The following is a 70,723-nucleotide window of genomic DNA, read 5'->3' on the forward strand; positions in this document are numbered from 1 at the left end:
CCGCTGGCCTCTCAGCTCAGCCTTGGGGGCATCCTGCTTTATTTAGACGCCCTGTTCACCTTGCTTTGGAGAGTCCTAAGCTCTCATTTTATTTCTCTCTTTTTTTTTTAACGTTTATTTATTTTTAAGAGAGAGACGAGCACTCGCGGGGGAGGGGCAGAGAGAGGGAGACACAGAATCCAAAGCGGGCTCCAGGCCCCGAGCTGTCAGCACAGAGCCCCACGCGGGGCTTGAACCCATGAACTGTGAGATGGTGACCGGAGCCGAAGTCGGACGCTCAACCGACTGAGCCACCCAGGCGCCCCTCGCATGGTTTTACTTCTGCCACTGCCCAGGGATCTTCAGCGTCCCCCTGCCTTCCCTGCTGACCTCTTCTGTTCTGAGCACCTACGACACCTTCAGCCTGGGCCTTCCTCGCACACGCACCATCCCGTCCTGCCTGCTATTTTCCACCTACCCTCTCGGCTACCCTCCTCCCACTAAGCCCCGAATAGAGAAGAATCTCGCGCCAACCGCCTGAGAGCCTTCGAAGCGCGAAGTAGGTTTCAACAAATGTGTGGTGAGCGGAGACGTGAATGCAGTTTGAACCCTGCTCTCCCTCAACGCACCCAGATCTCACAGGTCCCCGGGGACAGGGAAATGAAAACAAATGACTGCAAAGGAGCGGGACGGGGGGGCGGAGGGCGGGGCGGGTGTTGGAGACACTGAGTCCGCAACCACGAGTCCCCGGTAAACATTTGCCGGCTTGGTAAACAAAATGTGCACACAGTCTGTTTCTTCTCTCTCTGCGCGTTGGCCATTCCGTCCAAACACGGAGCCGGCTGCCTTCCTGACAGCATGCATCTTGGTTTTGCACTCAAATAAGGAGAAATGTTGTCCTGAAAACCAAGGCATCTGTGAACGAAGCATCCGTGTGTGCCGTGATGGGCTAGATGGCTTCTGGAGATTTTCCTTTTGGCTTTTTTTTTTCTTTTTTCGTGGAGCAGGCTCCACGATCTCACCACCGTGAGATCGTGACCTGAGCCACCCAGGTGCCCCTGGAGCTTTTTCTGATCGCATCCCCGTGTTTTATGGAAAAGAACAGAGATTCCAAGTGACTTCCCTGAGTTCCTGCAGCAAGGTGGACACAGGGCTGGAGCTACAGATGACCCCATCACCCAGCGCCAAACCCGCCCTGCCCAGCTCCCTCTCCTAAAGACCCCCTCTTTTTACAGCTCCCCTCAAGTGATCTCCTGGACAACGTCCTTGCTTTCCAGGGCCTATTCAGAAAAAAATGCGGCGCGAGGCCCCGTGGGACTCAGCTTTCCCAGTGATGACAGATCCGTGGCCCTCCAACCTGTCCCTGGAGGTTCTCCAAATCATGTGCTCCTGATCACAGCCCCCCACTCCCGCCCACCCCACGTAAGGCTTTCTCCTGCGTCCACAGTGGAAGCTTACAGAAGTGAAACTCTTCCCTGATCCGATTGTATTATCAGTCTGGTGAAGATATTTCCTCCATTGAAGGAGTTGTTGGGGGGGGGGGGGCGCCTGGGTGGCTCAGTCGGTTAAGCGTCCGACTTCGGCTCAGGTCGTGATCTTGCGGTCCGTGAGTTCGAGCCCCGTGTAGTTAGAGGTGAGAGTACGGACAGCTGGTCTACCGGGGAAGGCGATGCCAAGCATTCGTTTCATGCCACCAACACCCAATTTTTACCAGGCCCTCCTGGGGATGACTGTGATGGTTCATTTCTCTGTGTCAATCCAACTAGACTGCAGGAGGCCCAGAGAGCTGGTAAAACGTAATTTCCGAGTGTGTCTCCGGAAGAGATTACCGTACGAATGGGTAGGCTGAGTGCGGGAAGACCCGTCCTCACCAGGGCAGGGGGGTTTCATCCAACGTTCCAGGAGAACAAAACAGTGAAGGAAGGGTGAATTCTCTCCCTCTGCCCGAGCTGAGACGACCACCACCTCCTGCCCTTGGAGCCATCGGTCCCCTTAGTTCTCTGGCTTTGGGACTCACACCAGGGCTTACAGGGTCGGACTCCCCATTCTCAAGCCTGCAGGCTCAGGTTGAATTATACGTGGTCTTTCAGCTCGCAGAGGGCAGATGATGGGAGCTCTCGCCCTCCATAAGCACACGAGCCAATTCCTATAATCAATGTGCTCTTGTGCGTGTGTCCATATGTCCTACTGGTTCTGTGTCTTTAGAGAACGCTGGCTAATTCTACGATAAGGCAGAGAATCCTGGGAAGGAAGAAGAGGGACCTTTTTCAACAGAGAAGAACACTTAACTGAACAGACAAGACCGAGCGAGAGAGCAAGGCAGGAGTGGCTTCCGATGGCCCAGTAGGGCCCCCTAGATGGTCCCTGGAGCCCTGGGGTGCTTCTGCACCGGCGCCCTCGAGGGCGTCCCACAGGCCTGGCCACTTAACGGGTGTTTCGGTCCCTCTTGCCTCACCCCCGGGGCAGGTTCTGCAAAATACCTGTTAGTTGAGCTCGACACTGAAGTGCCAGGGAGGGCTGAAGGCTCAGTCACTCCTCACCTGCCCTTGTCCCTTTCAGACACTTATCAACGTGGTCTTCAAGAAAGGGGTGAAGGATTGCCCGGCACTCGGCTCACAAGCGCCAGGCTCTGGGCACCTCTAATCCTGTTCATGAGGTCTGGATGGTTCTGCGGCTCTAGATGCCTGGGGGAGGGGAGCGGAAGGCGGACTCGTGCCTGCTCAGCCCAGGTCAGGGTCGGGCCGGGTCGGGGTTGAGTCCGGGGCTGTCCTGTGTCTGCTCCCCGGGGGTCCTCACACACCCTCCAAGATGGTCTCTCAAGAGGCTGCAGACAGCGCCCCCGGTGCCAAGCGGCCCGGGGTAGGGGTGCACAATGGGGGCCTGTTCCTGTGGACGCCAGGAATATTCTAGGAGAAAAAAAAGCAGAGGGGAAAAAAATGTCTAAATATCTGCTTTTGCTTCCTACGCCTCACCCACTCAAAACATTAACTTCATACCAAGCTCCCACTGAGTGTCCAGGGACTTTGGGCAGGCCCTCGGGCAGGCCAGGAAGGAGCCGAGGAAAACCAGCCGGGTCTACAGTAGCTTCGTTGGGCGTTAGCCCCACAGCCTTGACCCCATGCTCCGTGCTTTGGGGTTGTTGCTGTTGTTGTTGTTGTTTTGGGGGTTGGTTGGGTGGGTTTGTTTTCTTTTTTTTGTTTTTTTTTTGTTTTTTTTTTTTGGTTTGGTTAGTTCATTTTTTTCTTTTTTTTTTTTTTTCCTTTTTAAGTATTTGATGGGATTGTTTGTAGCAGTCATATTTCAAGAGTGCCAAGGATGGGATATTTGCGTTCTTCTATTTTTTTTTTTTCTTTCCAGTGAAAAAGGCAGAACTTCAGACAGCTGCAGGACTTGGTAAATTCAAGTTTTGACCCTCCCTATCACACCTGCTAGAAATAACGTCAGCCACGGCATCCAACTCAACAGATTTGGTTGCAGACAGGGTTACGAGTTCAGGGGAAGGGAAGGAATAGGGCTTTTAGGCTGCAATCACCTGGTTATGAAATTCAACCTTTGGGAGGGAAGACAGGCCTGTCAGTTAACACAAGAAAGGAGTCTATATTCCACGCGCCCGTCTGGTCATCTAAGAAAAAAAAGGGCGATTTTACTACCTAAAAATCACGTTCGTTCTTGCCAAAAGGCTCGGTGACAGAAAAACATTACAGCAAAGCCCTCTGGGCTTCCTCTTATCGGCTGGTAAGAGAGATTTTAAAGTTGCATCAATGAAAACAATTTGATTCTGGCACATAAACAGGCAGACAGATCAATGCACCAAAATCGAGAGTCCCGAAAGATACTGGAAAACACAGAATAATTTAATGTGTAAAAAAAGGGCAAATATCCAGCCACCGAGGGAAAAGTGGATCATTCAGTAATATTGTTGGAAAAACCGACTCACCGTGGCGGGGCGGTGGGGGGGGGGGGGGGGGGGATGTTCACCTGAGTTCTCTTTCATGTCCATATGCTAAATGTTCTTGTGATCCGCATTTAAAAATGAGAAAATTTATGGAAGTACCAGGAAAGAACAGGAGATTGTTTTTTATGTAACCTTGGAAGAGGAGACAGCCTTTCTAATTAAGAAAAAACCCGGGGGAAGGGACACCTGGGTGGCTCGTCAATTGGGCCTCCAACTCTGGATTTCAGCTCAGGTCATGATCTCATGGTCATGGCATTGAGCCAGGCATGGGGCTCTGTGCTGGGCACAGAGCCTGCTTGAGATTCTCTCTCTCTCTCCCTCTGCCCCTTCCCCTGCTTGTACTTTCTCTCTCTCTCTAAAAAAACAAAAAACAAACAAAAAAACTCAGAAGGCATAAATAAAAATATTGATGTTGACTGTATAAATATTTAAAGTTTCATCCCTCCCCAAAACACCAAAATGATGTCAGAATACAAATGGAAAGATGGGGGAAACATTTGAAAGACAGGTTATGGATAAAGGACCAATATATGAAGGGCTTACTATGAAAACAGGACTCATAAACCACAAGTCAAAGGCCAACAACTCAATTTTTTTTTAATGAGCAAAACATAGAAACGAGATGTTCACACACACACACACACACACACACAGAGGGAAATAGAAATGACATATTCTAAAAATGCAAAGAGGGGCACCTGGGTGGCTCAGTCAGTTAAGCATCTGACTTCGGCTCAGGTCATGATCTCACGGTCTGTGAGTTCGAGCCCCCCGTCGGGCTCTGTGCTGACAGCCCGGAGCCTGGAGCCTGCTTAGGATTCTGTGTCTCATCTCACGCGCTCTCTGCCCCTCCCCCACTTGTGCTTTGTCTCTCTCTGTCTCTCAAAAATAAATAAATGTAAAAAAAAAATTTTTTTTAATACAAAGAAAAAAGAGAAAGCGAGTTAAGATCTGTAAAAATGTTTAAAAAAATGTTTTGTTACAAATTAGGTCGACAAAGATGGAAACTCTTTTTTTTTTTTAACGTTTTTATTTGTTACTGAGAGACAGAGAGAGACAGAGCGTGAGCAGGGGAGGGGTAGAGAGAGAAAGAGGGAGACTCAGAATCCCAAGCAGCCTCCAGGCTCTGAGCTGTCAGCACAGAGCCCGACGCGGGGCTCGAACTCACGGACCGCGAGATCATGACCCGAGCCGAAGTCGGTTGCTTCCCCCACTGAGCCCCACGAAACTTTGCTAATTCATACACGCTGCTGCTTAAGATGTGCCGAAGTCAACATTCTCATCGACGATGGAGGGAAGCGTAGACAGTTGTGACCTGTTCCGAATGTCTGTCCAAATAAGACGCACGTTTACGCCAGCTGCACTTCCAGGATCCCGTCTTGCAGATGTCCTCGCTCACGTGAGCTGAGACACAGGGCCACTCTGCGGCTCGGTCTGCCATAGCTAGAGACTGGACTCCGTCCAGATGTCCACCCAGAGGTTTAACCGGCTAAATACCAGTGACACACAGTATGAAGTTTCACACAACAGTATACTCCGCGGGGGCACCTGGGTGGCCCAGTGGGTTAAGCCTCCAACCCTGGATCTCGGTTCTGGTCTTGATCGCAGGGTCGCGAGATCAAGCCCCACATCGGGCTCTGCGCTGCCACCGCAGACCCTGCTTGAGGGACTCCGGCTCTATACCGAGAGGAGATGTGACACGATCTGACCCCGGGTTTTAAGAACCAACTGAGGGGGAGCCTGGGTGGCTCAGTCGGTTAAGTGTCCGACTTCAGCTCAGGTCACGATCTCGCGGTCCGTGAGTTCGAGCCCCGTGTCAGGCTCTGGGCTGATGGCTCAGAGCCTGGAGCCTGTTTCCGATTCTGTGTCTCCCTCTCTCTCTGCCCCTCCCCCGTTCATGCTCTGTCTCTCTCTGTCCCAAAAATAAATAAACATTACAAAAAAAAAAAAAAAGAACCAACTGAGAAAATTTCCAAGCAGATGCGCGCCAAGCCGTAATGGGGGTCGCCTCCAGGAAGGGGAAGAGTGGGGGGCGGGCAGGGAGGTGTGAGAGAGAATTCATCTGTATTATATTTGGTTTCTCGGTTTTACGGTGCCCAAATTACTTTTTCCGTTAAGAGCCCCTTTGCCCTGTGTGAAATGCAAGATCAAAGAACATCCCCCAGGAAGGGACCCCCTCATTCCTGGATGCTCAATAATCGAGGGGTTGCCTGGGTGGGTTGCAGTCCACGGCATCAGGAGAAGGCTCCCAGGTGGAGGGTTGCAGGGGCCTGGGGTGGGACGCGGGAATCCAAGGGGGCACAAACTTCCTTCCACCATGGATGCTGCCATTTGATGCCTTGCACACAAAGATGGAAAACAACAGAAGGAAGCGGGGTGGGCTAAGAGATGAGCTCAAGGAGTTGCACCAAACCCACGTCCTACCTCTCCTGGGGCCCGCTTCGGACGTATTGAACTCGAATGCTTGAACAAATCACTGGGCCTCTCTGACCCTCTGTCTCTTCGTCTTCGAAACGATTGCATGAGAGTAAAGGATCTCTATAAAATCATCTCAAGCGAATCCGTTCACTCGATCATTCTACGCTTCTAAAGCAACTGGCGGGTGGCATAGCCCATGACCCCACTCGGGTAAGGATTACCGGAAATGGAGTTCTGAAAGGCTCTGAGCAGGCCCAGCTTTGTTGCAATAAGGGCACAACCTTTCACACTGATGACTTTTTAAAATTACCTGTGAGTTCCTCAAAGGCAGGCCTTATGCCCCGCTTTCCCTCACCGACCCTGTCTTTAAGGTTCAGCGTTGAGTTATTGATAAGCCAGGTCAACGAGAGAAGAAATCCAAACAGGTCTCAGCCTCTGCTTATGGATTTAGCTGTTGCTTTGCCCCAAACTCTGCTGTGGCCGTCCGTCGTCTTAGGAAAGAGGTTTGCCTTTTGGTTTTGTTTTTTCCAAGGTGACCCACCTTTACCCTCTACCTGCCCCCACCCCCAGCCTCCACTGGGGTCCCTCAGCCTACCGACCTTTGCTTCTCAAAGTGCTTGCCAGGGAACCTGCACTGGAATTATCTGAGAAACTTGTTGAAAATGCAGATCTCTGGGGGCACCTGGGCGGTGCAATCAGTTAAGGGTCCAACTCTCGATTTTCGCTCAAGCCGTGTTCTCACGGTGGTGAGATCGAGCTGGGGTGGAGCCTGCTTAAGATTCTCTCTCTCCGTCTCCCTCTCAGTAAATAAACAAACAAGCAAATAAAATGCAGACCTCTGGGCCCCATCCAGACCTACTAAGTCATGCTCTCTCCACGTGGGTCCCAGGACTATGCATTTTTGGCACATGCATAAGGCACCTTGTAAGAACTCTGAGGTGCGAAAAACACCGCTTCTGCCCAGCCACCCTGACCTTCGTTGAATGGCGTGAATGGGCTAAATTCCTTCCCACTAAATGATCGAAGGGTCTGTAAAACATTACTCCAAAATGTAGCAGCTTAACGCAACCGACACGTATTACGTCACAGCGTTTCTAGTGGTGAAGGACCTGGGGAGCAGCGTGGCTAGGTGGTTCGAGCGTAAAGTCTCTCATGAGATTTCAGAGGGGTTGGCCAAGGCCGCCGTCCCTTGAGGGGGCCAGGGGATCCGCCTTCGAGCTCTCTCAGCCGGCTGTTGGCACAAGTCTTCACGGACTTCTCCACAGGGCTGGTCACACCACGTGAGAGTTTGTTTCCCCAACAAGCAAGGGATCTGAGGCAGAGAGTGGGCCACCCAAGACCAAAGTCACGGTCTTTTCGTAACCTAATCTTCCCTTCGGCCATATTCTACTCGTTAAAGTAGGCCACTAAGTCCGGCCCCCCACTCAAGAGGAGAGAAATCAAGCTCCGTGGCTTGAAGGGAAGGGCGTCGAAGGATCTGTGAATGTTTTATTTTTTTATGCTTATTTATTTATTTTGAGAGAGAGTGAGAGCAGGGAGGGGGCAGCGAGGGAGCGAGACAGAGGATCCCAAGCAGGCTCTGCGCCGTCAGCTCCGAGCCCAGCTCGGGGCTCGAACCCACGAGCCGCGAGATCGTGACCTGAGCCCAAGTCGAGAGTTGGACGCTTAACTGACTGAGCCACCCAAGCGCCCCTGTGGACGTATTTCTAAAAACACTGCTCTACTTCAGTGTCTTCACCAATGTGGTTAGTTAAGTGAAAGGCCTCCTCATCCCCTGCACACACACACACACACACACACACACACACACACACACGGCTTTCCAGGCGAAATCCTACTTGCCCTTCAAGTGTCGAGTCACGCATCCCTTGCCTCCTGGGCCTCCCTGTGTGGTCACACGGTGGCAGTGCAATTGCACAACCCCAGGTGACGCCGTTCGCCTGGGAGTTGTTGCAGATTTGTGTGTTTGTTAAAACAACTTTTCAGCAGGTGGCTGAAACCATAAGAGGCCTGCCTATACTCTCAAACGTCTCTCCTGATTTTCAGGGACGTCTTTGGCTACAGGCCAGTGAAGAGCCGTCTCAGGAACCCTGCAGCCCCACCCCACGTGGCCCACTGCCAGGCCCCAGACTCACAGCAGATCTCCTACTGCGTGCGTCCCCCACGGGGAGCCACCGGCCCAAACCCCACATGCTGGCTGAGGTCATGGCCCTGTGGGGGCTTACCAGCAGTGATGATGTTAGTTCTGGTTCTACAGGGCGGAATTCCATGACCGTTTGCTGGACGCACACGTCCCCAGGTGGGTGGTTGCCCCATGCCCTCACTGGAGGAGCCGTGAGCCACCAAACCAGAGATGACCCAGGGCAGGTACTGTGAATCAGGCGGGGCTCGTGGATGCCTGGGTGGAGAGGCCACGCTGTCTGGTGAGGACAACTGAGGCCTGGGAGTTAGATGCAATTCCTGTGCTTGCGTGAGCATAGGACATTCTCTTAACCTGGGTCCTCCCCCTCTCAGGGTGCTTGAAGCATGAAGTAATGTGCGTGAACACGCTTGAGAATTCAGGGGTTTCCTACAAACGTAAGGTGTTACCACACTGAGCCATATCTGAGGGCAGGTTGGAGAGAAAGGAAACCCAGAGCCCCAAGACTTTGCGGAAATCAAACCAGCAAATCGAATCGGGAAGGATTGATTACAGAGGGAAGTCACCCAGCTATTGAGAAAAGTGAGTTAGATCTCTACCTGTCGACTTCAAAGACGTCCATGAGGCAACATCTCACTGTTACGTGAGAAAAGCCAAGGAAATGTATTTTGTGGGGTGCCTGGCTGAGTCAGTCGGTAGTGCGGACAACTCGTGATCTCAGGGTTGGAAGTTCAAGCCCCACATTAGGTGTAGAGATTACTTAAAAACAAAACCTTCAATTAACAAGAGAGGTATTTTGTAAGATCCCGTCTTTATAAAAACAATGATTTTTTTTTTAAAGGAAGCGTTAATTCAGCCATTTCTACCCATAAGGCCAGGGTTGTCGTGTCACGCGCTACTCAGGGAGTTTCATTCTCATTAGAGACTACGTGAAACTGCATCCCTACATGCATCATTGTGAAGTGGTGCAGTTCTCAGCCTGCGCAACTGTACAAGGATCCCTGAATAAGATGCTGTGCAGGGACTTAGACGTCATAAAAAGAAGGGTGAAGTGGCCACCAACCCTGCCTTGCTTCATTATTATCCTCTTTTGCGATCACTTGAGCACCGGGATCTCTGGTCATCCTGTTTGAGCATTCGGGAGGGCAGAATTCTCCCACCAACAGACACGTAGATGTCTCAAGAGCCTACGGGAAAAGCAGCTTCAATCTGGGGCTCCCATTCGTGAGAGCCGACCCACCTCAATTTCCTCAGGAGCAGCCCCTCAAAAGTGGCCAGGACATTCAAGGATGTGGTCATGAGAAGACAAGGGGAAGGACCCCTCAGGAAAGACTTGGCGATCCATGGCAGCCATAGTCAGAAGAGGGAAGCATTGGGATCAACCTGTTTCTCCATCAGGAACGGGTGAAGGAAATCTGGCACCTCAAAGCGATCCCAAAGGATGGGGGCAACTTACGTACCTCAACAGGGACGGTTGTCAAGTGAAAAAAGCAAGTTGCAGAGTATGTAGAGCGATCCCATTAAAAAATAACCGTGTGTATTATGATATGCATATATTTTGTATATCCACATACTAAATAAAACTGTATCTGCATCGAAGAAAGAGTCTGCAAGGAGATATGCCAACTATAAATAGTGGTTGCTTGGTGGAGTGGACAGAGAGAGAGAGAGAGAGAGAGAGAGAATGAGCAGGGGAGAGGTAGAGAGAGCAAGGAGGGAGACTCCCAAGCAGGCTCCCCATGGTCAGTGCACAGAACCCGATGTGGGGCTCGAACTCACGAAACCGTGAGATCATGACCTGAGCCAAAATCAAGAGTTGGACACTTAACTGACTGAGCCACGCAGGTGTCTCTCAAAGCGTTTTTTTTAAATAGATCTTTCTGGGGGCGCCTGGGTGGCTCAGTCGGTTAAGCGTCCGACTTCGGCTCAGGGCATGATCTCACAGTTTGTGAGTTCAAGCCCCGCATCGGGCTCTGCGCTGACAGCTCGGAGCCCGGAGCCTGCTTCAAATTCTATGTCTCCCTCTCTCTCCGTTCCTCCCCTGCTCATGCTCTGTGTCTCTCTCCTTCAAAAATAAATAAAAACATTAAAAAATAATAAAATAAAATAAAAATAAAGTAGATCTTTCTGAAGTGGACTGTGGGTTGTATTAATGCATTAAATAACAAGATGTAGCAGCAAGTCTCATGCCTACCATCATTTCAAAAAAGCAGTGAGCATACACAGTACCTCAAGGTGTCCACAACCATCCTGTGCTCTGAAAATGCCCGTGATTCCTGCCGGTGACAAAGTCACAGTGATCGCAAACACTTCACTCTTCTGTTGAATATTGTGATTGTCTTTTCCAGGCCAGGAAAACTAAACCCTATCTCCTGAATGAGGCAGTTGGCATTCTTGGTGGCAATTTTGTTTGCGATGAAGAACAGAGGGCCGGGGCGCCTGGGTGGCTCAGTCAGTCAAGCGTCCAACTCTTTTTATTTTTTTTTTTAATGTTTTTATTTCTTTTCGAGACAGAGAGAGACAGAGCATGAGCAGGGGAGGGGGAGGGGCAGAGAGAGGGGGAGACACAGAATCGGAAGCGGGCTCCAGGCTCTGAGCTGTCAGCTCAGAGCCCGACGCGGGGCTTGAACTCACGGAGTGTGAGATCATGACCTGAGCTGAAGTCAGATGCTCAACCGACTGAGCCACCCAGGCGCCCCAAGCGTCCAACTCTTGATTTCGGCTCAGGTCATGATCTCACCGTTGTAAGATCGAGCCCCGCGTCAGTCGCCATACTCGGTGTGGAGCCTGCTTGGGATTCTCTCTCTTCTCTCTCTGCCCCTCTCTGACTCTGTCTCAAAAAGGAGGAGGAAGAGGAGGAGGAGGGGGAGAGGAAGAAGAAAAGAACAGAAGGCAGCTATTGACTGCAGAAAGTAAGGTGTAGGTGGTTCCAGTATCTCCAGGAATAAGGCCGAATTGGGTCTGGATTCTGACTCAGTGGAGAGGCACTGAGATCCGTGCTGGAGGTCGAGGGGGCCCTCACCAGGGAACAGAATTCAGGTCGAGGCTTGTAGGCCTCCCAAAGTAGACGCTCCTCGTAGCAATTGTTATTTACTCGGTTGTGCTTCTGGGATCCTGAGTCTTCAGAGAAGTTACAGGCTAGGCCTCAGGAGGCTTCAGGGGTCCCCAAAGGCTCGGCTGGGGAGAAGCAAGACAGCAGGGACCCAGGACCTTGAAGCAGTGCTTCTGAGGGCAGACGGATGGCCAGGGTGACAGGTGGCCATGAGGAAGTTCTTGTGGAATATGCAAGCATTCCTCCGGGCTGCCCTCAGAGTACCTGGGAACCTCCTGCTATCCTCGGGTTGGAGGCCCAGACTCTCGGTGTCTGAACGTGAAAGGGATGTGCCTCTCCTGAAGTTTATAATGTCAAGGTCATCTTGGGCACTCACACCTCCGGGAGTCCGAACCACTGCAAACAAGCCTCATCTGACTTTGAAATGACAACAAACTATTAAATAGATAACGAGGTCAAAAGGAAGGGAAGAAAGAGGGAGGAAGAGGTGGAGAGGGGGAGGTGCTCCGCGGGTGCGACAGATGGAGGAAGGAGATAGAGGAAGGCCAATGTCGAACAGGGGGAACCATGAGACCGCACACGGCTTTCTCCCCAGCTCCAAATGCACCCTTTGTCCCAACTCCACAAAGGGGCCTACACATGCCTGGAAACGCTGGTGGGAAGCAGGGCCGTCTGTCAGGGACAAGAAGCAGAAAGGCAGAATTCATCTTTTTGCTCTGGAGACCTGGGGAAGTTGCATTCGGGCTCAGCGGGCCGGGGGCCAATGCCGGAGGCCTGCCCGAGGTCTGGTGGGGACAGCAAGGGGGCCCCAAGGTCTCCTTTGAAGCTGCCCAGCCCAGGCCTCCAGGACAGAAAGGCGGGCAGGCAGGGAGTGTCATAGAACGAGCAGTGTGCAAATGTGGACACTGCCCCGTGCTGCTATAAGGGGTCGCGAGGGAGAGGCCCTAACCCAAAGCACACCCGAGCTAGAGGACGGCTCCATGGTGCGACAAAAACAAACACAAAAGTCGGGGCCAAGCGTAAACTAAAGGCAGATCTGCAAAGTTCGAGAAACTCACCAGGCCACTAAAAAAATTTCAGCTTGGCCCCAAATTTGCCATGACCTCACTTTTTTTTTCTTTCTTTTTTTTTTTTTTTTTTTTTATGAGCAGCTGTCCTGATATTAATCCTGCCTCTTGCCGTAATCCTTTTTCCATGACACCGGAGAGAACACATCGGGAGCCTCAGTGTGAACCATGCTATCGGGACTAGAAAGAACTTTATCTTTTTACATAATTTTTTTTTAATTTTTTAAAATGTTTGATTTATTTTTGAGACAGAGAGAGACAGAGCATGAACGGGGGAGGGTCAGAGAGAGGGAGACACAGAATCTGAAACAGGCTCCAGGCTCTGAGCCGTCAGCCCAGAGCCCGACGCGGGGCTCGAACTCACGGACCGTGAGATCGTGACCCGAGCCGAAGTCGGACGCTTAACCAACTGAGCCACCCAGGCGCCCCTCTTTTTACATAATTTTTAAAGTTTATTTATTTTGCAAGAGAAAGAGAGCATGCTCACGAGCCGGGAGGGGCAGAGAGAGAGGGAGAGAGAGAATCCCAAGCAGGCTCTAGGAAGGAAGTGAGTTGATGTGAGACGAGCTGGGTCCCCCCAGCCGGAAGCTCTTCCTAGAGGGGCCTGGGGGGGGGGGGCGGGAGGGGGGCAATAGCAATTTTTATTTCCCCTGGGATACAGAGCCCGGAAGGAGAGATAGGGGTCTCGATCCCAAGTCCTCCAATATCTTTTTCGTGCCACTGTTTATTCTGCCCTGTGCCGTATGCAAATCGGGTCATGGTCAGGATCAAGGCACAGAGCATGGGGTAGCATGGGTTCCACCTAAAATTGAGGTGTTCCTGCATGCCGCCTATCAGCAAAGCCCCAGAGAAAACTCACATACACGCTCCGTCCAGGAACAGGCCTGGCCCAGCCATTACCCGACAGGTTTGGGACACTGTCGTGTGACCTCGGTAGCTGGCTGAGGCTCGGGGTCCCCGGTAAGAGGTTGGGATGGGGGAGGAGTGGTGAAGGAGGCAGAGAAAAGGTTTCCTGATTACTGGATGAACATAAACCCAGGCCTGAGCTTCAGTCGGGCTCTGAGCGCATCGGATCACAGCAGATCCCCCGAGATCCCCCGTCCCCGTGCACTCCCCGCCTCCGATCTCTCGTTCGGTCCTCTCTTATCTGGCCCCGATGAAGCACGGGCTCTGAAAATGTGCGGTCACTCGAGAAGGGTGGGGATACCAAAGAGCCTCTAGGAGCGAATGACTCAGCCAAGGCTGAAGAGAGCCACATGGTCTAGATGCACACATTTGCACGCACACACACACCTCACCAAAAGCACTTTGGGGATCTTTTCACCGCCTCTGTCGCCGGTGGGGCGAAGTCACAGGCCCGGGATGCCCGCTTGCGGTGTTCTCTCGCACCGTCAGTCCCTGATGGGGACTCCCGTGCCGGATTCCCTGCTCCGGGGAACTTGTCGGCTTCCTCCGAGGACCCTTAGCAAAGCCCACGGGTCAAAAGCCCTACCTCAGGGTACCCGTTTTGTTCTCCCTGTCCTAACAGAATGGCCAAGGGGACCACCGTGAAAGTCGTTGTCTCCCGCATAAGGACCTCGGGTCGAGAAAAGAAAACGGTTCGTGCTGTGTTAGTCCCATGCACTGCTACTAAGGTCCCTGATTCTTGAGGTCCATAATTCCAGGCCTCCTATCCCAGGCAGACAGCTCCCAAACTACCCCCACACATCTGGCTTGCGTGTACCTGCATAGCGGGTTTCTGCAGTCACCTCCTTCAGGGCATCTCATCTGGCAAGCAGCCTGATCTTCAAGACGTGCTCTGGGGCCCCGGCTGAGACACTGAAGAACGTGGGACCCTTTGAGGCCCGTACGGACCCGCCAGAGTGAAAACGAAAAGCAGCCCAGGTTAAACCGTTGAAACAGCAACGATAGAACTTGCGAATGGATACATACCATCGCGGTGTGCGGGAGCCCAAGATTTTTGTTCAAAAACAGCTCCCCGGTATGTGTCAGAACGAGGCCTTGGTGACAGAGCAACCCGGAAGGGCCAACAAAATACACAGTCGGGTGTTTCCTAAACCTACTACAGCAGGGAGACCGAGAGAAGCCGCTCCCCTGCCAAACGGAACATTCCAGATGCTGAGGAGATAAACTGGAAGAGGCTGTGGTCTGGGAAATATCAGAGAGAACTAGTTCCCTCCCGGCGACGGAAGTTCAACATGCTTGGAGGAACTGGAGATGGCCCAGACCCCTCCAGCTTGAACAGGCTGATGAGGTTACACTAGGAAGAATCCCCATTTCCTTCCATGGCCCCCGCCCCCAACACCAGAAGGGCTTCACGCCTGCTCTCTCTCTAAGTTTTTACGCACAAAGCTTTCCCACCAAGCAATCCGCCGACCCCTGCCAGACCCAGGACCCTGCGTGCTGGTGTGCTGTGAAATCCAGAAGCTCTCCTCCCCCTTTTCGTGCATATTCTGGGGCTTTCTCGGGTTTTAGCAAAAGAGCCTTTTAACGGTGCGATTCATGGGCCTCCACCTCCATCGCGTGCAGGGAGGTCTGGACTAAAGAGCAAATCTAAACAACAGACTCCACAGATCATTCAGGATCCCCTTCCCCCTCCCCCAGTGACCAAGGCTTCACTGCTGGGTCCAGCTGGTCTCGTCCGAACACGGCTTCTTCCCTGAAGCCTCCTCAGTCCCAAACGTGGTCCTAGCCGGTCAAACCCCCACGGTGGCTGGGCCCGTGAACCCCGGCTTGGGCCTGAACACAGACCACCCGCTTCAAAAAAGAATTAGACCTGTGTTTTCTTACAATTGCCTCGGGCTGGGGGGTTGGGGCAGCGTGTCTGGGCTGTAGTCACAGACACAAGCAATTTTCATGACGACCCAAGGTGTCACTGTCCTTCCGCTCGTGCTTGTGTTGTTACAACGGGCTGAGAATTACCTTCATGTGAACGATGTTATCTGTCTAAAAAAGAAAGAAAACCATTTTAATTTAGAGAGCATACAGACACGTTTGTAAAAAGTGTTAAAGACCTAGAAAGCTTTGTCCCAAACCGTAACCGCTCGGCCCTCAAAGGGATTGGAAGAAATAATCCCAAATCTCCATCAACTCTCACGTTCCATGTTAGACATTTGGTGGGACTAGCTTCGTTCACGAGGACCCGAGAGACATCCCTGGTGCCCCCAGGATAGGTAAATATGCTCCCAAAGACACTCCAGATATGTTCTGGCTACAAATTCCCGTCAAAGGATAGAGGAAATAGTAAGTCTCGTTGGAGAAATGTATCACCTGCCTCCACGTCTATAAATGATCCGCGGATACAAAATGCAGTCATTCAGCTGGAAACCATAGCTGGAAACCACCTATATTTGTGCAAGAGTTGGTTCTGGCCAAGGTCGGATACCCCAGGAATCGGTCCGGAGCTCCTCACTTGTGAAGCTCTCCCAAGACTACTCACAGCAGCCAGAGGTGAGTGCCGACGTTTCTGCACGATTCGTGTATGCAGAGAGTGGCCACGTGGATGGCAAATCCAGCTTCTTCGAATAGCCCTCATAGCGACTTGCACATCACATCCTCTACGCCTCTGCTGAGGGAAGCGAGGTGGGTGTTCATTGCTTCACAGATATGACTACAGAGGTCAAAGAAGAGACGAGCGATCAGTGGAGCCCTGCTCAATAGACAAACCCCAAAGGTAAGATCAGCTAGGTCTCCCTCTCTTGACAAGATCCCCCTTGAATCTAAAGACAAGGCCTGACTGCTTCGAGACTCAGTTTAACATCAGTTGCCCTGGGGCCTCTTGGGAACTGCTCAAAGCACGGGTGGGGGGGGGGGGGGACCAATTTTAAGTGTGGTCTGACAAATGACAGCTGAAGGTCCGGCCAGGAATTTCTCCCCTGCCAGCTCGACTCCACAAGGCAAGCCTTGGAGAAATACGGGAGAGAAAACTCCTCCATGGTTCAACAGGGGACACTCACGTCCCCACGGCCACTTTGTAAGCCCTCCGAGGAAAAAAATCCCAATGCCAAGTTCGGGGGCCAGGTGCAGCAAGGTGGAATCACTCAGAACCCCGCCATGCTAGTTTTGAAGCTAACATTCTCTTGGCCTCGAGTCTGTCCTTTTATACCTTGCTGGGAGAGGCTGGGGTTGGGATTCTGCAGACCGCCCGCCTGCTCTCTTCTCTGATAGGCTCTGCCCATCGGGGGGACTGGGGAGAGGGGGCACGAAGCTGGAAAAGGAGGGAGAAGCTCTCTCCGGGTCTTCTTCCTGTTTACCTCTATTGGCTTCCTGTCCCTGTTTCCACTCAGAGTGCTTCTTGTTCACTCAGGCAGGGTCAATCCCTTCCAGAAGCATTGGACTCCGGCGTTTTGGTTTTCTCAGCAACCACGGAGCCCGCCTCAGCCAGAGACCTTCTCCTCCTCAGATTCAGAGGTACCGGCCCCGCAGGAACTTTTCTCCAAGCTCAGAGACCCCGGGAACCTGCTGAGGAGCACCCCTGTCCCCCGCATCTCAGAAATCTGAGATTCAGCCCGCGCACCCCTTCTCCAAGTGCCTAACTTTAACAAGTCCGATATCTTCCCTTGTGCAGCCTTGTGAAAACTGCTTCCTACAGGTGCTACCGCCCCTAATACCTGTGTGGCCTCCCCCCTGCCTTTTTCAGCCACCTGGTTAGTAATTCTTCACATTACATTATCGCTGGCATCACAACCGGGGTGATTTCTGTCTCCTGCCTAGACCAGGACTGATTCACCCTCAGTCAGGTTCTAAGCGTCTACGGCAGGAACTAGAACATGGCACTTCCCATCCCTACCAGATGGTGACGCTGGAGAGGGTTCCCCCACCCCCCACCCGCGGCCCACATTCTGATCCGGTTTGCCTCTGGCCAACCTCTGCACAAGCAGGGGCAAGTTCACATTCAGAGGACGTAGTAAAATTGGTGACAAATGGAGCTTCGTTGCTGTACCGTCTTGGGAAGGGAGGGCGGTGGGTGGTTGCAGGGATTCCCTGCTAAATATTCGAATGTGTCTCCTTGTTGGCTAGAAGTGAGCTGTATGGAAGGATCCTCATCATAGGTTTTCGAGAGAAGATGATCTTGTTATAGTTTGCAGTGGGGTTTTCTCTGGACTCCGTATCAAAGCGTATCGGTTCGGGCATGACGGCGGGCCCCAGGCTCGTCACCGAATACGTGCTCCATACCGATAACATGGTCTCTGACCTCCCGTCCTTGGACATCGCGTCTCCGGAGGACTTAGATGACTTTCTCCTTTTCAGCTGCGCGATGCCGGAAGGTTGGCTCTGCTTTGAGGCCCGCTGGCTTTCTTCAAGTGCTTGCATAGAACCCAGGTCCCTGGCTTTGCTTTTCTCAATGAGTTTTTTCACCATCGGGGACGTGTAGGTGACATAGGCTGGCCACGGGCTGTGCTTTTCAAGCAGACTCAGGGGAAGCCCGATGTTCTCTGTGAGTTCTACCAGCAAAGAGAAACACGGGTGATTTAGAGGCACTCGGGTACCACCGTCCAGTTCTTCAACGAATCGGAGGGTCTTGGAACCACGTTTTGAACGTTTCCCCCATCATGCCTAACGGCCCTTACACCCCTTGTATTCAGCGGGGATAAGAGCGAATCCAAAGACGGGAGACAGAGTGACATTCCAGAGTGTCTACCAGCTGAAGAACAGCATGGTGGTAAAAGGTGGGGACCTTGGGAGGCTGGCAGGCTCAGCCTCAGACCTTCGAAGAACGTCAAATTGTGCGCACTCTGACCGTCTAATGTTTTTTTCACCGATAAAATTGGTTACCGGAAGGCAATTGTAAGGATTAGCCAAAACGATACGTTTGAAGGGCTTGGAACAGGTTCACGCGACAGGTCAGCCCTGAGACACACGGGCTGTGCAATTAGACCGGTTGAGTCCAAACTCCTTCTCTACCTGCGAGATCACCGTGAACCTTGAGCAAGCCCGGTAGCCCTTCTAAACCGTAGCTGCCTCCTGGGTCAAATCGTGGGCCGAGCAAGATTAGATCTCATAGAGCCTTCTTGCGGGTTACAAGAAATAGGTTATGCAAAGATTTTACTGAAGCGGATTAGCTTGCACAACTAGCAAATGGGGGGCATTGAACTCAAATCTAAGGGGATCAAAAATCCTCAAGCTTTTCACTATAGCGCTGGCCAGAGGTTTCAAGCATTTGGGGTTAGGGAGGCTTTACTAGAAAGTCTGTTCATTAGTGTACCAAACAGCCCGTTCCTTTGGGGGTTGGGGAAGGCAAGGAAGTTAAAAGGTTGGTCTCGCCGTGTCCAACCTAAATTCGGTGAAAAAAAACAAAAAACAAAAAACACTAGCCGTGGGGATAACCAGAGAAAATGCAGATTGGACAGTTATTCCCAGGCTGCCTGGCGGACGTTTCCTGAGCTGGAGCTCGTTTAGGAGCAGCTCTGTCAATAAAGAACGGATTGTGGAAGGTTTCATTTCCCTGCAAGAACTGTGTATTATTCGGCCCAAGGAAGGCAAGATGTGCAACATCACCTTTCGCCAAAAACAAAACAAAACAATACAAAACACGCACACCCAAGCTTCCAAGTATAGACTCGAGGGCTCATTTCTGTGCCCTCAAAGCAAATGCAAAATGCAAAGGTCTCGGGCCACCTGGCTGGCTCAGTCAATAGAGCATGCTAGCCTTGGGCTCGAGGTCGTGAGTTTGCGCTCCGTGTTGGGGGTACGGAGATTGCTTCAAAATAAAATATATTTATTAAAGAATGCAACGACCTTGCAGGCGGAGGCATTTGCTTGTATCTGGCAGAGGCGAAGGTCATGATGAACCACAGTCCTCCGCGGCTATACTCTCTCTATGCGTATAACAGGAGCCGCCACCCGGAGCCCCACCCCTTTGCCTTCCCTCCCCAGGTCTGGAAGCTTCGACCAGCCCTGCAGCAGGAGCTCCCGTTGCTAAGCCCCAAGCCCTACCTTTGTCTCTCTTCGCCTTTCTTGCTTCGATCACCTCCATCATTAAAGAGTTCTTCTTCACATTCAAGGCCCAGATACCTTCGGGAAAACACACTTGTTAGCCAGGGTTACCACAGGGCGATCTTCAAGAAGAGGACAGGTCTCCCATGGAGCGGGGGAGAGGGCAGGGGAGCTCAGCTCGGGAAGTCCCAGTAGATGTCACCTTTGTTACCAGAGTCCCATTGTGCTGTTGCTGGGCCAAATTTCCACCTCCTGGCTATGCTTCTCAGCCAGCACGGAGGAGAGGGAGGGGCAGACATGGGCTACAGCCCAGAGTCAAGACGCAGGTGCCCCAAGTAGAGGCTGAAATAGAGAAGTCTCAATGCTCTATGAGGCCACGCGTGTGGGTAGTTTGATGGGACCTGTGGTCTAGTGGTTCTCGAACTGGAAGACGGCTGCTTCTGTATGAAGGGCTTGTTGGGACACAAGTGTTGAGGGGCACCTGGGTGGCTCAGTCAGTGGAGCGTCCGACTTCGGCTCAGGCCACGATCTCACAATTCGTGAGTTCGAGCCCCGCGTCAGGCTCTGTGCTGACAGCTCAGAGCCCGGAGCCTGCTTCGGATTCCGTGTCTGCCCCTCCTCCGCTCACACTCTGTCGCTGTCTCCAAAGTAAACGTTAAAATTTTTTTTAAAAAGAAAAGAAAAGAACACAGTGTTGAGCCCCCCTCCGGAGCTCCAGATTCGACAACCAGCGTCCTAAACCAGAGGCGGGGCAGGAGATGCTGACGGTTTGCAAGGTTTTATCGTTAACTACCTAGTGACAGGAAACAGGTCCAGGAGAGCTTGGTAGTTCCCTTCTAGTTAGTGCTAAGACTGGAAACATGCGCATCGGAGAATTTTTATCCAAGAATTCGTTATTTGGTACACTCAGGGCTGTGCATCTCTGGGGTCCTTGAACATCTGAACTTGAACGTCTGAAACGCCATGGAGCATTTCTGCTGTGGGAAAAGTCTCAGAGGCTTTTGAACAAGATTTCGGGTGATGCTCGTGCCAGCGGTCAGGCGACCACACTATGGGAACCATCAGCCTAGAGCAGGGCTTCTCAAACCTCAGTGAAGGCTAACACTGCCGGGAGAGCTTGTTAAAACACAGCGTCGGGGTGGGGGTGGAGGGGCACCCTATGATTCTGGTTCAGTAGGTCTGCTTTGGGGACCTGAGAATTTGCATTTGCCAAGAAGATCCCAGGGGACAGTGCTGGTCTGAGGACCACACACTGAGTAAAGCTGCTTTAGACGGACTAATGGTTCTATATCTTTCTTTCAGCTGCAACATCTGTAGGGGCTGCCCTGCTGTGTGTGAAACGCTCCCCTGAGAGAAGCAAATCTCCAGGTTTTCCGCCCCCTTTATTCTCCTAGCCAAGGAACCATTGTGGTATGCAAGTAAATGCGTTATTGATGGGGGCAACCTTAAATCCCACTATAGTTCTAAAGTAAGTTATTCCCAATGTCAGCATTTTATTATTACACACCTAACAAAGGATCGCATTCTAGACATTTATTCATACTCTAAAAAAAAAAAAAAAAAAAAGCTACTTTCTGTCAAATCGGCTCAGATCCAGGCTTTACAGAGGCCCCACTGTTCTGTCTTAGTGGCGATCTTTCATGACAACACATTCTTTAAGTTTGTCTTACTTATTTTGAGAGAGAGAGAGAGAGAGCAGAGGAGGGGCAGAGAGAGAGGGAGGGAGAGAATCCCAAGCAGGTGCCCTGCAGTCAGTGCAGAGTCCAACTCAGGGCTCAGTCTCACAAACTGAGATCATGACCAAAATCAAGAGTCGGATGCTCAACCCACTGAGCCACCCAGGTGCCCCCATTAATGTGTTTTAAAAGCCACGTCCTTTCAACAGCCACTATTGATGTTTAAAAACACTCTTACCACAAGAGCAATGTTTTCTCGATACGATTGTTGAAAATCTGCCCAATAGCCAATACCACATTTCACAGTACAGGGCATTCTTGTGTTGTCCCATTTGTCGCTTTTGTTTAACATTGTTCTAGAAGTCGTAGCTGTTGGGGTGCCCGAGTGGCTCAGTCGGTGAAGCGTCCGACTTTGGCTCAGGTCATGATCTCGCGGCTCAGGAGTTCGAGCCCCGCATTGGGCTCTGTGAGGACAGCCTGGAGCCTGCTTCGGATTTTGCGTCTCCCTCTCTCTCTCTGCCTCTCCCCGACTTGTGTTCTGTCTCTCTCTGTCCCTCAAAAACAAATTTTAAAAAATGTAATAAATAAATAAATAAATATAAATGGTAGCTGTTAGCCTAACGCCCAAAAAAGAAATTAGAAGCGTGCCTACCTGTAAGAAAAGACAGATATCATCGTTTGTAGATGACACAACTTTTTAAAAACCCCGAGAATAAAGTATTGTTTATTACAGAAATTAAAAATCGCTTCCCTTCATATACAAAGCTCAAAATATGAAACTATATTCTCCATAGCAACAAGAAAAGTGAAAACTACCTAAGAGTAAGTGACATTTAATTGTATATGCATCTGTACGCATTTATTTATTTATTTATTGAGGGGGTGGGGGGAGGGGAAGAGAGAGAGAGAGAGAGACAGAGAATCCCAAGCAGGGCCCCTGCTGTCCGTGCAGAGCCTGACACAGCGCTCGATCTCACAACCATGAGATCACCACCCGAGCCGAAATCAAGAGTCGGACTCAAACGACTGAGCCACCCAGCCATCCCCATGACGGCACATTGTTAGGAGAAGTCACAGTATCTTTTTTCTGAGGTCACAGAAGAAACAACTCGTTCACATAGACCGCTAACCTACGGCTTTGTGTAATAATAAACGACAAAAAAAAAGAACGTTGGAGCAGCTCATCTCTCCTTCTAAGACCCACCATGGATCTCAGAACTGTGGGTCACCCATCCCAAGTCCCCAGTAATGTGGAGGGTGTCGCCCCAGCGATCACCCGGCCCATGCCTGTTCCCCTCCAAGGAAAGAGATTTCTTGACTTATCCCCTTGTCTACAGAACTGTTAGTGCTGATGCAAGAACCAGGATGCTACGAGCCCAAGGCAGGGAGTGTTTGAGACGGCCTCAGAACTCATGGTGAGGACTTGTTTGTCTGAAAATAAAAGAGACACATACACATAGTTGACATTAAGTCTGAAGACAAGCTGTGGGCTTTTACGATCTCTTTCGACTCTGGCACAAAGGTTCCATTTTGTCTCCCTATAAACGAAATGCAAACCAGCAGGCTGCAGACAGAAACAGCATTGATGGGGGGGGCAGGAGGCATAACATTCAAGTGTTTTTCTTGTTTCTCCTCTAGGCACAAAGGCCTGTGTTCAGTCCACTGGGTTTTCAAGCCCATCTCCTCCCACCCGAACCCAATCTCTTGTCCTACCATTTCCAGAATCTCGCCTGATATGCTGGCCTCGGCCAGCCTTGCCTGAAGGGCCTCCAGACACTTGCCTGGAATCAGACACAAATCTGTGACCCTGGTCACGTTCCTTGACATGGTCTTAGGACCTCCATTATCTCAACTTAGGAGATGAATGTGAATTCCTGTCCTATCTCTCTTACGGAGGTATGGATGTTATAATAAGCCGTCTGCAGCTTAAAGGGTTTCCAAGTCATCAGTCCTCCACCTTTGCTGCACATTGGAATTACCGGGGCTCTTTTACAAATTCATTTGCCAGGAGGCACCTGGGTGGCTCAGTCGGTTGGGCGACCGACTTCAGCTCAGGTCACGATCTCGCCGTGTCCGAGTCCGAGCCCCGCGTCAGGCTCTCTCTGCTGACAGCTCAGAGCCTGGAGCCGGTTTCAGATTCTGTGCCTCCCTCTCTCTCTCTCTCTCTGCCCCTTCCCCACTCAGGCTCTGTCTTTCTCTCTCAAAGAGAAATAAACATTAAAAAAAAAAAAAAAAAAGTCCTATGCCTGGCAGCATTGGGATTTAGTCGGAATGAGACGCAATACGACCATCAGAATTCGAAAGCTTGGTTCTAAGGTACTGCAAGGTTTGGGAACCACCATTCTTAGAGACCAAGTCAAAAAAACACTGAAGATTTAGAGGGTATTAGCCACTTAGGAAACTTAGCCTTATTAGGAAACAGATCAGGGGCATCATTCAGCCCTTTCGTTGTTTTAAGACATATTTTCATTGATGCACTCTTGAATAGATATGGATCCATATATATATATAGTACCGAATGTCAGTGGCCTTTAAACATTTAAAAGGACCCTAGTACATTTCCATTACCACCTGCCAATACGAGAGTTTCCTTCGATCAAAGGACAGCCAGAGCCTTAAAGTACTGAGCTAAGAAAACCGTGGCTGCGGGTGGTAATCTCACGCAAAGCTAATCTCACCCTCTGTCTGCGGCCACAAGCTGCATCCTTACCTCAGGAAACCATCTTCCAAAGGGATTTTGTGGATCCCAGGCAGGACTGAGAGATACGCGCATTGATACAAGCCAACTCCGCTCAGACTTTCTAGCCCGCTAATGCTGTGGAGGCGAAGCCATTCGCACACTCACGATGATCAAAACGTTATCATAATCCAGTGTTCCCTAAACTGTGTCCCACAGAAAGCAAGAATCTCTCAAGATGTTAACCGATGTTACTTACTTAAAAGAGGGGGGGAAACGCCTGGGTGGCTCAGTCGATTGAGCGTCCGACTTTAGCTCGGGTCCTGATCTCACGGTCTGTGAGTTCGAGCCCCGCGTCAGGCTCTGTGCTGACAGCTCGGAGCCTGGAGCCTGCTTCGGATTCTGTGTCTCCCTCTCTCTCTCTGCCCCTCCCCTGCTCTCGCTCTGTCTTCCTCTCTCTCAAAACTAAACATTAAAAATTTTTTTTCTTTTAAAAAGGGGACAGGGGAGGTCCGTGCCAAGGGTCACCCTGTAAACCCACATAGATTATTTAATCCAGGGACACCATTCACACGGTCTATGTTGTTATGCAATATAAATACAGCAAGCCTGCCCTCGGCCAGGGAAGTTTGGAAAATGAGCTGTTAAACAAATACCTTTAGTACAGCACTTCTCAGAGCCTCTAAATATGTTGCCTCGCTCTGTCACCCTCCAAAAGGGGGAATTGTTAGGCAGTACCCCCTAACCTCATTTGGCCAGGGAAGGATCCATCCACCCATTGGGTAGAGAATGTCCTAGAACTAGTTACCAGGAGAACATCAGCGTGGATTCCAAAGCAACGTCCTTCCCCAGCCTTCTTTTGGAACCCGGAGCACCATAGACAGTGATAACATAAGAGAATGGAAGGGTGAACTTGCTCAAGGGATAGCCGGGTCTTCAATGACTCACGTCCTCTGAAATCGGCCTCAGAGGCTTGGTCCCCCAAAAGTGTCCATACGGAGCAGAACAAGCCAATGTGAGAGCCTTGCACTCCGTTGGGAACTAGCCCTATTTTCCTTTGTTGAGCCCCTTTCCTCTCTCCCCTGCTCCAGTCTGCAGGCGTCTTGTCTTCCCACACCCCAGAGTCTGGTCTGGCCCCAGAAGGAGAACAATTTCCCAAACGGGAAGCGGATGCAGAGTTTTGTTTCACCTCTGCGCGTTATCCCCCTCAATCTTGCCTATCCACCCCTGCCCTCTGTTTCCTTTTCTGCCTTCTGGCTACTCTTCATTTCTTTTGGCTGAAGAGGAAGCTGCCACTTAGGCTGTTAGCATCTTGGAAGGTTTACCTCTAAGATCAGCAGAAATGTTCCCAGTGCAGTGTGTCCCAAGTGGCCCTCCCAGGAGACACATAAAACACCCCCCCCCAACCTTACAGGTCAAGTGCATACTCTGACCCCCTGTGTGCCAGGGAAATACAGTGCACACCCAACGAGCTTCCCAGGAGCCCTGCCTCATCATGACTCTCTCCACCTCTCTACCCTGCCTCCCTGTGGACGCTACAGAAACTCTTGCCATAGCCTCACCTCTCCCTGATGGGCTCGAGGGGGGCACCTACAACATACAGGTTTGATGTGTCTTTAGGAACACTGAGGCCGGGAGTGTGGGAAATCCCAGAACTGTTAAGCCAGAGGAGAGCGAGGGTGGGGAGAAGCAAGCTGGTCTCCCCATCTCCTTATGCAACGATATGCTGGCCACCTTCCCCCCCCATCCCTGCCCCTCCCCAAACACACACACTCCACTCTAAAGAGAAGGGAAACGAGCCTATTACTATACCCTATTAAGTTGCACACAGTGGATGGCATAGTCGTTAGCTATGTCCGACTTCGGCTCAGGTCGTGATCTCGCGGTTCATGAGTTCGAGCCCCGCATCGGGCTCTGTGCTGACAGCCCCCGAGCCTGGCACCTGCTTCGGATTCTCTCTCTCCCTCTCTCTCTCTCTGCCCCTCCCATGCTCACGCTCTCTCTCTCTCTCTCTCTCTCTCCTTCAAAAATAAATAAACATCTTTTAAAAATTAAAAAAAAGAAAAGAAATGCCCATCTTCTAACACAGACCTGGCATTCCTGATTCATCGTTTATGGTAGGTGGGAGGGGGGTACACTGCTTCTCGAAAACGCTTCTGTACGCTACCTATTTCCTCTTACAGTCACGTGTGTGCCTTGAGAGACGCAGAGTGGCAACAAAGTTCAAGTACCTACGGCCATAGACTACCCATTCATTCACTCACACATGCCTTCAACATTGAGTTCCAAACACGAGACTTGTAATGCCTGTGAGTTAGTTCTGTGCTCACCCCAAACATCTGGCAGATTCTCCACATTCGCCTCTTGCTTTGGGATCTACCCTTCTCAAGGTCAAAGGCTCACAAGGCAGATTTGTTTTCTGCCAAGGCCAATAACAAATCAAACAAGAATAATCCACGTTGTCTTTATCGTCAAGAAAAATAAAGCAGAGAAGTTCCCTGTACATAGGCCAACACAAGGCACAGCAGCCGCTCTGCAGATGATTACTGAGCAGCTCCGTGTACTGAGTATTGTGCTGGGTACTGGAGACACAAAACAGAACGAGGCACAGCTTTGGTTCAAGGAACTCACGGCCCCTTGAAGTAGACAGAGCACAAGCTTCCTAACTCAGCCGGGTGGGGAGGGAGGTCAAGAAACAAGATTCAAGAAGAGAAGAGGTTTATGGTGAGTCTTGAAAGACAAGGGAAATCATGGGCATGGTTCAAATGCCAGCCTCTAGTGTTTTCAAATGTTGACTGATGTGATCAGGGCCCACATTCTTCTTCCAGTAGTCAAATCTTTTTTTTTTTTTTTTTTTTTTTTTTACATTTGTTTGTTTTTGAGAGACAGAGAGAGACAGCGTGAGCCCGGAAGGGGCCGATTGAGAGGGAGACACAGAATGAGCTCTGAGCCATCAGCACAGAGCCCGACGCGGGGCTCAAACCCACGGACCGTGAGATCACGTCCTCAGCCGGAGTCGGGCGCTTAACCGACTGAGCCACCCAGGCGCCCCCAGTATGCAAATCTTAAAGCCTGTTTCCAAACGGTACGTCTTCTGCATACGAACTACAGTGTTGAGCTGGCTAAACGACCGCTTTACAAATTCACTACCGGAAGAAGCGTTGGGCGTTGGGCCTTGTGACGTCATTCCGGTAGAACTACGGATTTGAATTTCATATTTACCCAAGGAATAGCCAACCATAAATATTAAAATTCCCTTTTAAGATGATGTCACATGAAGACCCATTAGGCACAAAGCACGTGGGATCCTATTATCTGGAGATCAAGTTCCAAATTTCAAAACGAAACTTCCAGAACAAACCAAACAGGCAACACCAGAGGAGAGAGCTTTTCAACCTTTCCCTTCCGTGGACGTTTGGGGGACGCTTGTAAATGGATAGGCTAGACAGGTAGGAAAGATGTGGAAAAACAGGCAGCGAGAAACAGTCTTATAACTTCACATTCAGGAAACCAGATAAGGAAGGCCCTCAGCATTTTGTGCTCGGAGACCCTCTCTCTGCCAGACCGCCAGTTCGTGAGCAGCGGGACTATGACAATGTGTGGCCCCACAATGTTCAATCAATCAGAAGAAGGAAGTCCTGCTTCCCCGGAACAATGGGGTCATTGTGAACCCAGCAAACTCATAGTGGAAACAGGCAGGGATTTCCCAGGACTGGCCTCAATCAATGGGCCAGGCCACCCCCTTTTAAAATGCTCAACGCACTAGGAATCCAGGCCGGCGTTTGTCTTGAAGAAGGGGACTTGTATTTGAGGCTTGGCCTCAAAGCAAAGCACGAAGGTAGCTGCCTTCCGTAGGATTCAGTTATTCCGTCAGCCTATCGCCCGCGTGTCGTCAGGAGGACACCGTTATCCTCGTTCCCACCAGAAGGTAAACAAATCCATCCATCACGCATTGCACCCAACTCTTGGGTCACAGAGAACTCCCGACCACGATGAAAGCAAAGCTCTCAAACGTCTGGGGGGAGCTGTGGCCGGTGGGGTGAAGGAGGTTAATTCCGCCGCCGTGCCAAGACAGCTCTATCCGATTAGCGGAGTCCCAAATTCCTTCCCGCACCGTGGCCAGCCCCCTCCTGCACTAGCAGATTGTGGGGAGGAACCAGAAAAAAAATCATCAGCTTTCCTAGAAAAGCAATTCTAGGCATGAGTCATGTCGATGACGGCCAGTGGCATTTTGCTGTATTTATTCCCACGTGGTCTCGTAACAGAAATTGCGTATCCGCATTATAGAAAGTTTGGAAAGGGTTATTTTTTGAATCTCATAATCCCATTACCATCACACAACATTTATCTTTGTGCTCTCCTTCCTGGCTTATGTGATTGTGGCCGCAAAATGTACGTATCCTTCTGAACCCATCATTTTTGCCCAAACATCTGATTGTATTTTCTCATGTTCTTAGAGATTCCTCATAGTTAGTTAGAGGCCGCCTAACAATCCATCAGAATCTGGGGCGCCTGGGTGGCTCAGTCGGTTGAGCACCCAGCTTCAGCCCAGGTTTGTGGTCTCTCATGGCTTGTGGGTTCGAGACCCACATTGGGCCCTGCGCTGACCGCTCAGAGCCTGGAGACAGCTTCAGAGTCTGTGTCCCCCTCTCTCTCTGCCCCACCCCCTCTCACACCCTCACTCTCTCTCAAAAATAAATAAACATTTTAAAAAATCATGCCTGCATCTGGGGATTTTAAGATGTTTCCAATTTTAGCCACTATAAGTGATGACACTGTCCTTTAAAGTGGAGAACTAGGGGCACCTGGGTGGCTCAGTCGGTTGAGCGACCGACTTCGGCTCAGGCCGTGATCTCACGGTCTGTGAGTTCGAGCCCCGCATTGGGCTCTGCACTGACAGCAAGGAACCTACTGGGGGATTCTCTCTCTCCTTCTCTCCCTGCTCCTCCCCCACTCGCAGGCATGTGTTTTCGCTCTCTCCCTCTCTCAAAATAAATAAACATTTTTTTAAATTAAAAAAGACTACGTATGCTAGCAAGGAGATAGCAATGAGATCAATGACAAGTGCTCTAAACTTTCAAGGTATGGGGCCTAGAGTTCAAGGCGTAGGACTCAAGTGAAAGCCTCTCAACGAATGTCACCCAACCTCCAAACGAGGAGGGACAGACTATTCCAGCCAATTGTCAGGACTCTGGGTGACAGCTGAAGGAACCAAAGAACCTCAAAGAGCCAACCGGTTTTCTAGAAAAGCACAATGGGCATGAGCCATTTAGTGAACGGGTCACCGGTTCCAACTCCCCACTCCAGCCCCCGGCTGTAACGAGGCCATCCCGGGCATTATCACTCCCAGTAGAAACCATACATGTTCTTGATAAGGTCCCTGAGCCATCAGGAAGCTGTCAAATCGCGTGCCCTCAAGGTAGAAACTCAACTCCTCCTTCCCTCTCACACCCCAAATTCAGGCTCTGTTCTCCAAATACGTCCTGCCGCCTCTATTCTCTTTCCCTCCGGCTCATCCTCCGTTCGGCGGCTGCAAGAAGCATCATTGATCAATATATCCATTCATCCATTCAACAAATATTTACTGAGTGCTTGTTCCAGCGCTACGCCAGGCATGACATTGTAATCAGAGAAAAACCGAGAAGGTCCCGGTCTCGGGAAGGTCACGCTTCTGTTCCAAGCCTATTTGCTACCTATTTCCTAGAGACAAAATGCACCCCCCCCCAATCTAGTCCCAGAAATGCCTTCCAATCTGAGCTCCTGTCACCATGACTGTCCCCCTGCGCACTCGAGCCCTGGGCGCGGGTCCTTCTCATGGGCATGTCCTGAGTCCTTCTCCTCACTTCCCACTTCTAATGGGCCGCATGTCCCCCAAAACCCAGAGCACAACTCAACCATTCAGAGAAGCCTTTCCTAACCCTCCCAAGGAGAGACCCTACCCTTCCCCTGTGCTCTTGGAAGAAGGAAAAACATGACCCGATTACAAATGGCATCCACCGCACCACGGGAAGAGGACTGCCAGGGAGCAAAAGGTGTGGGATTTATTTGGAGCCTTGAGTGAATGGATAAAATTGTGTTCAAAATCCGAAAAGCTGAGGATCAGAACCCAAAATTTGGAGAAACCAACTTCTCCAAAATTTGGAGAAACCCCCACCCCTATACATCCCTGGGACTTCCTGCCAAGAATGCGTTGTCAAATCACCACTAAAGGATAGACCCTCTCTCCTCTCAATGGAGGGCTGTTTCTCCCCTCGTGACCCGCAGGTTTCTGGACCCGGAGGTGGGTGTTCATCCGCCTTAATCCCCACCGCCATTCTCAGACCATGTTCCTCCCTCTCCTTTGAAGCTCATCCTATCAGACTATACCCCCTTCCCACCTGGCTGCTGCCAGCCTCTGTCCTCAGCCACTGACAACCTCAGTTTCTGGAACACTGGTTTCCCTTTGTACCATCACCCTTATCGTCAACAGTGGTTTCTTAACATCTCATGAATGACACATACGTGCTGCCTTCCCTCCCACTTCCCTTTTGACTCTTGTCAACAAAACACCTCTCCCCTGCAGCCCAAGCTTCTCCCTCATTACCTTCCAAAAGTGGTCATGGCTAATAGCTGACCCCCTTCGTGTTCCTGAAACATCTTCCAACTTGGCTTCCAAACAGACTTAACGCCACTCAGACCCGTGGTGCCATCGCTCCTTTTCAGTCCCCACACAGATGATTTCTGGGCTCCCTTCTTTCTTTTTTTTTAATCCCTGCATGTCCCCAAGATGGCACCGCTGAGTTCTGTTGCCTCAAAGCTCATCTATTTGCCAAATCTTGTGGCCAGTCCCCAGAGACCAAACTTACATATCCAGCCGCAATCTTTGTCATCATTTGCATATCTTAACAAGACCTCAAACTTTTCAGGGTTCAAACAGAGCTCTCCACCTTGCCCCGGAAGTCTTCCTCTCTGGTCTTTTCCATCTCAGAGAAAGCCATCACCCTGTACCACACTGCCCAGTGCGAAAATCTCAAACAATCTCTGTGCTGACAGCGCGGGGCCTGCTTGGGATTCTCCCTCTCTCTCTGCCCTCCCCCTGCTCGCACCCCCTCTGTCTCTGTCAAAATAAATAAAAACCTTGGGGAAAAAAAATAAGAAGATTCATCGGCGAAAGCGGGGCATCACCCTAATAAATACGACACACGGATAACGGCTCCTGGCAAGAGCTGGGTTCAATTCCTGGCACCTTCGCTCACTGCTTCTAAGTGCGGGCAAATCACTTCCCGTCTCTCTCTGAGCCTGAAGTCTTTCCCATCTGTAAAATGGGAATGACTCGCTTCCCTTGTAGGATTCTGATGAAGGTTAAATGAGACACTTCGCGTGCCCAGAAGTGGATGTGAGTTGCTGGACGTGAGACGTTTTCCTCCGTCACAATGATCACAAACTAGATGCACGCCCCTCCCCCCCACAGGTCCCTTTATCTCTCCTTCCACGGCTGCTCCAGGGACTCTTCCCTTGGCGGGTGGCCAGCCCTGCACATGGGCTCACACACGCCTCACCAGTCAGGGTCACGTATCCCCACTGCATGCTACCGAGCTGGTACCGCTCTCTCTCCCTTCCTAAATTGTGTTTCTTAAAGCTCCGAAGGAAGATCTTTGACTTCCAAGCAACTCCTGGCCCTCACGTCGCCTACTTTGAGGACAGACCACGGTCAAGACCTAAGGCCACACCTGCTTACCTTGTTCTGATCTCTTCTGGTCCTCCCTTCTCCCATCTGGAAGCTCTTACAAGTCCCTGGTGCAGTTCATTTAACTAGGTTTCTGGAGGGGTTGGGGGGAAGGAATGAGAGAGGTCAACTTGTAAAACATAAGATAGTGTAACTAACATAGATAGTTTGGGGGAGGGGGAAGCAAACAACGGAATATATAGAATACTGTTCCCTCCAGCTGAAAGAGAAAATAGCCAACCTCCCAGAGGTCAAGGAGGAAGCGGGGGGCGGTGGGGCGGGGGCGGGGAGCCTCTTGAAATTGGGGAGAAAGATAGGGGCGCCTGGGTGGCTCGGTCGGTGAAGCATCCGACTTCAGGTCAGGTCATGATCTCACCATTCGTGGGTTCGAGCCCCACATCGCAGCACAGAGCCTGGAGACTGCTTCGGGTCCTGGGTCCCCCACCCTCTCTGCCTTTCCCCCACTTGTGCGTGAGCACGCGCTCTCTCTCTCTCTCTCTCTCAAAAATAAATAAACCTAAAGAAAAAAGAAATTGGGGAGAAATATTTAGCTGCTAGCTTCAAACGAATCTTTCTAGGCACAAATAGACACAAGTAAATGCATAGTGAAACATCACAGCCATCCACATCGAAAATATGTGTGGGGAACATGCCAGGAAATTTTGAAGTTCTGACAAAGGGAGTTTTTGTGGAGTCAGAGGCCCAATGAAACAAGGAGGCCTTGGCACGCGGGAGGGAGGCTTCGAATGCTTTGAAACTCCGGGAACAGGCCCTCATGGAGGGCATTGCATGGACGTCCTCTGCCCGGCGAAGGCCTAGCCTTCGAGAGGCACCCTCGTGCAATCCCTGCAGGAAAACCAACTCTCTCCTGGCTGTTCTTGCTGTGTTCCTGTGATCTCATGGTGTGTTTCAACATCTCAAGAGGGCAACTGATGAGAGAATCGGCCAAAGCTCTTAAAAAAGGCGAAGCTGCGTGTTGGACAGTTGTTTGCAGCAGAGCAAGGCGTGGAACGACGAACACGAGCTCAGGACAGGCCGGCTGCTCCTTGGCTGTGTGACCAGAAATAAGATAGGCTCGCTTCCTGATCCCTGTGCGCCCATCTATAAAATAGAGGCAATACCAAGAACTTATCCTTGGATGGCCCCGAGGATGCTGGTCATGCGATAATTCCCACAAAGCATCAGGCACAGGGCCCAGGCACGTGGTAAGAACCCCACTGCGGGGCGGGCGGGGGGGGGGATCGTTATCATCACCACGAACGCAGGACTGTGACAGCTCTCACAAATGCCAAAACAAGGTGGTCCGGCTTTCCGGCTGGAGACACGGGCCAAATGTGTCTCATCAAAAATGGGACAATAACTTGAAGATCGGGGAAGAGATTGGCGCAGTGAGAGGGCAGAGGTTGGGCTCAGGGTACCCCCTCGCCCCCCACACAACTGCTGCCCTACTGCCGAGCCCACGTCTCACCCACCCTACCCCACTTTCCAGGCCCCAACAGCCCAGCTTCTATTTCTCTTCTCAGGTCACTGCAGCCCTGATCTAGAATGACCTAAGGAGCAAAACAGGGCCGAGAAGTCTCGCCAGATTCCTACTGGGAAGAATCTGGGGACTCGGGGCTGCAAACAACTTTAAAAGGGATGCGGGGCGGAGCACAGAACTGGAGTCAGGAGAAAGGGTTCGAAACCCCAGCTTCATTTCTTTCTGTCCAATCTCGAGCGAGTTACTTAATCTATCTGAACCTCAGTTTCCTCATATCCAGGAGGAGAAACATCCTGCCTCATGTGAGGACGCGAGGACAATCCGATTAACTGAGACGCGAGTATTCCGTGACCCATGAAGATATTTATAACATTCTGCTTTTGTGTTGAAGACCATGAACTCCTAAACGAATGGCAGAGCTTTCACTCTCTGGTTTGTGACCGGGGCTCATTTCGGTGACAAGAATACTGACTAACATTGGCGCCCAAGGTGAGCACCAGGTGAACTCTGGGGAAAGCTGCCCTGTCGTGGAGCTTTACTCGGAAGTGACAAAGACCTCGGAGAGAGGGCTGCCTTGGGCTCTTCCCTTAGAAGGAAGGTGGGACGGGATGGGAGAGTGGAGGGTAAGTGTACCTAGTTTAGAAATTTAGAATCATTTGCCCCTGAGAGGTCTTCAGAAGGCTATGCCAGTGAAGGGACCCACCCCCGAAGAGAAGTAGGGGGGACCACAGAGTTCCTTTCCCTCTGCCCCTCACAGCCACTGGCGTATCAGAACTGCTGAGGGGTCACGGCCCACAGGTTGAACAGACTCAAAAGCAGCCCGGCCCAAAGGCCTGTGGTAGGCAGCCTCCAAGATGGCCCCCAACGATCCCACCTCCTGGTATTCACATCCTCACTTTGAGTATAAGCTACCAACGCGACTCCCTCCCAACGCGGTAAAATGGTGTGACGTCACTTGTGAGACTAGTTTACAAAAAACTGTGCCTTCCATCTCGAGTATGCTCCCTCTCCCTCTTGTTCTCCCAGTCATTCATTCCGAGGGAAGCCGGCCGCCATGTTGTGAGCCGCTCTCTGGAGAAGACTTGTGGTCAACAACAAACAAGGAAGTGAGGCCCTTAGTTCAACAGCCTGTGAGAATCTTAATTTTGCCAACAGCCATGTGGGTGAGCTTGGAAGTGTATCCTCCCCCGCCCCCTAGTTAAGCCTCCAGAGGGGACCACAGCCCCAGCCTAAGCCACGACTGCACCCTCATGAAGAGACCTTGACATGGAGGCACATGGCCGCGCCACACTCGGATTCTTGACCCACAGAATCTGCGAGATAACAGACGTTTGTTTTAAGCAACTGAGTCTTGGGGTACTTTGTTACGCAGCAAGAGATAACTGATACAGGGTCCTTACCAGACATGTTAAGGAAACCCCAGAGACGGAGACGGGAGAGAACATCCTATCCTTCCAGCAGTGGGAGTGATTTCGCCGCCTCAATCCCACTCCCATCTCTACTAGAAGCAATTTCTGCTGGAAGAAGGGAACGCATATGGTAAAGAATTTATGGCTACAAAACACCACAGAATTAAGGCCATCCTCTAAAAGCCAATTTTGATGAGGCCATTTTGATACAGCAGAAGTCTCTCTCTCTCTCTGCCCCTCCCCTGCTCATGCTCTGTCTCCCTCTTGTCTCAAAAATAAATATAAACATTAAAAAAAATTTTTTTGTAAATGATGTGAGTGTCCAGGCCACCCTCCGCCCCATGCCCTCCTGGGACTTGGGCTGCTCCAATTAAATAGGCTGACAGGCACCTGCCCAGAGGCTGGAGCTTCCCCGAGAACTCTCCAGAGAGCAAGTCCTTGGGGGGTCCCGTGGGAGACACCCCCTGCATCGCGCACATCTGAGAACTTGAGAATGGAGACACTGCTCATGTGCACGGTGCAAGTCAAGAGCGCCCTTATCTTTGAACTTGGTTTCCTGAAGTTCTCTGTCGTTAAAGCCATTGATTTATGAACACATAATGAAGAATGCCTCCTCCTGTGGCCCCACGTGGTCATCCTCCTGGGCAAAAAGGATTAGCAATAGCTCCAAGTTGCCACAGTCCCCCAACCCCTGCAGAGATCCATCCAGCTCCGTCGGGGACAGTTCCTTCCAACTCAACATCCTAACCCTCATGTCACTGGGCGGGGGGGGGGGGGGGGGGGGGGCTCTCCGTGCCTCAGTTTCCCCCTGTGTAAAAGTAAGGATTTGGGTCTCCCGTCCCCCGTCCAGCCCTGACCTCCTGCGTGTCCCTGAAACCTCCTCACACTGCAGGCCCCAGGAACCGGAATTCACTCCGGTTTCCCAATATCCCACCAAATGAATTCCTTATGAGCACAACTTCTGGGTTTATACTAACGGGGAAAACACTGCAAGGCCTGACCTTCAAAACTCAGCTTGTTCTCACTCCTTGCTCTGTTTCAAAAAAAAAAGACAAGCTAATTTTGCCCTCTCGGGTGGGAAATGTGCGAGGCTCTGAGCTGGGACCACAGCAAACCCCCCTCCCAGGCGCCGAGCCCACAGTTTTTCCATCCACCGAGTGGAAATTCTAGACGCAGAAGGTGCCCAGACCGACCCCGCTTCTGCTGCCCTGCCAACTGCCGTAAACCTGTTTCTGTCCCGTTGGACTTGCAACACGGAGCCAGAAATCTGGAAGAATTTAACACCCAGTCGGTTCAGACACAGGAAAACATTGTTCAAAGTAAACACTGGAATCCCTCCCTCATCATCCAGGAATGTACAGCCAGCAGGGTTGAGATCAGCAGCTTCTCAGAAAAGCCATCGCTTCTGCTACTCTGCTTGGGGCTATGGCCCAGGAGGGCCAGGAGGGGCTCCGGAGCTGTTTTCTGACTACGACACGGTCAAGGCTGGGCGGTCGGCATGCGGGGACCTCTCCCCTCCAGGGCAGACACGGCCGGTGGTGCCCGCAGCCCTCCAGCCACAGAACTTGCTGCTTGGCCACAGGACCCAGCCCACATGCAAATGCCCTATCCTGTCCCTGAACTTGGGAGAGGCGAAGTGCCCTTGGAAATTGAGAGGGGCTCGGGATGCTCCGGGATTTTCCATTTCCCTTGCCTGTGGCAGGCTGTGAAAGGGGCACTCTTCCTCGACGAAGAAAGAAGGCTCTGTGTGCGCGGCCTGGGTGCTGGGCCTCGAACTAGAAGACGTGTGAGCTCCGTGGGATGTGGCCACCAGCGTTCATCCCGCCTGGACTGAGACTTAACTAATTCCATCCCTCCAAAGCCCTGTGCCAGGTCCCCACCCCATCTCCCCTGGCCCTGGAGAGCGGAGAGGGAGGACTGGCTTCACCCAGGGGCCGCATAAATGGATCCAAGAGAGACGTTACACATTAAATCACTTGTGTCACGGGTCCCTCTGCCTCAAATTCTGCCTAAACTCCACCCACGGAGACGAGGGCACGAACCAAGTTGTTAAAGTTGTTAAAAGTTTTCCAACAATCAATGTGTAGGATGAGACCTACGGGCTGGGAATGGTTCGAGGGGGAACAACGCAGAGAGTTCTTGATGGCTGCTTGGCCACCCAAAACTCTGAGGCTGCCATGAGGATGGGAGGGCTGCTGGTGAGCTTAGGGGCAACAGCAAATCAGGGGACAGCCTGTCTTTGACCCTGACCGCCCCATTCCTAAGCCCGGAGGGATCCACAGAAGGGGCATTTAATTCCCTCACTTAACACGGATTGGGTGCCTCCTACTGAACCAGGTGAACAAGATGGATGCCATCGCTGCTTTCAGGGAGCACAGAATCTGGACCAGAGGTTATCAAGGGTGGTCCAGGGACCTCGGCGCCCCCAGTGGTGATGGCATCGCGTGGGGGCTTGTCAGCAATTTCTCTGGTCCCACCCTGGCCAACCGCATCAGAAACTGTGGGGCGGGACTCGGCCACCTGCCCTCTAGTGAGCCCGCAGCCAACACCGATGGGCGAGAAAGTTTGAGAATCACTGATCTGATCCGTCCGCACCTCAATGGACAACAGGGAAAAGACTCGTGTCAAAGGTTACGGGTCTGATGCGGAAAAGTCTTAGAAATGGTACGTTAACATGCTCCCGGATTCAAAACAGCTGTGCCCCACCGTGGTGCCATTGGAAATGTTTGATTCCAGCTTCGGAAATGCTTTTTCCACCTCAGCGTGGTCCCCTTTCACTGGTGGGTCCTAAAACCTTATGGTGAAGAAGAGGCAAGAGCCGTTTCTCTGCTCAGGAGCAATGAAGCAGGTGGGATCTTTTCCGTGGCAGCTGTTTGGTCCTCTGTCTTTGGGACTCCCCGCTCAGCGAATCCTTGTTGGCCGTCCAGGAGAGGATGCAACCAGACTTTCTAATTGCGTTGATTTTCGTTGTTGTTGTTTGTTTGTTTGTTTGTTTGTTTGTTTTTGAGAAAGAGAGAGAGAGTGAGCAGGGAACGGGCACACAGCGAGGAAGACGGAGTTTCCAAAGCGGGCTCCCCAGTGCCAGCAGACAGCCCGAGGTGGGACTCAAACCCGCGAACCGTGAGGTCATGACCGGAAGTTCGATGCTCAACCGACTGAGGCACACAGGCGCCCCCCAATTGAGCTGATTTTTACATTAAAAAAAAAAGTTCAGTTTTACTCATCCGTTCAGCAAATCGCTTCCACATTGTCAAACTCAGCTATCTACTGTGTATTAGGACTGAGCTCGTCTGACTTCTTGGTAGCCATGGATCCCACCGGCCACTCTTGGGACGTCCCTTTCTCTCTTCCGGTGTCGCCACCTCACTGCCTGCTCTTTTCGGCTCCTTGCCAGATACTGCCTCTCTGCTCTGCCTGTATTAGGAGAGAGCCCAGCGCTCTGTCCTGGGTGTCCTTCTCTTCCCCGTCTGCACACTCTCCCGTGGGGACACCATCACTCCGCCATGACTCGTACACGTGTGTCTCCAGGCTTCCCTGAGCTCTCCCCTAGACTCCAGACTCATGCATCCAACCTCCTGCCGAGCATCTATTCTTGGATGTTTTTAGGGGTGCCCCAGAACCCTGTTCAACACACACACATACGCACACACAACAAGACCTGCCCCTCCCCATTGTGTTAAACCTTTTGCCAAAACCCAGGGAGTCGTTTCTCCCCTTCATCCTTAAGATCCAGTTCATCCTCAAGTCATGTCAACTCGGCCAGTAGAAATACTCTGAACCCATTGTTTTCCCTCCATGCTATAATGAGAACAACCACTAGTAATAATGATAATAACTCATAGAGCTCTGTCCATGCTTTTCTATATTAACTCATTGAGCCTTCCCCACAAACCTATGAGTTAAGTGCTGCTTTTATCCCCTCTTCCAGAGGGTAAAATTGAGACACAGAGAGGTTCGGTTACTTGCCCAAAGCCACCCCTTTTGTGGAGGGCCCAGGATTTGGATGTGGGCACCAGGATCCACGTGATTAAACACACGTTCCCAGGGTTGCTTCTGTATCCACTAGGATACTCACGTGGCCTCCAAACTGGCTTCCCTGCTTCTACTCCTGTCTCCATACGATTTATATTATACACACAGCAGCCCGAGTGGTCTTCCCAAAACGCACACCAGTACTCACATCCCTCCCCGAGGGTTTCCACACAGCCCTTGGAGTGAAATCCCAACAAACTCTGACCATGGAGTTAGGAGTTTGCCTCTGCCTCTCTCTCTCTCCCTCTCTCTCTCTCCCCCTCCAATCACATCGCTCTTCTCTCTGCCCTCAAACTCACCAAATTCCAGCTATCCCTCCACCTACGATGGTTTTCCCTACCACATTTTCCCATAGCTGGCTTCTGATCATTTAGATCTTAGCTCAATGGCGCCTTCCGAGAAAGGCATTCCTTAGCTTTCTATCTAAACTAGCCCTCAGCCCCCTTCCATCACATTATCTTATTTCATTTTCATTACAGCACTTACCACCATCTGAAATTATCTTAACTTTGTTTACCATTTCTTTTCTGCCTGCCCTCTTAGAATTTCGGTTCCATGAGACAAAGGCATTCGTCTGTCTTTTTCCACATATATCTCAGGACCCAAAACTGTATGGACGCTTACTGAGAATGGTGAATATGGCTGAATCCCTACCTTTTTGGGGCCACCACCTGCAATTCCACTACAGGACGAGGTGGGTCACAACCAAAGGAGACACAAGGTGTCATGAGACAGGAGTGATTTCTCACCCAGCCTGGGAAGGTCAGGATAACATCCAGGGGCAGCACTGACTTCATTTCAGTCAGTAGTCATTCTGGGGCCAGACCTGCCACATAGAGAGCTGGGCAAGACCAGTGGTCTACTTCCCTGGTACCAGAATCACCTAGAAAGCCCAGTAAGACACAGACTGTCAGGTACCAGAACCAGAGTCTCTGGCTCAATAGATCTTGGCTGGAGGCCGAGAATGTGCAAATCTAATAAGTTTCCAGGTGAAGCTGGTGTTGCCAACTGGGGGGAAAAATTGTGGGAAAGTGAACCAAGTCAATGGCAGTGAAAACAAACATGAGGGACAGAACATGGCCACAGCTGACGGGTAGGGATGAAGGAGTGAGATGGGTCTAGATGATGCTCAGGTCCCTGAGTTAGGGGATGGACAGAATTAATAGAGAGGGAGAGCAGGCTTGGGGAAACCTGCTTCGTTTCATTCGGGGCATTATAGAAAAGCCAGGTAGTCATGCCCAGTGAACCACTGTCCATATGAACCTGATATCCAACAAAAACGGCCATGGTTACAGATAGAAAAATTTGATAAAAGATGAGGTCAAAAGTTAAGTTGAGAAAAGGGACGAGAACTGAACCATGGAAAGAAATCAGGACTTAAGGCATGGGAGGAAAGAAAAACCCACTTGGAGACTGGGCAGAGATCCCAGACAAGAGGAAGGAAAAGTGGGGGAGTAGTCTCGAGAAGCCAAGGGAAGGTATCTGCCGAGAAGACTGTAGTATAATTTTTTTAAAAAAATGATCTTTGTCCCTCATTCCTGGCACAAAGCTCCTGAAGCCTTTGGAATTTATTGCTTCTTGTATACTCATGAGATGGCACGTAGGGGAGCCTAGATAGCTTCAAGATGGCGGCTTGGTGGCCAGAAGAACCAACCAGGTAAGTAGAGGGTTCGAACTTTCAGCCCCACCCCCAACCTCCGTGAAAGGGAGAGGGGCTGGCAATTGAGTTCAATCACCAATGGCCAATGATCTAATCGATCATGGCTACCTAACAAAATCTCTATAAAAATTCCTAAGTGATGGGGTTCAGGAGACTTCCAGGTTTGTGAACACATCACATCAACATACTGGAAAGGTGACGTGCCTGGAAAACACATGGAAACCACCCCCATCTCTTTCACGCGGCGGTTCCTGACTTGTATCCTTTAAAATAAACTGGTAAATCTAGTAAAGCACTCTCCTGAGTTCTAGGAGTCGTTCTGGCAAAGCGTCAAACCGGATGAAGGGGTTGTGGGAAATCCCGAATTAGTAGTCAGCCAGGGGAACAGGTGGGACTTGAAACCAGCATTTGAAATAGGGCAGTCCACGAAAGTAGACGCTAGGAACACACCTTTGAGAGCAATTCTGTCAAACGACAGGGTAAAAGCCAGAATTTGGAGAGCTATGGAGTTAAACGGGAAAGGGGAAATCAAGGGCGAGGAATGTATTGACAAATCACAAATGGATTGTGCCAGTGTGTGTGAGCACTGGCTCAAGACGATGTGTGCTTTGTTTCGTTATTCCTCACTATAAACCTATGAGAGAACATCACCACTCTGTAGAAAAAGAAACAAGACTCAGAAAAATGAAGCAATGTTCTCAAAGTCCTACGTTTAGTAAATGATGAGGTTAGAATTGAAAACCAAGGAGGTGGCTGGCTGGCTCAGTTGGTAGATCGAGCGACTCTTGATCTCAGGGTCGTGAGTTCAAGTCCCACATTGAGAGCATGGAGCCTACTTTACGTAAATTGATTAGTTAAAAAAAAAAAAGAATTCAAAACAAAATCAGATTCTAAAACCAGAGTTTTCAACTAGCATACCTGATTACATAGGTAGAAACCCAAAGAAACCTACAAGGTTGCTGGATGTAAACACAGCATATCAAAATCATTTGCATTTCTAAACATCAGCCATAAGCATAAAATGTCTAAAAAGATACTTTGTACAATTATTTCAAAGATATCAAAGTTTGGGGGGGCGGGGTTGCGCCTGGTTGGCTCAGTCGGTTGGGCGTCCGACTTGGGCTCAGGTCATGATCTCGCGGTCCGTGAGTCCGAGCCCCGCGTCAGGCTCTGTGCTGACAGCTCGGAGCCTGGAGCCTGCTTCCGATTCTGTGTCTCCCTCTCTCTGCCCCTCCCCTGCTCATGCTCTGCCTCTCTCTCTCTCTCTCTCTCTCTCTCTCTCTCTCTCTCTCAGAAATAAACATTAAAAAAAAAAAAAGTAGAAAGCTCAGAAAAGATCCACTTTATGGCTCCGCAGAGCAGTGGGTGAAGGACGGTATTTTCATTAAATGGTGCTAGATCACTTGATCCACATGGAAAAATAATTACCTTCTCATAATACCCAAAATATCAAGTCCAGATGAGTCGTACCTCTAAATGTTACGAATAAAACAATAAGGCTTCTAGAAGATAACAGAGGAAAATATCTCCATGCCCTCAGAGTAGAAAAAGATTTCTACTGTTAAACATTTTTTTTAAATGTTTATGTATTTTGAGAGAGAGAGAGAGCAAGCAGGGGAGGGGCAGAGAGGAAGAGAGAGAATCTTAAGCAGGCTCCCCTCTGTCAGCACAGAGCCCAACGCAGGCTCAATCTCACAAAACAGTGAGATCACAACTGAAGCAGAGATCGAGAGTCAGATGCTTAACTGACTAAATCATCTAGGCTCCCCTCAAGTTAAATTTCTGTTCACTGGAAGATACCACTGAGTGTATTTGACAAGCGTCCATCCAAATGGACTGTGGTACTCCATATAATCAAAAAGAGTGTGTATACAGAATGCATTTAAAAAGTTTTTTTAAAAAATTTAAGTAGTCTCCATGCTCAGCACAGAGCCCAATGTGGGGCTTGAACTCATGACCCTGAGATGAAGACCTGAGTTCAGAAGAGACTCAGACACTGAACTGACTGAGGCACCCAGATGCCCCAGAATGTATTTAAAAAAAATTTTAAACCCTACAATCAATAAGAAAAAGATGAAAGAAAGAAAGAAAGAAAGAAAGAGAAAGAAAGAAAGAGAAAGAAAGAAAGAAAGAAGAAATGAAATAAAGGAAGGAAGGAGAAAGAAGAAAGAAAGAAAGAAAGAAAGAAAGAAAGAAAGAAAGAAAGAAAGAAAGAAAGAAAGAAAGAAAAAGAAAATTGGGGCATCTGAATGACTCAGTTGGCTAAGCGTCCCACTTTGGCTCTGGTCATGATCTCACGGTTTGTGGGTTTGAGCCCCAAGTCAGGCTCTGTGCTGACAGCTCAGAGCCTGGAGCCTGCTTCAGATCCTGTGTCTCCCTCTTTCTCTGCCTCTCCCCCACTCATGCTCTCTCTCTCGCTCTCTCTCTCCCTCAAAAATAAATAAAGATTAAAAAATAATAAAATCTTTTTAAAAATAGAAAATTAATAGAGACTTGAAGAGGCTCGTCACAAAAGACAATATCAGGGGCGCCTGGGTGGCTCAGTCGGTTAAGCGTCTGACTTTGACTTGGGTCATGATCTCACGGTTTGTGGGTTCGGGCCCCGCGTCAGACTCGCACTGACAGTGTGGAACCTGCTTGACATTCTCTCTGCCCTTCCCCGACTTGCACTTTCTGTCTCTCAAAAATAATAATAATAAAGGATAAGGAAAAAAAATTAAGATCTAAGGATGGGGGGGGGAGAGAGAGGGGGTGGGGCAGGCAGAAATGGAACAAAAGCTGTCAAAAGGAGGGGTGGGGTGGACATGAGTGGGGGGGTGGGGTGTGCGCCTGCGTGAATGATTCTCTTTAGCCTCGGTGAGGAGACTCAGACGGAGGGGTGAAGCAGAAGAAGATACAGACAATCAAGTGTATTGGAAAAACCAGCGGCCATGGGGGGGGGAGGGTTGGGTCTTTGGGAAGGTGAGTGAAATAGCAGTGAAATTAGCAGAACAGAGTGCTGGTGGCCGCACCTATCAAAAGAGATCTGGCCATCAGCCAGTGACTTTCAGGCTATAATTAGCCAATTGGCCCCTGTCTCCCTCCGGCCAAAAGCAAGCATCTGAAACTGGAACAAAATCATCCTTTCCTCGCTGATGCCCTGGCACGTTCCACAAGCCCCACCCTCTGTGGAGCCATGGGTTCTCCTCCCCATCTTCTCTCTCCGCAGTGGAGAACCCACCATGCCATTTACTGGAGGCCGTGAACGTGAACGGACCCGTTCCAACCCAAAATACCTCCTCTGTGACACCCTCCTCTGAGCCTGTCTTCCGACCTGCCTGTCCGTCCTGTCATCAGAGTTGTGGTGGCCTGGGGAAACCTGGGAGTGGGGAAGCCCCATGAGGTCCTGGGGAGGCAACAGGGCTAAGGGTCCGGCCAGGGACCAGTAGCTGGTACAACTGAGCTGAGACGCACAGGCTGGCTGAAGTTTGAACCGATCGGGACCAAGTCAGGAGCCGGCAAAGTGATGTCAGGAGGTCAAGCGGGCAATCCGGTCAGAGGTCATACAAGGGCCAGAGGCCGGGGACCCGGGGACCGGTGCCATGCCGGAGTGTGGCGTGGGAGTTCAGAGCCTGACCATTGGTGTCCAGTGGTGTCAGGTTTGAGTGCTGGATCTGGCTAGCCAGCGGTACAACTTTGGGCTTGTTACTGACCTCTTTTGTCCTCTGGCAAAGTGGGAATTGTATAGACAGGAAGATGTTGAGAATGAGCGTGGGGTTGGGGTTAAGAATGCAGATGGGCACAGAGCTGGAGACGGAGGTGGGGACGAGCCTGGGGACAAGCCTGGGGATGATCCTGGGGACAAGCATGGGGATGAGCACAGAGGTGAGCCTGGGGATGAGCCTGGGGATGAGCATGGGGATGAACCTGGGGATGAGCCTGGGGATGAGCATGGGGATGAGCCTGGGGATAAGCATGCCTGGGGACAAGCTTGGGGATGAGCACAGAGGTGAGCCTGAGGATGAGCCTGAGGATGAACACAGAGGTGAGCATGGGGACGAGCCTGGGGATGAGCCTGGGGATGAGCCTGGGGAATGAGCCTGGAGATGAGCCTGGGGACGAGCATGGGGGTGAGCCTGGAGATGAACCTGGGGATGAGCCTGGAGATGAGCCTGGGGATGAGCATAGGGACGAGCCTGGGGATGAGCCTGGGGACAAGCACGGAGATGAGCACGGAGGTGAGCATGGAATGACTACAGAGGTGAGCGTGGGGCCGGTGAAGGAGGGGGGTGGGCACAGAGAGGGAGATTGGACGGCTACGGAGCTGGGGCTGGGCCTAGGCAGAGGTTCAGACCCAGGAGCCAGGCAAGCCTTCAGGTGTCAGATGCTGACACATCTGTGTCCTCGAGGATCCTGAGCCCGTCAAAGACTGAGACGGGCTCCCAGCCCAGGCGTGAACTTGGCTGGACTTGGCAGGGCTGAACTGAGGGTATGGACCCGCGGGAGGTCGCGAGCACTACCGCCACCCCACTGAGTGCTTGCTGCCTTGGCAAAGCCGGCCTCTGTCCGCCCCTTTGCAGGTGAGCGCTCCTTCCGGGGGCGGTGACAGCGCTAGAGCCTGGGGGTAGGCATGGCCTCGGGGCTGGGAAACAAGTCCTGGGACCGGCCCCACCCTCCTCAGCCTCTCCGATCCAGCCCCACTGCCTGCCTCCCTGCCAGCATTTCCCAACTGCCCCTCTCCTCTGCTCCTCCCCTTCTGTGTCCAAACAACCCGCATCTCCCCGTCTCTAACAAATTCTTCCCTTGACCCCGAGCTTCCCTGACTTCTGTTTTGCTACTTTTCTCGGCCACAGTTCCCCGGGGAGTGGCCTGTACTAACTGTTGCCCTCTTCCTCACCCCCCCCCCCAAGTTTCTGCAGCCTGGCGTCTGTCCTCACAGCTCCATGACCACCTCTGGGCAGGAAGGAGCCCGTGGGGTGACACATAAGCAGAAGGCACAGCGATCGGGGACTCCGGGAGGCGTGGGTGGGCAGGCCACGCACACAGAGACAGGCACGTGCCCACACATAAACATTCAGACACACAGACACCCAGACATACGTACATGGAGACACAGACATGCACTGACTGATTCCAATATGGCACCAAGGGGCTCTCGCTTTGACCAGAGGGAGCGAGGAGGGAAGCCCAGGGCCGTCCACTGCTCAGCCTGGGGACTCCAGACCCCCAGTGGTGGCAGCAACAAAAGGCCAAAGCAAGCCTTCTACAATTGTCACACCCAGAGCAGACCCAGGCTTTGCGGGGCCTGAACATTGCTCAGCTGGGGAGGAAGCCACCGTTGTGCCCTGCACAAGTCCAGGCGTCAAGCACGGGGGAGGCATCCCTGCAGTAACGTCCGCTAAAACGGAGGGAGAAAAGTGCCCGCCAGGGGGTCTGGAGGCTGTGACCCTGGGACCCTCAGACAGACGCAGTATAGCCAGATCAAGCGTAGAACCAGAGAGACCGGCACGGAGGGGCCTCTGTGGCTGTGGCCTCCAGCAACACCACGATGGGATGGTTGCCTGGGTGCTAGGCCCAGCAGAAGGTGCCTTTTCTCCCTGCTACCCCGTCTACACCGCACTGCCTTCACTGATCATAAGGTTTACTGAGTGTTGCTTTTGTTTTTATTTTTTTAATTTTTTTTAACAGTTATTTGTGAGAGACAGAGAGACGGAGCGTGAGCAGGGGAGGGGCAGAGAGCGAGGGAGACACAGAATCCGAAGGCAGGCTCCAGGCTCCGAGCCGTCAGCACAGAGCCCGACTCGGGACCAACTCTCGAACCACGAGATCGTGACCTGAGCCGAAGTCGGACGCTCAACCGGCTGAGCCACCCCGGAGGCGCCCCGGTTCCTATAGATTCCTGATAGTGAATTTCATGACTTTACCAGTCCTAGCTTAACTTTCTCTTGGAGCTGAGCTCTGTCCAGAGTCTGAGCATCTCTGGGGGGACACGACACGCGACCCCCGCTGCTCATTAGAAAACATAGCTGGATCGTGTAGGGGTGTGTGTGTGTGTGTGTGTGTGTGTTGTTTTCTTGTTTAAGTAGAATTGTTGCCCTGAAAGCACAGTAGAATCACCTGACCATTTTCTTTAAATTGACCTGTGCCCGAGCCCTCTGCAAAGTGAATCAGGGTCTGAGCGGTGGGGCTGGGACATCAGTACGTTGGACAGAGTCCCCGGGAGGCCATGGGACCAGAATTGAGGCCACTCCAGGAAACGACCGCCTGATGCCCCGGGAACCCGCAAACAAACGGGGGGGCTCCTGTGAAGGACGTGCCCTCCTGGTAGCTGGGTGTGTGCACTTTCACTGGGACCCTGGACTCTCCCCATCAGGGACACCTGCTGGTCCACCCGGACCAGTACCTGACAGGTCTCGGTGATTCCCCATGCCTCCGCCAGTATCTTGGTGGTTCTTCTGCCCCGTGCTTATTTCTGGTCCGCAAATGTCCCCCTGGTCCTGGATTCCACTTCCCCGGTGATCTTCTCGCTGCTGCCGGCCATCCCCTCTGCCAGCCTCGGAGGGGTCCAGGAGCCCGACACATCCAGGCAAATGGGGGCATTGTGACATCAGCAGTCGCCACGCCCCCCAACCTTGAATCTTCCGTCCTGGTTCTCTCCCTCCTCGGCGAGCCCCACCGGCTCCCAGCGCGCAGCCCTCCAACCTTGGTGCCGGGACAATCCTTCCTGCCCCCCTTAGTGAGGGCCTACTGTGTGCTGAGGCTTCAATCAGGCACTCTATGTCCACGATCTCATTTGAGGCCTCTGATGGCAGAGCAGCAGACGAGCTATTGATCTCACTCATTGTAACGCGCACTTACTCTGTGCCACACCTGGTCAGGTGCAGGACGGATGAGACCACGGTCAGCTTCCTTACTGCCAACAATCATCTAGAGCTTATGAAGACACAGCGCATTATTGGTCCCAGCCCGGAGTTTCTGATCAGTACCTGACGCGGGCGGGGAGCCCTCTCCGGCCAGCTCCTTACAGCACTGTTGTGAAACGAAATGCTCTCTGGATGAACAGGAGGACAGAACTGTTGTCACCAAGCAGCTGCTTGGAATCGGCCCCTCTTCCGCCACTCTGGCGACCCGACCACGTTTGCAGCGGGCTGGGTGCGCACCTTCTAGCCTCACCCGTGACCCCAAATCTGAAAGATCCTCCGAGATCCCAAGAGCCGGCTGGGACACAAGGCACGGTCATTGCGGGTGTCAACCTGGGACAGCTTCTGGGAGCCAGGCGGGACTTGGCTATCTTACCGAGGAACCGTGCGTCCTTGGGTCGCTCGCCTGACTTCTCTGCGCCCCGGTTTCTGCATTTGTGAAGCGGGGAGTAAAATAGTAGAACGTACCTGTTGGGTCCGTGCAACAGAGTTCGGACGTTGGGCCGGTTAGCACGCGAAAACTTGAGGACGGTGCCCGGCACGGGGTACGGGCACAGGGGACCAAGAGCCTTAAGCCTCGACCCCAGGTGCCTTAATTTGTTCTCCACTGAATGAAGGGAAGGAGCCCACGCTCAGCACCTGGATGTCGGGAGGTGACAAGGAGGGCCAGTGACCAGGCTGGTACACTGAGGGACACCCGCGGGCGCTCCAGGCTGGTGGGCCCCAGGGAGGCACAGAGGCCTTGCACACTCACTTGGCTCATCCATCTCACAAGCCAATAGAAGCCGGTGGGTGAGCCCAGAGGCACTTCCTGCTGACTCGTGGGGAATTTGCTGCCCACAGGGGAGGGGGAAATGCACCTCCCTACAGCCGACAAAGGCCAGGCAGGTCCTGTGGGAGTAAAATAGATCTGGCTCCCACCCGGGCTCCGGTCCAGGTCACCTGTGGCACTGGGCCTACCAGCAACGCAACCCCTTCAAGCTGCCAAGAGCTTTAAAGGCTTCTCCTTTGGAGCTTCTTGCAAGACCGTGGGGTGGGTCAACCAGCCATCCTCCGCACTCCAAACCCATCCCTGCTCCTGGCCTTTGCACGCAAAGACGCCCGCCGTCTTCCCCAGACTCACCAGGAGACGGGATGGAACGGGCCTAGACCTCATTTCCCTCCTTGCTCATGCATGCCCTACGGCCCCTCCGAACTGCCAGGCCCAACGCACTCCAGCCTTGCTTGGAGTGGCCTCCACGATGCCCGAGGAGAGGCTGGGGCCATGGCCCCACTGCTGTGGGAGTCACGGGGTGGGAAAGACGTGCAGATCTGGTGTCTGGAGAGAAGGGAGGATCGAGAAGACACAGCAAGCCTTTTGGAGAACGACAGAGACAAAGGAAGGGTCCGAGCGGGGCTTCGGCTCATGGGCAGTCAAGGCAGGCCCGTGTCATGGCGGGGAGAGGAGTTCCCAGGAGGGGCGAGGCCCATCCCGGCTCTTGTCCTTACAAAGGCTCACATTGTCTCTTCTCTGGCCAGTGTGGACCTTTTCAAGCTGGTTCCTGAGTCCTTTTGACAGGAGCCTAGATGTGTTCGAGAGCTCCCTTGCTGTTTACCTGACAGGCTAGTTCTGGGTGCGTCTAAAAACGTGAGATAGTGCCTCTAAGGAGCCCTCTCTCTCTCCGTGCAGAATGGCTGATGGCTGACGGAGGCCACACGAGACTTATGCCCACGGCTGGCTTTGGTCACCCCGTCAGCGCACCCCAGATGTCCTCCACTGGCCCTCCGTGTGGGGCTCTGCCAGGGACAGCCCAGCATGCTCCATAGCCTAGCCTCTCAAGGCAGGTTTCCAGAGATCCGTTGCTCTGCTGCAAAGCACATTTATTTCACGTGAGCACTTGTGGGTCTGGAATCCAAGGAGGACTCAGCGGGATGGTTCTCCAACCCACGTGGCATCAGCCAGGGCAGCGGGACTGGAAGGTCCAAGATAACTGACTTCTTTATTACTTGCCTGGCATCTTGACCCGCCCTAGTCTCTCCCTTCCTCTCTCTCTTTCTCTCTGTCTCTCTGTCTCTCTCTCCGTGGGGTCCCCTCCTCCAGGCCTCTCCATGTGACTCGGGCTCCTCACCAGCCGGGTCGTCACAAGAAGCAGGAGGTGGAAACCACAAGGCCAGTTAAGGGCTTCTTCTAGAATTAACGCAGCTTCACGTGTGCCCGGCTCTGTGGGCCAAAGGAGCCACAGCGTTTGCCCGGATTCCCAGGGGTCGTGCGACAGATCCCACCTTCCGGAGGAGCGACAAGGACAAATTGCGGAAGGGCCCGTGAGGTGAGAGGGATGATGGTGGCTACCTTCAGAAAAGAAGGTCTGCCCCAGGAACCCCCCAGGGTCACAGCGCTGGGAGTCATTCACAACCCTCTCTCCTCACTCATTCACTCATCCACTCAACAAATAATTCCTCAGTTGGGGTAGTTAACTCTTGCCATGGACTCAATACAGAATTTCTTAGAAAATGAGAAAGGTTTGGGAACAACTTCAAGTTTTTAAATCGAATTTCCCGTTAATGCCCAGCTTATTCTGTTTCATCTCATAAAAAGCAAACCTCGCCTGTCTTAGGCAAATTCCTGTATCACCTCCTCTAGGAAGCCTTTCCTGATCGCCCTTCAGGCATCGTTGGCAGCCCCCACCACACCTTGTTCACACACTAGCAGTGCAATGCCTACATCTGATTTGTAGCCGAGGTCACATTCACCCCAAATAAAGATTGCCTTTCTCACCACCCTTGCAACCAGATGGCCGTGGCGACTAAGTTCTGGCCCATGAAACGTAAGTAGAAGTGATATGTGCAACTTTCAGGAAAGGCGCCTAAAGGAGAAGTGTGCTTTTTCCTTTTCTTTCCTCTTTCTCGCTGCCTGGAATACAGGCACGATAGCTGGAGCTAGGGCAGCCACTTTGGGAATGGAAACCACTCACAGCAGAACAAGGTAAAAAGAGCTCGAGTTCTTGACACCGTGGAGGGTCACTCCCACCCTGGAGCCAGTACGTAAAGGTTTTCACGTGAGATAGAAACGAACTTCTATAATGAACCTCTATCTGGCTTCAGCCACTGCTTGTGATTTTCTGCCACTCACAGTTGAACCTAATCCTAACTGATAAAACTCCTACCCAGGGAGTGGGGAGGCAAAATGTAACTCAAATGTCTTCTCCACTGAACCATATACAGACCCTCCGGCTAGTGGTGGGGAATATTAACTCTGCCACTCAATGCTACTTCCCAGGCAGGAGAATGGGTAAGGTCAAATGATGACATCATGGCCTGAAACTGAATGCATCTGGTGACATTGTTTATAATGTCAAGAGTCTGGAAACGAACTCAATGCTGATATAAGAGGAGGAAGGGGGGTGGATTAAAATACGGGATACGCAGGGGCGCCTGGGTGGCTCAGTCCGTTAAGCATCAGACGCTTGATTTCAGCCCAGGTCACGACCTCACGGTTAGTGAGTTCGAGCCCCACATCAGGCTCCACGCTGACAATGCGCAGCCTACTTAGGATTCTCTCTCTACCCCTCCCTGCTCAAATTTGCCCTCTCTCTCAAAATAAGTAAATAACCTAAAAAAAAATTTTTTTTAATATATAGAATATCCACGTAATGGACGTTTTACATCTCTGTTTACACGAACGAGGCAAACCTCTATACACAACGATCACAACACATATTTACGCAAAAACGGCAAGGTCTTTAACATACTCCAACCCCAAGGGAAAACAAGCAAAATCAAAGAAAACAGGTTATTAACCAAAAAAAAAAAATTGGCAAAAGGGAGTTCACCGTAGGCGCAGATGGGAGGTATGCGAGGGTTCATTGTGTTTGCGTCTCTGTTCATTTGTACTCTGCAAAAACTTCTGTAATAAAAGTGAAAACCAAAACAAAACCACAGGGTTCTGGGCTGTGTTTTCATTTTTTGTGGGTTTTCCCTCACTTTTTATTTTAAAAGTGTTTTCAGAGCGTGGCCCCTTTCAAAGAAAAGCCAAAAGGAGGAGAGGGGATCCACGTGCGTGTAAATGTTTGAAATGTTTGAATCCGCAAGGGTGACCGGCTTCTGGAGGGCTGCGGAATTCCAAAATTCCGACGGCAGCCAAGGAGAGAAAGGAAGACCACAGACCAAGATGGGAGCCTTGCTTTGGGTTCTGCAGATTTGCTTTGCCACGTGCCTGCATGACTTCTTTGTTGTGGGAAAACGAATTCTTTTTTTTTTAATTGAAAAAAAATTTTTTTTAATGTTTATTTATTTTTGAGAGGGGGCGAGGGGCAGAGAAAGAGGGAGACACAGAATTGGAAGCAGGCTCCAGGCTCTGAGCTGTCAGCACAGAGCCCGACGCGGGGCTCGAACTCACGGACCGTGAGATCATGACCTGAGCCGAAGTCGGACGATTAACCGTCTGAGACACCCAGGCGCCCCAAAAAACTAACTCTTAAAAGGAAGTATGTGACACTAATCCATGTTGTGGGACTGTCTGGGAGTAAGTAAATAAGAAACCCTCACCCCCTCATCCTGCCCCCTTTTGCCTCCTGTCTGGCTAATTCAGATCCAGACTTCAAGTTCCAGGTCAAAGGCCATCTTCCACAGCGGGGCACAGAACTCAAGGGCCACAAGGAGCAGGCTGGGAACATAAATGTCCCAAACAAATGAGCCTAATTCATGAAGCAGGGTGACTGCCTGCTCGTAAGTGTTGAATTTGGGGGCGCCTGGGTGGCTCAGTCGGTTGAGTGTCCGACTTGGGCTCAGGTCATGATCTCGCAGTTTGTGAGTTCAAGCCCCACATCGGGCTCTGTGCTGACAGCTCGGAGCCTAGAGCCTGCTTCGGATTCTGTGTCTCCCTCTCTCTCGCCCCTCCCCTGCTCACGCTCTGTCTCTGTCTCCCAAAAATAAACATTAAAAAAAATTTTTTAATAAATAAATAAACATTTAAAAAATTTTTTTAAAAAGAAAAACACTATCTGGTTAAAGCTCGAAAACATTAGGCTAAGCGGAAATACTCAGTCATGAAAGACACCATATTGTACGATCCTATTTATCTGAAATGTCAGAATAGGCAAATCCCCAGAGACAGAAAGTAGAGTGGTAGTTTCCAAGGATGATGGTGGGGGGCGGGGGGGAGTGAGGGATGGAACAATCTGGAAAGGAGCAGCCAAAGTCTATGGGGTTTCTCACTGGGATGATGACAGTGCCCTAAAAGTTGACTGTGGAGACGTTTTCACAATTCTATTAATATATGAAAAACCACCGAATGGTACAGTTTAAGTTGGTGACTTATACGGAATGTGAGTTATATCTCAATGAAACCGTTTTCTTTAAGTCATCTCTACACGCCACGTGGGGCTTGAACTCATGACCCCAAGATCAAGAATCACATGCTCTTCTGGGGCCCCTGGGTGGCTCAGTTGCTTGGGTGTCTGACTTCCGCTCAGGTCATGATCTCACGGTTCGTGGGTTCGAGCCCCGCGTCGGGCTCTGTGCTGACGGCTCAGAGCCCGGAGCCCGCTTCGGATTCTGTGTCTCCCTGTCTCTCTGCCCCTCCCCCGCTCATGCACCATCTCTCTCTCTCTCTCTCTCTCTCTCTCTCTCTCTCTCTCTCTCAAAAATCAAATCAAATAAGAAAATGTCAAACGGCAAAGACGGTAATAGTAAACGCCGAGTTATCTAGACACAGTTCTTCCTCCGCCAGCTCCCCTGGGACTTTCTCACCAGTCCCGGTGCCCCCAATCATTCGGGGTGCCTGTTACTTCTCTTAAGATGTACCTCAAAACTCCCCCCTTTGGATCGCGTCACCCAGCTGGAGCATCAGGCATATGTCACCCGGCCACCGTTCAGCGTTGAAGTGAAGAAACAATGTTGCAACACAGTTATCCAGAATAGCCAACCCGTAGGAATTTCTTTTATCTTTGGAACACTTTACGTAATCTGTTTTGCAAGAGACCCGCTCGCCTAATTCCATTTTTCATTGGCAACTCTTCACACAAGTTCTCGGTCCCAGAAGAAAGTCTGGAGCTACCCAGGGTGCCAGCAGAGGGAACAGGAAGTGAGACAGGAGGAAATAGAGATTCTCTGAACCGAGAGCCCTGAAGCACTGAGAGGAAGGGACCCTGTGTCCAGCTGGCGTCCGCTGGGGACCCTCACCGACCCATCAACTGGGGCCGCCGACTGTTCGTCAGTCCCCAGAACCGAGCGGAAGGAAGGACTCAACTGTCTCGTAAGGAGTCGGAGGCACGTAGGCAAAATCTTGCCCCACGGAAATTAAAGCCATTTAAAATGGATACATATGATAGGATTTCCCTCTGAGTGTCAGGGGGACTCTCCAGGACGCTCACCGTTCTTGGCTACATCAGGAACATTCACGCTGCTGCCCGCATCCGGGATGTTCTCGCCTCTACTTTGCAAAGCTCTACCCATCCTTCAGTGCCAGCTTCACCTCTGCGAGGCTTCCTCTGATCCCCCCAGGCAAAGCTCCCCACTCCCTTCGGACCTCCCCTAGCAGGCCGTTCATACTTACCCCACTGGGATATTGGCGGCCCTTCTCATTCGTTTACTCCAGTGGGTCAGCGGCTTCCAGAGGGTAGCGGCTGTGTTTTAGTTACCACTGTATCCAAGGCAGGAAGGGCTGGCACAGGGCCGGCCACACCTCCCACTGTGCACGATTGAATGACTACTTTTTAGAAATCCCAGAACGAATGCAAAGAGCGCAAGTATATTGCACGGCCCTCTCAGAATACTGAAGAGGTTTTCAAAGACTTTTTCTGGCCGTGATGTCTAGTCTAAGCAAAATTGAGAGGGTGGCCGCGAGATGTCCCATGTACCGCCTGCCCCTACAGATGCCTCACCTCCTCCGTGATCAACATCCCCCAGCAGGCTGGTACAACTTGTTAACGCTTGGCGGACCTCAGAATCACCCGGAGCCCGTAGCTTATCTTAGGGTTCGCTCCTGGTGGTGTGTGTTCTCTGGGTTCGGACAAATGCGTGACATACGTCCATCGTTGTGATATTACACAGAATATTTTCACCGCCTTAAAAACACGCTGGGCTCCACATCTTTATCTGCCTTCCCCATCCCCTGTCAACCGTGGATTTCTTTTCTTTAATTGTCTCCATAGTTTCGCTTTTTCCATATCACATAGTTGGAATCACAGCGTAGGCAGCATTTCTAGATGCTGTCACTCGTAACTGATACGCATTTATGGTCCCTCCATGGCTTTTCATGGCTTGATAGCTCATCTCTCTCTTTTTTTTTTTAATTTATTTCTTTTTATTTTAGAAAGAGAGAGCACGAGCAGGGGAGAGGGAGGGAGAGAGAGAGAGAGAGAGAGAGAGAGTCTTAAGCAGGCTTCATGCTCAGCGTGGAGCCTGACTGGGGGCTCAATCCCACCACCCTGGGATCACGACCTGAGTCAAAAATCAAGAGTCAGGCAGGACATTCAACCAACTGAGCCTCCGGGGTGCTCCAATAGCTCATTTCTGTTGAATGCTAATAACATTCCGTTGTCTGGAGGTACCGCAGTTTCTTTAACTCTTCATCTACTAAAGAACAACACTGGCTGCTTCCAAGTATTGGCGATTCTAAATAAAGCCGCTATAAACACGTGTGTGCAGCTTTTTGTACGGACGGAGGCGCGCGTTCACTTGGATAAATACCCAGGAACGCAATTTCTGGTTCATATACTAAGAGTGTGTTTCACAGCACGTTTGGGAACTTGTCATTTCTGCGTTTGACAAAACTAGGAACCCTCAAGCGGCCTGTGGCCCTCTTGACCTACAACAGACCCTGCGCACACATCCAAGTCCCACATAGAGAGTATTCAGGAAATAACCGCTGATAACGTGCTACTTTGTTGCCAAATTCCTTTAAGAGGGACCAGTGCCAGGAGTTGGTGGTTTTTCTATGAGACAAAGGTGATACCATTTCCATTTCCTTTCCAGCCCTAGATGACAGGATGCCATGTGCCTATAATAATCCCATAAGTCATGTCTCTGCCTACTGACCCAACATAGCTGTGGTCTCTTCCCAGCATATTGTTCTCGTGGCCACTGATCACCTATAAACCCCAGGCGGAAAGTATTCCTGTTCCGGGCACCTTGTGGCACAGTGGGGAAGGGATTGCGTTCTGCTTTTTTTGCTAACCTAGGAGCCTTAGGAAAGACCCTTTCCTTCTCAAAGGGCACAATTTCTTCATGATAAAACAGAGATCGTGGGGCGCCTGGGTGGCTCAGTCGGCTGAGTTGCCGACTTCGGCTCAGATCATGATCTCGCGGTCCATGGGTTCAAGCCCCGCATCAGGCTCTGTGCTGACAGCTCGGAGCCTGGAGCCCGCTTTGGATTCTGTGTCTCCCTCTCTCTCTGCCCCTCCCCCATCGTGCCCTGTCTCTCTCTGCCTTTCAAAAATGAATAAATGTTAAATAAAAAAAAATTTAAAAATAAAGTAAAACAGAGACCATAATAGCACATGTTCTCTTCACTTTGCAAGGATACTTGGAGCATTAAATTAAAGAATAGATTTGGAAATGTTCATAAACTGTCCAAGGACCATGCCAATGTACGAGTTTTGCTATCAGCTTCTTCTTTATAAGTGTATTAGCCAGGCTTGGCACGGAGAATAGTTCCATCTACGTGCAAAATAAAACATTTGACACAGAATAGACTCACCACCATACAAAGCAAGAGCTAAGTAATGCACACAGTACTAGGCAAGCCCAATCTTACTATGTAGCAGGACAACCGTTTTTTTTAATCCCATACTTCTTTTCGAAAATGAAAATGGAGATCCTTCATGCAATTTGAAGTTTCAAATAAATAAATACTAGAAATTAAATATCATGATTCCAGTATGATCCCCAGCTGAAAGCCACTCTTGGGGTTATCAGCTACTTCCAAATGGGGGGGATTGATAATAATAGCTAAAATTGGGGGTGGCTGGGTGGCTCAGCCGGTTAAGCGTCTGACTCGATTTCAGCTCACGGTCCGTGAGTTCGAGCCCTGCATTGGGCTCTGCGCTGTCAGTGTAGAGCCTGCTTGGGATTCTGTCTCCCTCTCTCTCTGCCCCTCCCCCACTGGCTCTCTATGTCTCTCTCAGAACAAATAAAAATAAAACTTAAAAAATAATAATAATACTAGCTAACATGTACTGAAAGTGTATTATGTGCCAGGCCCCCGATCTAAACAGTTTACAGACGCGAACTCAACAGAGAGGGTGAGCAATTCGCTCAGACACACAGCTGGAGAGGGGCAGAGCCAGACTTTGAGTCCCTAAATTCTGATTGGTTTAACCAACTCCCCAACATAGCGCTGATCATGTGAATCAATTTCAGTTGGGTTTTCGCCCGACAATGGTTCTCAGACCCCTCCCCCACTGCTGGTACCCACTCGAGACCCCAGAGTCCTCCTGAGTGACTTCTAAACAAGCCCACGAAATGGATATTTTTTTCAAAGTCTTTAGATGAGGAAGCTGAGTCCAGTGGACCTGACCCCAGATTGTTCACAGCTGTGAAGCAGTCAGACTGAGACTCAAAGCAAGGTGTCCCGTGGGGCCACAGTCTTTCCCCGCCTTACGTGGTTCCCCCATCCCAGAGAGAGCGGTCAAGTTTCCCTGGCCGTCCATAGATTTGTTCAACCCTCGGTGAGAAGCCACTCTAAACTCTCATTTCCTGGGACAGAGCAAAGATCACTTCCACTTTCCTGAAAGCTTGAAGGACTTTTCAACAAAAAAGAAAAAAAATTCAAAACACCCTGTGTTTGATGCATCTGATGTGGTACATTTAATGATTAAAAAAATTTTTTTCACAGTGGTAGCTAAAAGCTACCGTACATAAAAGGATAGAGACTCTCATGGTATTTGCTGGTTTGAGGTGCCAAAGGACTGGAGATATGTTAAACCATCGACAGTATGGGAACCGCAGCAGCCAAAAATGACAACTAAAAATCAGACTCGTTACTGGACTTTGTGTCCCTTTGGAAGAGGGTCTAGGTGACATATATCCCAAGGAAGCCTGGTGAGAGATGCTAGGCACATGGGCACAGTCCCCACGGGTAACATGAAAACAAGACCTTTGTCAGGGCACCTGGGTGGCTCAGTTGGGTAAGCATCCCACTTCGGCTCAGGTCATGATCTCATGGCTTGTGGGTTCAAGACCTGTATTGGGCTCTGTGCTGGCAGCTCAGAGCCTGGAGCCTGCTTTAGATTCTGTGTCTCCTTCTCTCTCTGCCCCTCCCCTGCTCGTTCTCTCTCTCTCTCTCTCTCTCTCTCTCCCTCTCTCTCTCTCTCCCTCAAAAATAAGTAAACATAGAGAAGAGAAAAAAAGAAAGAAAGAAAGAAAGAAGGAAGGAAGAGAAAGAAAGAAAAAAAGGAAGGAAGGAAGGAAGGAAGGAAGGAAGGAAGGAAAGAAAGAAGAGAAAGAAAGAAGGAAGGAAGAGAAAGAAATAAAAAAGGAAGGAAGGAAGGAAGGAAAAGAAAGAAAAAGAAAGAAAGAAAGAAAAAAGGAAGAGAAAGAAAGGAAGAAAAGGAAAGGAAGGAAGGAAGAGGAAGCAAGAAAGAAAGAAAGGAAAGGAAAGGAAGGAAGAGAAAGAAAGAAAAGGAAAGAAAGAAAGAGAAAAGGAAAGAAGGAAGGAAGGAAGGAAGAAAGAAAGAAAAAAGAAGGAAGGAAGGAAGGAGGAAGGAAGGGAAAGGAAGGAAGAGAAAGAAAGAAAAAAAGAAAGAAAGACAGAAAAAGGGAAAGAAAGAAAAGGAAAGAAAGAAAGAAAGAGAGGAAAGGAAGGAAGGAAGGAATAGAAAAGAAGGAAGGAAGGAAGACCTTTCTCTATGTTGCATTCTCCCTAAGACGGGGCCGGGGGGCTCATGGTGTTGGACCCGCTTCCCTAGAATGACACAAAGACTCCACTAACCCCACCGGAACGTAAGCTCCGTAACATCCAAGTCTCTGTTTCTCTTGCTTACTTCCGGGTCCTCAGCACCTAGAAGAGCGCCTGACACGAAAGAGCTTCTTGCGATGGTGTCGTGGACTTGCTAAGAAACCAGCCTGAGAGAGAAATGTCGACATCGGGCGTCGGTTCAGCCCCTGGTGCACCTGCCGCAGAGGAGACCCGATCTGCGACATCAGCCGCCCCGGGCTGGGGTAGCCTCCAACTCCAGCTTCTGCGCCTTTCTGACAGACCTCCGGCTGCTGGGCGGGGTGACCTGTGGCCTCAGGGGGAGACTTTCTCAGGGGGAGACTGCTATTGGTCCCCCCAAAAGGCATTCAGGGAAATAAGAAGAATCTCCTTTTTGAGGGGACGAATAGTAGTCAGGTTAGATGTTGTTTTTATCCTGGGATTAACACATGAGAAAGAAAGCATTTGCACCCTGAAACATTCTGTACCATAAACATAGAGAAGACAGATGGATGATTGATTGATTGATCGATGATCGATGATAGATAAGATAGAATTATATAGAATTCATATAAGTGCACATATATGTGTGTTTACATGTGTGTATATGGATATTTATGTTTATCAAGATACATACAGGGGCACCTGGGTGGCTCAGTCGGTTAAGCATCCGACTTTGGCTCAGGTCTTGATCTCACAGTTCGTGAGTTTGAGCCCCTTGTTGGGCTCTGTGCTGACAGCTCGCGGAGCCTGGAGCCTGCTTCGGACTCTGTGTCTCCCTCTCCCTCTGCCCCTCCCCTGCTGGCACTCTGTCACTCCCTGTCTCAAACATAAACATAAAATAAAATTAAAACAAACAAAAAGATACATACAATGCTGCCTTCTCTCCCTCAAATCCAGTTTGCTGTTTTGTTGTCTTGTTTCTGGCCTCCTTCCTCCCGATGACATAGAAAACTTGTATGAAAAGAAATGGAAATCCCTGTCCTTTATTTGGATGGCCGCCCGCAAAATACAGGCTTTGCTCCGCGGAACTGAAACACGACGCACGGACAGATCTCAGACCGCATGAGGTGTGTTCTGGGCTGAACTGCGTCCCAAATAAAGACAAAATGTTGGAAGCCCTAACCCCCAGCACCTGCGTGGGTGACCCTTGTTTGCAAACAGAGTCTTTTTCAGAGGTAATCAAGTTAAAATGAGGTCATCGGGGTGGGCCTGAATCCCAAATGACCCGACTTTTAAGCCACCCGGTTTGCGATACTTTGTTGCAACAGGTCCGGGAAACTAACACGGATAGACACCAGCTAAAGCAGAAAACGCCGGGTCATCAGAACTCGATTTCTCTCGATTTCTCTAAGCTGGGCTCTCCTCAGTCTGGGCTCCACTCCCAGGCAAGCTGTCGCTACATGGTAACTCTCAGACACCACAGACCTACAACTCTCCTGGGTCAAGCCCTCTGGGAGGAGAGCTTCTTTTCTAAGGAATTCCAACAAAAGACCTAGAAGCCAGTGTCAGTGACTTAAATCTTGGCTGGCCTCCACCCACTACCCCAGGGTCTGAAAGTATGATGAGGATTTCTCCCCCCAGGGAAAACCAGAGTTCTAATCTCCCTGCTCCCCACCACCCCTCCCACAAGAAAGGAGAAGTGGGTACAAAATGCCAAGCATGGCAAGGTATCTGCAGAGGTGGGTGGGTCTCTGAACCCCAGGAAGGGGGTAATAAATAATTTCATCCAAACTGGAAAACCTAATGCCTGATGCTGTGACATTCTGTAACAGACACATGGAAATTTCATTACAAATGGACATGTAAAAAAAAAAAAAAAAAAAAAAACAAAACAACCCACTACAATGGTCCTTTTATGAAGCTAGCACTAGATGTCTCTTAAAGGCTGTTTTTCTGTTCCTTCAGGGAACTTCTCACCAGGCTGGCCCAGTGCAAAGAGAACTGTGCTTTTTCTAAAGGGGGCTGCAATGACGAGCATGAAGTCACCCTATTTTGAAATCAGGATTCTTCAACAGCCAAATGTGTTTAAATCCAAAAGGCTCCCTCCCTGAATGAGATCACGGACGGAGTGAATACTTACAGCTGAGTCGGTGAGCTTTCTGAAAAAGCAGCATTCTAAAACGACAGATTCGAGGGGCGCCTGGGTGGCTCGGTCGGTTGAGCGTCCGACTTCGGCTCAGATCACGATCTCGCGGTCCGTGAGTTCGAGCCCCGCGTCGGACTCTGTGCTGATGGCTCGGAGCCTGGAGCCCGCTTTGGATTCTGGGTCTCCCTCTCTCTCTCTGCCCCTCTCTGACTTGTGCTCTCTCTCTCTCTCTCTCTCTCAAAAATAAATAAACCTTAGAAAATTGTTTTAAATAACAGATTCAACACCTGCAGCCCCCTCTGAAATTCTGAATCATTCGAACAGGTCTGCTGCCTGGACGCAGACACAAGGACAGTCTCTTTGTTGGCTTTAAACCAGAGGCAAAGGTGATGGCCATGCGTGAGAGCTTGAGTGGATATCCACCACCTCAAAATCATCAGTGACGCTTTATTTGCTGATTTGTCCACCCGTCGACAGATATTTTTTTGAGCGCTGTGGTCAAGGACGAGAAACAAGAATCAGCAAAAGAGGGCCCCGTTCTACGTTCGGGGAGCGTGGGGCCTCTCTTGGTTTGCGGTTTGTACAGCCCGCAGACTGGCCCCAATCACAAATTAACATCCAAGTGCAAGGTGCTTGAAGCATAAATGCGGAGAGGTGATCCAGGGTTAGAGAAGGCTTCTCTAAAGACGTAGGAATTCAACTGAAGGTTACGGGATTGAGTAGAAGCCACCCAGTGAAGAGAACGGAGAAAGAGTCATTCCAGGGGAAGGGAAAGAATGTGCAAAGGTTAGTCGTGAAAAAGAGTGACCCTGGACATGCCTCAAATACACAAGGGGGTGCAGCGGGAAATGGGCCCAGAAGAGTTGGCAGGGACAGATATTGAAGAGAAGCCATATGGAAGGGGGGAAAAAAAAAAAAAAGGTTTGTCTTCATCCTAAAAAGAATAGGAAGGCATAAGGTTTTAAGCAGGAACTGATACTCTCAGATTTGTGGAGGGTTTTTTTTAATGTTTATTTATTTTTGAGAGAGGAAGAGAGGCAGAGCATGAGCAGGGGAGGGGCAGAGAGAGAGAGGGAGACACAGAACCCGAAGCAGGCTCCGGGCTCCGAGCTGTCAGCACAGAGCCCGACGCGGGGCCCGAACTCACAGACCGCGAGATCATGACCTGAGCTGAAGTCAGAGGCTTAACGGACTGAGCCACCCAGGCGCCCCACAGGTTTGTGTTTTGAAGTCACGATGGACGCCACGCGAAAGAGAATGGAAACGTCAAGACAGAGGCAGGTAGACCGCGAGGAGGCTGCCGTAGTGGTCCTTGTGATGGTGACGAACAGGAAGGGTGGTGGAGACGAAAAGAGTGAATTCAGAACCGTTCAGGAGGTCAAGGCCGCACATCTTGCTGATGAATGACACGCAGAATTGAGTGTGGGAAGGGATCAAGTCAACTCCTGGATTCCTGGGTTTTAGGGAGAAGTTAGCTGGTGAGCGTTGGTGCTGGTGTTTTAATCCTTAGACTTTATTTAATTTTTTTTGACAGTGGTGTTAGTTTTACAGAAGAGCGGAGAAGAAAGTACGGATGAGCTCCAGTACATTCCTTCTCCCAGTTGGCACTAGTGTGCTACATTTGTTACAACTGATGAATCAATACGGGAACAGTATTATTAACTAAGGTCCATAGTTGGCCATACGGCTCACTCTTTGGGTTGTCGATTTCGAGAGGTTTTGACAAACGTGTAATGTCACGTATCCACCATTGCAGTGCTGCAGAATAGTTTTGCTGCCCTAAAGGTACCCTGTGCTTCAACTATTCACCCTCCTTCTCGTTCCTCAAACTCCTGCCAACCACTGATCTCTTTGTTGCCTCCAGTGTTGTCTTTTTCTAGAATATCAGATCGTTGGAGTCATACTTTGTGTAGCCTTTTCTGACCAGCTTCGTTCACTTAGTAATGTGCATGTCAGTTTCCTCCGTGCCTTTTCGTGGCTTGATAGCTCATTTCTTCTTATTGCTGAATAATATTCCATTCTCTGGAGCAAGTCACATCTCAGGGTTTAATCCCCATACTTCCTGGGGTTAAGCATGTGTTTCATCAGGATTCGTTGAGTAAATGAATTAAATGTCTAATGTGTTATGTGGTGGCATTTATGTAAATAGCCACATGATAAGTTCACTGACTGATTCATTTTGAATCAACACAATTCAATACATTTTGAATTTCATGATTGACTGTAATGTGTTAGGCACTATTCTTGGTGCTGTGAACAAAACAGACTAAGATCCTCCTGGACCTTGTATCTTAGGAGGAAGAAATAATGAATAAAAGGCAAACATAACATGTAAATTATATTGGATGCTAAAAGGATTCTCAAGGCCTAGGAGCAAAGAAAACGTAAAGCAAGGTGAGTGAAGTGTCCAGTTCATGGTTAAATGGAAGGCCATGGCATGCTTTGGTCAGTGACATTTAAACAAAGATTGAAGGACCGGAAGGAATAGCCTTGTGGATATCGGGGAAGAGCATTCCAGGAAGAAAGAACAGCCAGTGCAAAGGTCCTGAGGTAGGGAAGTTCTTGGAAAGTTCAAAAAACAGCCAGGAGGGGGCGCCTGGGTGGCTTAGTTGGTTAAGCGCCCCACTTCGGCTCAGGTCATGATCTCACGGTTCGTGGGTTCAAGCCCCGCTGTCAGCACAGAGCCTGGAGCCTGCTTCGGATTCTGTGTCTTCCTCTCTCTCTCTCTCTGCCCCTCCTTCCCCAAAATAAAAAATAAATATTTAAAAATTAAAAAAAAAAAAAAAAAACAGCCCAGAGACCAGACAGCTGGAGCAGAGAAAGTGAGGGAGAAAACAGTAAGAGATAAGGTCCGGGGTGGGGGTGAGGAGGGCCCACAGTTCGGTGTAGGAGGTGTCGCGTTGGAGATGCCCCTAGGGAGCTAATGAATAGCGACGTCAAGTAGGCAAATGGAGGGGTCTGGGCAGGAGATTCAGTTGGGAGTCTTAGTAGATAGAAGATACTCAAAGCTGTGACAATGAGTGAGATCACCAAGCGAGTGTAGACAGAAAAGAGAACCCAGACGCAGCCGTGGGATCCTCCGACCATTACCCCTTATACCTCCACTGCTACACCCTGTGCCCAAACCCATTATCATCTGCACCTCGACAGCCCCCAACCAGCCCCCCAGGCTCCTCCGCGCTTGGCCACCTTCTGCCGACCCTCCACACAGTCACGAGGGTGGGGGTCCCGTTAAAGCCAGGCCCTGCCACTCCTCCGCTCAAAAACGCTGCCATGGAGAACAACCAAAATAACCATCAATGGGCAAATGGGTAAACAAAATACGGTGTATCCCCATACGACGGCATATTTCCCAGAAATAAAAAAGACCGAAGCGTGGGTATGTCTTACAACATGGATCGAACCTTGAAAACATTGTGCTAAGTGAAAGAAAGCCCTTCGGAAAAGATCCCAGGTTATGTGTTGCATGTATATAACATGGCCAGGACAGACAAATCCATAGGGACAGACAAATCTAAGTGGACGGATGGCTGCGAGGGGTTGGAGGGAGGGAGAGAGGGAGGAATGGGGGGTGATTGCCAGCAGAGAAGGGGGTTCCGAAATTACATGGGGCGATGGTTCCATAACCCTGAATACGCTGAACACCATCGAATGGTAACATTTAAGTGAGTGAATTGTATGGCACGTCGATTACAGTTCGACATGGCTATTTACAAACCCTGCCTCATACAGATGCCACGTCGTTCAAGGTCCCCGATCCCAGCTTGCACAATCTCCTTTCTGGTCTCTTCACTTCTTACCCTCCTCCCCTGACCCTCTGGCCCCAGCCGTCTTGCTGTTCCTCGTATACGTAACCCCAGCTCTTCGTAGCTGTCATTCCTTCACCCCCTCACCCCACGCAGGTCCTCATCAGACGTCACCTCGTCAGCTTGCCAGCGAGGCTTTCCTTGGACCCCGCACCTGCCTATGGTGGCAGGACTCTCCACTCCCTTTACCGATGGTCTTGCTTCCTTGTTCCTCGTTTTCCTTCTCACCACCTAGCCCGCTACATCCTTACCCCCATTGTGTCCCAGCTGGAAGGGGAGCTCCCACCACGGTGGGGATTAGCGTTGGTTTTCTTCACTGCTGAACGCACGGGACTTAGCACGCAGCTTGGCCTCCTGAAGGTAGTCAATAAATATATCTATCTGCAGTCAAGAAATGATTGTCTCTGTGTGTCGCCTTATGTGTGCCTTCAGATTTCTTCCCTGGGGTGTTTTCCCCCCTGCAAGCTTTCTGCGATGGATAAGCATTACTTACAAAGGAATAGAAGAAAGTTAATAAGGAAAAAAAAAATCTTGCCACTGCTCTCACTGCCCCGGGGATGAAATCCTCAAGTCCTTAGCAGATCCTGGCTTTTCTAAAAGCCAAACTCCCCACCCTTCCTTGCATCCTGTGAGCCAGAATGAGTCCTGTGTGGCTCTGGATCCCCGGGATGAAAGTAAATGTTTTCGGGAGGGGGGGGGGCGGGGAGAGGCAAATGGTTACACAGGTTGTGTCTTGTTTGTTTTGCTAAGAGCCTTCAATATCCTTCTGACCTGGAGGAAATCTAACAAGCCCATAGAGCCAGCAACGCTCCCTGATGCACATGAGCTACGAGCCCTTTTCTGGTGGCTCGTCTGGAAGGATTAGAGTTCCCTGGAACGAGTCTAAGGAACACCACCCTAGTCAAACAGGACTCGTGTCGATCCAGAAGCATCTCATGCTCTCCCCGGATGACGCTGACAGAATCCTCAACCCTTCCCTGGCTGCCGAGACCCCACTGTTGCTTCAGAACCCAGTCCAACAACGTAGCTACCTATCAAGTTTTCCCCCATCGCCTGCTCTGGATTAACGTCTCACGCCCCTGTGTTTCTACAGACCTTTATTTATGTGATGAAAACTCGTGTTATAGTCATCACTTGAGCTCTAAGTAACTGTCTCAGCGTCTGTCTCCAGCACCAGACCGTGAGCCCCTGGAAAGGCAGCGGCGATGCCCACGCCCCCACCCCGCCCCCCACCTGGATATTCCAAGGGCCCAGCACGGCTCCAGGCTCTGGGAGTGTTTGTGCTCCGGGAACTGAGTCTCTGGAGGCAGCTGGGCCTCCCAGATGGCGAGCGGATCAGTGGGAAGCAGGTTGGAGGGGACCACCGCATGTCGATCTTCTCCACCCTCCCTTCTGGGTGCCTCCAGCACCCCAGGGGTGAGTGTCCCAGAAATGGTTTTCTTAGCTCATCTCTCTTTCTTCGTCTTTGGAATTGCTTAAAAAGGCCAGGGGAGGGGAGTCAGCCCAGTTTTACCGAGACATAATTGACGTATAATGTTGTATTCATTTCAGGTGTAAAACACAATGATTCGATATTTGCATATGTTGTGAAATGGTCACAATAAGCCCAGGTAACGTCACAATGTTTTTTTTTCTTCTGCTGAGAATTTTTAAGATCTACTCTCTTGGCAACTTGCAAACGTACATGACGCTATGGTTCGTTATGGTCACCATGCTGTAGGTGACATCCCGGGACTTATTATCTTATAACTGGAACTTTGTACTTCTTAATCCCCTTCATCTGTTTCTCCCAATCCCTACCCCCAACCTCTGATAACCGCCAATCTGTTCTCTGTATTTATGAATTCATTTTTTTTAACGTTTATTCATTTTTTGGGAGACAGAGACAGAGCGTGAGTGGGGGAGGGGCAGAGAGAGAGGGAGACACGGAATCCGAAGCAGGCTCCAGGCTCTGAGTTGTCAGCACAGAGCCCGACACAGGGCTTAAACTCATGGACCAGGAGATCATGACCTGAGCTGAAGTCTGATGCTTAACCGACTGAGCCACCCAAGTGCCCCATAATGTTTATTTATTTTTGAGGGGTGGGGGGGAGGGAGGGAGGGAAGGAGAGAGGGAGGGGGAGGAGACAAAACTTGAGGGGAGGAAGGGCAGAGAGAGAGGGAGACACAGAAACTGAAGCAGGCTCCAGGCTCTGAGACATCAGCACAGAGCCCGACGCAGGGCTTGAACTCATGAACCACGAGATCATGACCTGAGCCAAAGTCGGACACTTAACCGACTAAGCCACCCAGGTCCCCACTGAGTTCATTTTTCTTAGATTCCACATGTGAAATCATGCAGTTTTTGTCTTTCTCTGACTTATTTCATTTAGCATAATGCCCTCAAGGTCCATTCATCTGTCCCAGATGGCAGGATTACCTTTTTCTGACTGAATAATACTCCACAACTTTATCCATTCATCCACCGATGGACACTTAAGTTGTTTCCATATCTTGGCCATTGTAATAATGCTTCAGTGAACTCAGATGTGCAGAAATCTTTTTGAGTCAATGTTTTCATTTCCTTCGGATAAATGCCCAGCAGTGGAATTGCTGCATCGTGCGGTAGTTCAATTTTTTTTTAAGTTTATTTATTTATTTTGAGAGAGAGAGAGAGAGAGAGAGAGAGCATGAGCAGGGGAGGGGCTGAGAGAGAGGGAGGGAGAGAGAAAGCATCCCAAGCATCCACACTGTTAACCTCAGGGCCTGAGGCGGGGCTCGAACTCGCCGGTGAGATCACGGGGTTGAACCAAAACCGAGAGTCGGATGCTTGACCGACTGAGCCACCCAGGTGCCCCCCGGGGGTTCCATTTTTAACTTTTTGAGGACCCTCTCCACACTCTTTCCCGTAGTGGCTGCACCAGTTTACATTTCCACGTATGGTGCACAAGCGTTCCCCTTTCTCCACACCCTGGCCAACACTTGCCTTTTGTTCTTCCTGATATTGGCCATTCTTACCCGTGGGAGGCGAGATCTCTCGTTGTGGTTTTGCTTCGCATCTCCCTGAGGACAAGTGATGCACTTTTTCGTGTACCTTTTGTCCATTCATATTAAAAGGGCTGTTTTGGGGGCACCTGGGTGGCTCAGTTGGTTAAGCGGCTGACTTCAGGTCAGGTCATGATCTCATGGTTCATGAGTTCGAGCCCCACGTCGGGCTCTGAGCTGACAGCTCAGAGCCTGGAGCTTGCTTTTGGATTCTGTGTCTCCCTCTCTCTCTGTCCCTTCCCTACTCATGCTCTGTCTCTCTTCCTCAAAATTGAATAAACGTTAAAAAGTTTAAAAAATAATAATAAATAAAAGGGCTGTTTTTCAGTCGGAGGATCTGGCTTCTGGAATCAACCTGGTCGGGCTAGAATGGTGTCCTACTGAGCCTTGACATCTTCTACCAAAGTATTAGCGAGCAAAGGAGCTGCTTAGAACATTAAACACTACCTGCTCGGCCGGGGGGAGGATTGATCTGCCGGGGAGAACGCTGGGCCGGGAGCCAGGAATCTTCCATTTGTGTCTGAACGTCTCTAATATTGTAAGGGTTTGGCTCAATCACTTAACTCTTCTGAGACTCTATCTCCTCAACACCAAAATGGAAGGGTCTCGGAGATCCTTAACAGCACTAAAGATCAACTTAAAAGGAATAGCCCTCGGGGTATAAATTTGCTGAGAACTTTCTTTTTTTTTTTTCACATTTATTTATTTTTGAGAGAGAGAGAGAGAGAGAGAGAGCGAGCACAAGTGGGGGAGGGGCAGAGAGAGAAGGAGACACAGAATCCCAAGCAGGCTCCAGGCTCTGAGTTGTCAGCACAGAGCCCGACGCGGGGCTTGAACTCACGAACCATGAGATCCTGACCTGAGCCGAGGTCGGGCGCTTAACCGACGGAGCCACCCAGGCACCCCGAGAACTTTCTTTTGAAACAGTCTAGTGACCATATAGCGGCGTCTCGTGTGGTAAAGCCCCATGGTCTCCACCGCCATCAACAAGAAAAGGCAGACAGGAGTTTCAACCGTGGCCCTTCCTCGATGGTCTTTGAGGACACGTACAGTAATCTAGCTGGGCAGGACATTGGCGGTCAGGTTGGAGAGAACTTGAGTGTGCCTCACGCACGCCCCCCCCCCCCCGACATGGCCTCCCTGTGATTAGACCCTACCCAGAGAACCCGTTCATAAGGCCAACTTAAAACACGGGGCCCTCACGTCCCACCAGGACCCTCTCTCCATCCCGGCATCTTGTCCTGATTTAGTTTGGAAAAAATGGTCACCAGAACGATGGCTGTGTTTCTCCTGCAGGCAAAACGTTCATGGGGAGAATGAGTCAATTCCTCCGGGACTTTCGGGAGCCTCTGAGCAGAGGGAGGAGGACAGGGAAGTGGAAACAAACAGAAATCCTAGAGAGACAATCCCTGAGCGTTTGTCATGGGGCCATTCGCAGGACCCTCCCTAGAGTGGTGAAGGGCCATTGATCTGGCTGAGGGAGGGAATGGCCCCGAATGGGTGACATCTCCAGCAAGGGAAGGCACAGAGGTCTGTGCCGGCTGAGATAAGAGGCTTCTCAGGAAGTCTGAGTCACCTTAGGCTGACTCTCAAAGCTTGAAGACCTCACAGCAGCTCAGCCTGGAGACAAGGCCAAGGCCTCCTCCCAGCCTGGGGGCCCTGGGAGTCAGCATTTCCTGTTGGCGTCCTTTGACCTGGGCGGCCACCACCCCTGGGAATTTTCCGGCCACCCTCTCCCGTGCACTGTGAGCCTACCGTTAACGGGTCTTTGTCCCTCTGCTCATCTTGCGTTTGTTTCCTCTGGAATGTTCCAAGCCCCTAGTATCGCCCTGTGCCAGGAATCTGAACATTCCAGGGTGGGAGAGGCTTCAAGTTACTCACTCCTCCATGTGATTTCCCAGCGGAGGATCCAGAGACCTGAATTCTGGCCCGGGCCTACAAACTACTAACAGTCACGGTCAAGGCCTCTCCCGAAACCTCAGCGTCCTCATATACCTAATGGGAAGCGAGGACTTCGTCGGAACGATTGGGGGAAAGCAGGCTTTTTGGAACTGGAATCACGTGAGGACCTTCATGCTTCCTGCAAAGGATTTCTGCCATTCCATCATTAGCTGGAAGAAGTTTAAGCTGTTATCGTTCAGGTATTCCTTCGTGTAAGTGAAGGATCCAAGCAGGTTTCTGAGGGAAACACACCCAACGGTTCATTACACAAAGCCGCTGGTTCCTTCTAGGGGATGGAGTGAGCCTCAGGAAGAAGATTCCGTTCCACACATTCCTTAGGACGTGGCCCCCATGGCAGAGATTGTGGCACAAAGGAATATGTGTTCGAGCAACTCAGTCATCGGAAGTCAACCAATCCCACCCTTGGCCTTCCACCTTTGATCGTGCAACACCATGATTTCAGGGTCTCAACCGAAGTTTCTAAAGCCAGGAGTCGTGCCTGGTATCTTAACCCGATAGCTCACGTTGATGGGCGAGCCACTCAACCCCTCGGGTCTCAGTCTCCTCGGCTGTCAAATGGGAATGAGAAAAGGACAATGAGGAATAAAGGAGACTATATATACAGCGCCTGGCCACGTAAGCGTGCAAAACAGTAACAGTCATAATAAGTCATAATAAGGCCACCCAGAGTGTCGGAGAACCAGAGGGAGGGGAACAGCGGATCCAAAGCGGGCTCTGCGCTGACCGCAGCGAGCCCGACGCAGGTCTTGAACTCAAGAACCACGAGATCGTGACCCAAGCCAAAGTCAGATGATTAGCCGACTGAGCCACCCAGGCACCCCAGTGTAAAATCATTCTTTTTTTTCTTTTTTTAAGCAATTTATTTACTTATGTTTATTTATTACTGAGAGACAGAGAGAGACAGAGCATGAGCAGGGGAGGGGCAGAGAGAGAGGGGAGACACAGAATCCGAAGCAGGCTCCGGGCTCTGAGCTGGCAGCATGGAGCCCGACGCGGGGCTCGAACCCACAAACCGTGAGGTCGTGACCTGAGCCGGTCAGACACCTAACCGACCGAGCCATCCAGGCGCCCCGTAAAATCATTCTTGAATGAACCTAACCTCGATTTTTCACAGGCCCGTTCCTCAGACCCACCTGTGGTAAAGACAGAAAACCATCAGTCGCGACCCTGCCCCCTCTGTGGGGGTCACGTCACCCGTGGGGGGTCATTCCAAGGAACAGCAATGTCGGAACGCCCCACAAATGGACCCCTAAATCCGCCCCCAAGAGAATTGGGCATGGAAGTGTGTTCAGACAGCAGAGGGGAGTGGAGACAAATGTTCTTGGAGACCTTTCCAGAAGAGAGCAGACCACCCCCTACCCCCCGCCCGCCACCCAAGCCAAGTCCGGTCCTGGCTTAGAAGTTAATCAGCTGGAAGAGAGACAGCAGCTGACTGGGGCGGACAGCCCGCGTCCTCCCAGGCACCGGAGAGCAGGACACGGGGCCCAGAGCCCGCCCCTGGGTGGCTGCCAGAGACAATGCTGGAGGCCAGCTTCCACTGCTGAGCTGTCCTGTCCCCGAGAGCACTAGCCTTTGTCAAAAGAAGGATTTGTGCAGCTCAGACCCCACCGGGCTTGGGCATTGTGGACCTGTCTGTCTGCATTTCGACTCCGGGCTTCACCCTCTGCTGAAAGTGATTCTCCGGTCACACGGGCGTCCAGAGCGGAAGCAGCAGCAAGGTGCAACCTCACCCTTTTATGCCGAGAGCTTTGTGCGGCTCAGACCAGAGCCCTGTGCTGGGGGGGGCGGGCAGTGGAGAGATCCATAGGAATCAGAAGACCAGCCCCTGGGGGCGCCTGGGTGGCTCCGTCGGTTAAGCGTCCA

The 70,723-nt window shown here is 50.9% G+C and overlaps 1 protein-coding gene across 2 annotated transcripts; it reads right to left on the reverse strand.

The window, feature by feature from the left end:
* Window positions 1–16,941: 16,941 nt before the first annotated feature.
* On the reverse strand, window positions 16,942–50,005 carry CDRT4 (CMT1A duplicated region transcript 4). 2 transcript variants are annotated; one of them, XM_053212179.1, is made up of 5 exons: window positions 47,840–50,005; window positions 47,554–47,724; window positions 46,569–47,216; window positions 19,548–19,625; window positions 16,942–18,055 (listed from the first exon to the last, which is right to left on the reverse strand). In XM_053212179.1, exons 3-5 carry the CDS (start codon window positions 47,005–47,007, stop codon window positions 17,598–17,600), a joined length of 975 nt encoding a protein of 324 aa, XP_053068154.1. In that variant the 5' UTR covers window positions 47,008–47,216; window positions 47,554–47,724; window positions 47,840–50,005; the 3' UTR covers window positions 16,942–17,597. The 2 variants fall into 2 exon arrangements, with proteins under 2 accessions (XP_053068154.1, XP_014936652.1); XM_015081166.3 differs by lacking the exons at window positions 47,554–47,724; window positions 47,840–50,005 and having other exon boundaries at window positions 46,569–47,320.
* Window positions 50,006–70,723: the final 20,718 nt, after the last annotated feature.

The sequence above is a fragment of the Acinonyx jubatus genome, chromosome E1 (genome assembly GCF_027475565.1).
Source record: "Acinonyx jubatus isolate Ajub_Pintada_27869175 chromosome E1, VMU_Ajub_asm_v1.0, whole genome shotgun sequence".
In the NCBI taxonomy this organism is placed as follows: domain Eukaryota; kingdom Metazoa; phylum Chordata; class Mammalia; order Carnivora; family Felidae; genus Acinonyx; species Acinonyx jubatus.

Bases quoted from the DNA above. Each gene is read 5' to 3' on its own strand.
- CDRT4 (XM_053212179.1), bottom strand. From the start codon at position 47,007: ATGAGTGAGATCAATAGCTCGTCTGCTGCTCTGCCATCAGAGGCCTCA. The intron at 19,626-46,568 runs GTACTGGTCCGG...GTTTTCCCGAAG, and splicing joins GAATCACCGAGACCTGTCAG to GTATCTGGGCCTTGAATGTG. The intron at 18,056-19,547 runs GTAGGGCTTGGG...CTTTGCTGGTAG, and splicing joins AAAGGCGAAGAGAGACAAAG to AACTCACAGAGAACATCGGG.